Source organism: Theobroma cacao, chromosome 10 (genome assembly GCF_053813885.1).
Source record: "Theobroma cacao isolate CCN51 chromosome 10, ASM5381388v1, whole genome shotgun sequence".
NCBI lineage: Eukaryota > Viridiplantae > Streptophyta > Magnoliopsida > Malvales > Malvaceae > Theobroma > Theobroma cacao.
In genome coordinates, this window is record NC_142648.1 from 24,246,683 (window position 1) to 24,318,589 (window position 71,907).

Sequence of the window (71,907 nt, forward strand, 5' to 3'; positions counted from 1 at the left end):
TATGCTACCCCTCGGTCTATCTAGTTTTGACAATAAAATGAATTCATTTAATGAAGTAAAAACGTCACATACTAATTAATTTCAATCTGCTATCGTGTTTCACACGAAATTCCAATTCAATGATTTTAATAAATAAATAAATAAAAGATTTGAATTCAAAAGTCAATCAACACACTTATGCACATGTATTTTTTTATACTAAACCATTGGACTATTAAAGTTGCCATTCCTACTGCTACATCTATTAGGGATGGAGATATACTATCCTCTTAATAAATATCGAAATTCTAAGTTACAATTAACGAACCCTTTTCATTTGTCACTTAATCTTCTTTCCACATATAAATATATAAATATTCATATATATATTTAAATAAAGAAAATTGACAACTTTGTCCATGTAAGAGGAGCAGAGGAGAGAGTCCTAATCTTAGGGGGTTGAAGGAAAATGTGGGAAAGGACTAGCTAGACGATGGGGACGGGAGGCAAACGAGTAAAAGGTGTGGAAAGTTGTCGGCTGCTTCCTTCAGTCCAATTAAGGAATTAAAAAACGAGCTGCGAAGGATACTTCTTGTATTTTCCATAGTGGGGGGGACCCTCTTCTCAATGCCTCGTGAAAGTGGCGGCAAAGGCAAGGCAACTTCCAATTTTTCATTTCATTACACAATTCATTTATTAGATGTTAAATTAAAAAATGTAACAGAAAAAATATATATTTAACATAATATTATCTTTCAAAAAATAGTAAAAAACTTAGTGCATCTTATTTAAAAGAAAATTTGATAAAAAATAATCTTTTTCATAAGCTCAATTTAAAAATATTTTTATTATAATTTTAATTATTTTTAATCAATTTTTAATATAACTTGACAACAATATTTTTTAAATAAATTCAGATAAATTAAAATAATTTTAAATTTCTCTATCTCGTCATTTAAATAAAAATTTTAAAATTAAATCTTGATTTTTCTCTTTTATCAAATACTGTTTATCTCGTTATTCAACTTTTTCACACTATCCCAAAGAGTAAAGATGACATCAAGATATATGTTTTAGGTTTTTAGATTTATTGATTTATATTTATAGAAACTCTAAGTTGAGGGATAAAAATTGATTAGACGTATCTATAAATTAGAACACTATATGATTATGACAACTTAAACCTAACTGCGAACAAACAAATCAATTAGTTAATAAGTATTACATTACTAATTTTTAAGTATTATGTCACTAGTTTTTAAGTATTACGGGATTGATTTTTAAACATTGCGTGACTTAATCAATGCGTCTCTGATTTTTAGGTATTGCGTGACTGAGTTGTAGGTATTGCGTGACTAATTTTTAAGCGATGCCTAAGTCACACAATGTTTAAAAACTAATTACGCAATGCTTATCAACCAATCACGTAATGTTAAATTAACTAGTTACGCAATACTTAAAAATTAGTCATACAATACTTAAAAATTAATCACGTAATGCTTAAAAATTAGCAACGTAATACTAAAAAATTAGTCACGTAATACTTAAAAATCGATTACGTAATGCGTAAAAACTACAAATTCTATTTAACAAAATCAATAATTTTAAACAATATACTATATTTCATTTAACAACATACTCAACAAATGTGTTTACTTGACAAAAAGTACCCAAAATGCTCAAAAAATTTTCTTTATATATTAAAAATTACTCTAAAATGCTTAAAAAGCTAAAAACGCTTAAAAAAATTTTCTTCGTATGTCAAAAATTACTTTAAAATACTCAAAATACTTAAAAAAAAATTTTTATAAGAAATACTTTAGAAATGAATGATGTAGTAAAAAAAGCTTAAGGAATATGAGTTGACATATGGATCAATTTCATTGAAAGTAATTTTATTCAAAACTAATTTTTTTATAAAAATAATTAAAATTATAAAAAAAATTATTTTCAAAAACATCCAGAGATATTTTTGAAAAAAACTCTATTCATAAAGTAAGTAAATGATTGTAACAAGGGGAAAAAGACAAATTTAGTTCTTGTCGACGAACTCTTTGATCCCTGCGATAAGGCTAGTAGTTTGGGCAGCAGAGTTTGGATCCATGTCCACAGCAATCTTGTTGAGGTAAAAACTGTGACCCATTCCAGGGCTGATCAACAACTCCACTTCTTTCTCAGCCTTTTTCATGGCCTCATAGTATTCCATCTCTGTGTCCTTCATAAACTCCATCTCAGCCACACACAACAAAAACGGTGGCAAATTTAGACTCTCCATTGGTTGGGCTACAGGCCCCATCGGGCAAGTGATCGGATGGTTCTTGCTGCTTCCAAGAGGCAAAGCCATGGCCAAAAACTTGTCCACCATGTCTAAGGTTAAGAAAGGTGATTCGGGTTGCTCCAACTCCGACTTGCTCCGCTCCGCCCTAACAAAACCTGGGTGGATTAGGATCCCGCCCGCTAGCCTTAATGGGCTCAAATCCAAGTTCCCAGCGCGAGCAGCCACTTGATGCACTATGTTCCCTCCCGTGCTATCCCCAATGAGAAAAACGTTGTTGAAATCTGCATGATCATTAAGCCAGGACTCATGCGACTCACTTTTGGCCAACGACCTGAGCCAGAGGAGAGCAGCGTAGCCATCATCACAGGCAGCTGGAAGCCTGTTCTCTGGTGCAAGCCTGAGGTAAACCGACACACAAATGGCCGGAAGAGATCGTGCTAGCCTGGTGTAAATGTGATAGTACGTATACCAATCAGCTTGGCTGATGCAAAAACCGCCCCCATGGAAATGAAGCATGATAGGCAACTTAGTTTTGGCAGTGGGAATTTGCTCCGGCAAATAGATTCGAACTCTAAGACCTGAATTGGAATCAATAGTCACATCACTAGTGGCTACACCTTCAATAAATTCTTCATGGGGTGGCACTGCTTCTGCCATGAACTTCACCTCAGGTGGACCTGTGAACGTCCGGTCAACTGAGCCATCGTCGTAGGCTCTTAGCCAACCCGACACCTCATCAACTAGCTTCTTCTCTTGCACCATAATTCTGCTTTGTCTCAGCTTGGTTGCGTTTTAGGTTGGTCTGCTCCATAATTCTGCTTTATCTTAACTTGGTTGTGTTCTGGGACGCTCTTTTTTTGATTGCCACGTGCAAGTGGTGGAATGGGCAGGGCAGCCCTTTTTCAATTCCTCTCCTTTCATGTCTAGAATCTAGCTCCATGTTATGATATTTTGTTATCCTTTCCATCTTATATAATTATTTTTGTTTGGGTTAAATTTTAATATTTTTTTCATGATGTTTTTTTCATACTATATTTATTTACGATTTTTTTTATATTTGTTTCTAATTTATCTATTTATCGATATGTCATTAGAGTATGTGCAAAATCTGTTACGTATATGTATGCTCACTTAAGCTCAGCGCGACAAATTTCATCCACATATATTTTAGTGACGTGTCAATGGATGAATAAATTTTGAATAACCTCAAAATATTATGGATGAATAATTTTCCTTTTTGTTGATAATTAAGCTTAAATTAAATAATAAGGATTGAGTGAAATTAAGAGGAGATTTTAAATTTGAATTGTGATGTTCTTTTTTGTGTAAAAAAACCCTATTTTAAAGGAACTGATAAAATCTCATTATTATGAAAAGATCATGTATTAGTTTAGTGATGCAACCGTGCAAGGTTTAAAATAAAAATATAAAAATTTAATTAAATATAATAAATAAATAATAATTGATTTGAATTTTTTAAAAAATAATTTAAATTTTTTTAAAAGTATTTATCTTCCATATCCAGCTATTTGTTCAAGTTTTTATTGTGCTAATATTTGGATGCAAGTTCTACCGAGTATTGGTTGTTTGTTATTGATAATCCTTTTTTTTTTAACTAAATAAATAAAATTTCACTTTATATATATCTATAGAAAAAAAATAAAATAAAAGTTCTCCTCTCAGCCTCATGTTCATCAATCAAGAAGTAAATCATTTAGCTTAAAAATCCAGATGAATAATTGCATGTGTGGACCCATTTGGTTCCCCTTTTACATGGCCAAAAAACACATTGAAACACAAGAAAATGATGTAACATAAACTCGAATCTGACCCGTCCAATTGTCACCTCTTGTCCTGTTAATGCATTATATCAGGTCCTACTCTCAAATGAAAATGGAAAATCCAAAGACTAACCAAACCAATACAATACACTAATTCTTAAAGTGAAATTCACCCTTTCAAATGATTGATTAATCCAAATATAATAAACCCAAAAGGAAAGAAAGAACAAAAATAGTAGTAACAAACACCAAAGAAAGAAGCCCACCTCAAAAGAGAGGCTACACACCCCCTCCCACTCACACCAACAACCAAAGAAAAAGGCCATGAAGGTCCAAGCCACCCACTAGCTTAATTCCCCAACTCAAGTTTCATCCCACACTTATTCGAGTTTGCCATGTGTAAAGGGGGTTCTTATGATAGGGAGAGGAAGCGTTGCAAACAAGTAAAATGATGTGTCAGAGGCAGCAGAGAGGAAGATTGAAGCAGCTCCTGACGTACTAAGTGCTGTGGCAGGTGGAAGACAATAAGTAGAGTTTTAAAAAGACTTAGAAAGTACAAGATAATTAGAGAGAGAATTTAGAGAGAGAAGCTCTCAAGTTAAAAATGTGTTAGCTTGGAGGGAGAGAGAAGAGTGCTCCCAAATGAATTGTGAGGCTCTATATATAGTGCTAAAAGTGACGGTTACATAAGAATAGGCTTTAATGCGCCTAATAAATGACATTATTATGAAGAATATGAATGTAAGTAACCGTTACTGTAATTGGATGTAGTAAGACTTGTTCTCAAGTAAAGGTAATAGAGAAGAGGTGTACAAGAATAGGTACAAGAGAATAAGCTGTACGAGAATAAGTATACGAGAACAAGGTAAGAGGGTGAAACACTTGTACTTCAGGAAAGGGTTAAGAAGAATACCTCTTAACTATCTCCATATCTAAGCCACCAAGCCAAACTCTCTAGAACATCCCAAGGTGAAAGTAACCCATGAATCCTGCCACTTATTCCGAGTTGCTTTCACTGTCATCCAAGTGAAATGGTTATTCTATTCGAAGTAGTTGTTCTACTTGCATTAATTGTTCATATGGAGTAGTGTTCTACTTGTTTTACTTATTCTGCGTGAAGTAGCACTTCACTTGTTCTGGTTGTTTTCTATCAACATTATATTGTAACGTAATTCTTTAAAGTACCAGTATTAACCAAAATCTAGTATCTACACCATGCCAAACATTCTTTATATCTTTTCAGGCTTTTAATTAATGGAATCCTACCAACCACACTAATATTGTTGACACTTACACTTGATATTAACTAAACGCACCTATTTTAAGGTTATGACATGCGTTAAATTATCAAAAACATGATGAACTAAAACTTGTCAAGTCGATTATTTTTAGTACTTTATTTTTATCAAAAAATTTTTAAGGGGAAATTAAAACAAAAAGATGGTTAACATGATATTAATCTTTAAATTTCAGAGGAAGCGATGGAGGGAGAAAGGGGTGGTGTAGGAGGAATGGAGGGCTCAAGGAGGAAGGAGAAAAAGAAAGAGGAGACTATGGAGGTGTCCAAGGGTTAGATTTACCTGTCGAGGCTGGCGAGCTCGATTACTTTTAGGCTCGAGCTCAAGTCTAATCGAATTAGATGATTATATTAATCAATAATATATTTTTTATTTAATTTAAATTTTAAAATATATTTAAAATATACAATATTAATATAAAAATATTTTTGTAATTTTAATAATAAAATAATAGATAAATGGGTGGACCGACTCAAGCTCAATAGTCTCGACCCGATCTATGGATACATTTAAGGAGGAGGACCGAGAGAAAGGGCTCAATCTAGTGCTTGAAGGCGTCGGATTGCTTTTATTGATTTACCATTGGTAAAAGGAGGAATGAGGAAAAAAGAAAGAAAAAGGAAAGAAAAGAATGGAAAGAACAAAAAATAGGAAAAAGGAAAAAAAATAAAAATAAATTTGTAAAAAAAAAGGAGAATATAATTATATGATTACTTCAGTATATAAAATAAAATGCGTACAAAAATATATTTTACAACTCATGGTTTGGGTTTTTGATTAAGTAGGCAAATATATATCAATTATGGTATATATAAGTAGGCATATATGAAATAAAAAAATGAATGAAAATAAATTATTTTGATTATTGTTTCTTTCATATAATCAATTTAAATAATATTGGTAAATGAATAAAAAATTGAAAAATAATGGTTGAGGGTTTTTTTAGTAGATTGATTATGTCTAATGTTGTGATAAAAGGAAATTTAAACTCTTTTTTTTTTTGTTTTCATCAATCTTCCATTTTTCTTTCTTTTCTTTTGCCTAAATTCTTAACGAAAAGATTATAATTTAGAATAATGTATGTCATTTTGTGGGAAAAAGATTAAGAGAGAAAGATGATTAAAAAAATTTATCATCTTTCCTCTTCAAATATTTTCTTAAAAAAACTTATATTTTACAAAACGTAAGAAAATTGAAGTGTAAAACTATTTAAATAATCATTAGAATTTATCTCCTAAGAAACAATTTCACATAAAATGGTTTCTAAGGGGATAGCGCAACGATTAGGATTCAATATTCAAATTTAGAGTTAATTTTTTTTTAAAGTGAGATTTATAAAATAAAAAAGAATTTTATTTTTGTGTAATTCATCAAGGCTCAACGGATCTTCATATGCATCAAAATATATTCCTTATAAAATTATTTATCTTTCTTTAACATAAATTTATATTTTTGAGTATATTTTATGATTTAAAAATTATCTCATTTACATTAAACAATAAATTATTGATATTAACAAAAAACATATATATATAAAATAATAATTTTATATATACTGCAATTGTACTTCTTAATCTTAGCAAAAAGATAAGAAATGGTACTTATATATTGAATGTAATTATGGATGTAAATGAGTAGGTTACTTGCTTTTTTTGAGGTACCAATCTCAAATCTGTTTAATTAAAAAATTACTTAAACTTTATGAAAATTTAAATAAAATCGTAAAATATTATCCAAAACTGAACCCTAATAATATAGCATTATTCGCTAATTACCTAAATCCATTAAATACTTGATTAAAATAACTTAAACAACGATTCAATGGTGTGTTAAAGTTAAGAAAGATAAAGGTTTGAATCTCACAAATTACAAAATTTTGAAATATCTATAATATATATAAAAGTAGGATGTTTCAATTTCTTTCAATTTGTTTCGATTGAGTCTTCAATTGAATGTCAAGTGTCATTCAATTAGAACTCCTTTTATTTTTTTAACTTTTCGTTTTTAATTGAATTAATTTTTTTTACACCTTATGTAAAAAATAAGTTGTTTTTAACATTTGAAGGGGTTTTTTTTTACTTTTATTTATTTTAATAAAAAAACTTAAAAACAATAATTTCTAACTTTTAATACTTAGAAGATAGATTCATTTAATATTTATCAGTTACAATTTAATATTATTTTTTATTCTTCATGAACTTGAATCTAGAGTAAATAGATATATCTTTTATACTTAAATGTTTAAATTTCAATATGTCAAGCCCGACCTTATAAAATACTTTCCATGTCATTCATATGATTGACAATATGCTTGCATACTTGGAAAGCCCCGAAAGAAAAATCGTTAAAAGACGACAATGTACCAAATGGTACAATTAAGTTAATTTAAGCCTCGAACTAGATCAAATAGAGAATTTAAAATGAAATTAACAATATTAAAGTCCCAAAATGGTTTAATATGGTGATTTGGAGTTCGAAAATCGATTTGGAGTTCGAAAATAAATTTGGAGTCACACCAAAATTTTCACTATCTAGGGGCAAAATGATCATTTGCCACTTAGGGACACAATGGGAATTTTTAGAAAAAATTTTTTTGGCCCCATTTGACTTATTGGAGTATAATTTGAGGGTTTGGCAGTGAAAAAGTTTAATTTCGGTGATTTCTAGAGTGTAGGGGCAAAATCGTAATTTTACCACATGCAGATAAAATTTGAGATTTTGAGAGAATTTAGATCAAATTTGACAAATTGTAGAATGGTATGAGTATAAGGGATGAAAAATATGTTTATGGGCAATTTTTCAGTTTTTGGGGTAAAAATGTAATTTTTTACTTTTACGGGGGCAAAAGTGTAAATTTCAAAAATTACTCCACCAAGACTTTGGATAAGTCTGAGAATTTTATCTAAGCTATGGATATGTGGGACAAGTGTATGGTAAAAATTTGGAAACAAATGGATGGCTAGAATTTAAGGAATTAATAAAATATTAAAAAAATAAATAAAATAATATTATATTATTTTAGCCTTTAAAAAGGTAAAAATTCCAGAATTCTCATCTTCTTCAGCTGTCCAAACCAGGGGAGAAAAGGGGGAAAAAAACAAATAAGAACCCTACCTGAAAATTTGGGGAAAATCAAGAGAAATCAAGAAATCAAGCATTGAAAAGGTAAATTTCATTGATTTTCCTTGTGATTTTCACTACCCGTGCATTTTTTTCTCATTTTCATGCAAAATTAGAAAGTGGGTATGGACACCCATGCTGTCCAAACCTCCATGGATGAGTTTTGAGCTTGATTTTTGGTTGATTTTAATTGAATTAAGTGATTTTAGTTAAGTTATATTGAAATATAGCAAAAATAAGCTAGAGATATAATTTTCTCCCATTGAAACCCATTATGCCGAATTTTCTAGGGGAATATTGGCTGCTGATCTTGATGTTTATTTGAGGAATTATGATGAATAATGATGAATTATGAGCCTAGAAAAATAATGAGAATTTTCGGAGCAAAAATATAAAATTTTACCCACTAAGGCTATTTTCGTAATTTGCTATCGAGACTGATAATTTGCACCACACTGAGGGACATTAAGTCAATTTGGGTGCAATTGAGGTATAGAAACTGAAAAAAATTAATTTGGAGTTTAAACGGACATGTATATCGATTTATCGCCTAAAAGACCGAAATAGGCTAACACCGCATTTAGGCAAAAATTTAGACCTTTTTGCATTCCATATCAAGCATTAGTAGTCTAAATTAGTTTAATTTCAATTTAGTACCAATGTGGTGAATTTCTCGATTTTGTACTGTGTCAATGTGGTGAGTCTTCCGATAAAGGCAAGGGAATTGTATCTGAGGACCAGTAGTCTGAGTGTTTCGAAAATCCCCACTCTAGACACGGTGAGTAACCTTACCATCACTTTAATTATCTAAAGTATGTTTTTATTCGGTTTTGGTGAATTTTATGAAAATGAGTTTAAATGAAAATATTTTATAAATTGTCTTAAAACGAAATAACGATTTTGAAAATAGAGTAATTGGAGACCACTGATATGTTGTAAATTTAAAATTGAATTAATGGCTTATGTTATTGTATTGGTATGACTGGCTGGGCTGTTTTTTTTATGAATTGTATGAATTGCTTTATTTTACCCTTACAGGCTGGGTAGTAATATATTAGCCCTATCATGTTGTCAAAATTTTATTATATGGTGGGTTTGACCTGCTGTAGTGGGCTGAGTTCTGTGGACTAGCCCTATTAGAGGGGAATGGAATCCTGTTATATTTTTACCTCGGTTGAAGAGACGAGTAGGGTAACTCTCAAGGTATAACTTTAAAGTTCACTTCACGCAAAACCACCACGTGAAGGAGAACTCGACCAACGTCAAGGAACGACTATATTTTTAAAATAAAAACACGACTTTCTAATAGCCTTGGCGGACTCAGTTGGGATAGCCCTCGGCCAAGGTATCCCAGATAACTGAGTATGATAATAATTTTTGGCATGAGCCAAGCTTTTTAAGAAATTCATAAGCCATACTGATTACTTGCTTTAAATAAATTGATTTCATTTGGTTGAAATAAGTTGAAAGATGATAAATTACAGTTTGATGATATGTTTTAATACTCTCCTTTTACTCGATTTTAGATATTTTGAGTAATGTTTGTTTACTCACTGGGATTTTATAATCTCACCACCCTCATTTTCACCCATTTCAGGCTCAGAATATATTGTAGATAACTGATATCGATGAGGATTACAGTTGAACTTGCCACATCCAAAGACTGTAGGTTCATTTCTTTTGATACTTTTAGTTATTCGTGGGCCCACGTGTCACTGTAAATTAAATTCTATACTTTGGTTATCTGTATTACGACATGTAAGAATTTATTTTGCTTTTACGCTATAAAAATTATTTATGCAGTGTTCTTAAAATATCGTTTTATGTGAAAATTGAATATTTTATTTAATATTTTTATTTTATTATAACAATCATAATTCTATTTTAAACGAATGTTTTAGACATCCAAAATTATTTTTGATTATGAAATATGTGTTTTCCACTTACATACTATATTTTTAGATGATTTTGAGATTTTTGGGATAAATGATCAAAATACCCTTGTGAGACGAAAATTATTATTTTATTTGTTTAAGTTGAAAACAGTTTAAAATCTTTTAGAATGTGGTATTTGAAAACAGTTACCCACAGGGGAAATGAGAAGCTGATATTAAAGCCTTGCGGGGTTTCGGTTGACATTCTGGATAATGAATGTCGATCGAGACGTCGCGGCGGTTGTCATGAGCTCGATGGGAGTTTCGGATCGTGACACAATAAATATCCATCCAATTCATTATATAAAAGTAAGATAATTGATTGGGTCAATTGATTGACATTTGTCATTCTTAATTAAATTAATTTTTTTTACACTTTATGTCAAAACTATATTGTTTTTGACATTTGAAGGGTTTTTTTTTTTTTACTTTTAATAATTTCTAACTTTTAATACTTAGAAGATAGATTCATTTAATCTTTATCAGTTACAATTTAATATTATTTTTTATCTATATTTTCTTATTTTACATGAACCTGAATCTATAGTAAATAGATATCTCTTTTATACTTAAACATTTAAATTTCAATAAATATCCATCCAATTCATTATATAAAAGTAAGATAATTGATTGGGTCAATAGATTGACATTTGTCATTCTTAATTAAATTAATTTTTTACACCTTATGTCAAAACTACATTGTTTTTGACATTTAAACGGTTTCTTTTCTTTTTTTCTTTTATTTATTTTAGTAAAAAATATTTGAAAACAATAATTTCTAATTTTTAATACTTATAAGATAGATTTATTTAATATTTATCAATTGAAATTTAATATTATTTTTTGTCTATATTCTCTTATTCTGCATCAACCTGAATCTATAGTATATAGACATCTCTTTTGTACATGAATTTTTAAATTTTAATAAACATCCATCCAATTCATTAAACAAAATAAAAAAATCAAAAAGGCCTACTCATTTCTCAATATACATGGCACATAGTCATCATTGAATAAATAAATCAATTAACTCTTTTTTAGAGGTGGAGGTGGGAGGGCATATAATTAAAGAACAATTAACTCTTTACTCAGCTAATAGTTATAGGTAATTGCAAGAGACAAGTATATAATCTGCAAGGAGATCTAATTATCACATTAAGAACTTTTTATCAACTTGCAAGGAGACAAAGCATTACTAAGCCTAAGATTTTAAGGCCAGCAACAATGGGTTTAGCATGTTGCGGGTGTTCTGAAGTCAAAACATAAATACTAGAAATTACTAACTACTTTATATTGATAGAATCTTTACATTATACTGTTGCCTTATATTCTACAACTGTTTATTTTAATCTGTTAATAGTATAAGTTATATACTTTATCATTTCTTAATAGTTTATTATACATCTAATAATCTTTGATAGGACTATCGTCTTTTTTTGGATAAATTATGTTTTAAATAGGATAACTAATTAGGTCAATTGATTGTCATTCTCAATTGAATTAATTTTTTTATACCTTATGTCAAAGTTACGTTGTTTTTTTACATTTGAAATGTTTTTTTTATTTTTATTTATTTTAGTAAAAAGAACTTGAAAACAATAATTTTTAATTTTTAATGTTTAGAATATAGATTCATTTAATATTTATCAATTGTAATTTAATATTATTTTCTGTTTATGTTCTCTTATTATGCATGAACCTGAATCCATAGTATTTAGATATCTCTTTTATACATAAATGTTTAAATTCTAATAAATATTCATCCAATTCATTGAACAAAATAAAAAAGTCAATAAGGTTTATTCATTTCTTAATATACATAGCACATAGTATCATTGAACAAATAAATCAACTAAATTTGACAACCTTTAGTCATTCATTTTATATATAAAAGATATATTATTAGAAATTAGTAATTATTTTATATTGATAGGATATTTATATTATACAGTTACCTTATATTGTACAACTGTTTATCTTAATCTACCAATAGTACATGTTATATACTCTCTCATTTTTTAATATTTTACTGTTTTATAATCATATATATAGGTGCAAGTTTTCGGTAATCGAAATCAGAGTAAATAATTATTTTAAATTAATACCAATTTATTTTTTCTTCAATTAGTAAAAATCGAACATTCATGCAGTTGACTAATACAATATTACCTTCTCTACAAGCTTTTTTAAAGGTACCAAATAGAAATTCACTCTAACATAATTAATATTTCTTGTGATTTTTTTCGTAACGTAGCTACGGGCACCAACCTAGTTGTATATAATATTAATATATATGTGTATAATTGGATTCGAGTTTAAAGTATCTTAAAAATGATACTCGAAACCTATCCAAACTCGAATCATGTATTAAAATCCTTATCCGAATTCTCTTCATAATTAAAAATAGAGTATTCAAACCCTATTTTATCAAGTTGAGTACCCACATATACTTATATAATAGTCAATCCGTTTATATCCCTAAATGTAACGAAATCACGAGGGGCCACTTGCAATGGGATTTGGGTGCAAAAGAAGTTTAATCATATAATCTAAACCAGCCAACAAAAACAAATTAGTGGCAAACTTCAATGCAATTTAAGACTTTGAGAGCACTTTATCTATTATCAGTGCCCATAATCACCCTTTCTTGGTTCTCACTACCATGGACCACTAATTGTATTAAATACTGTATTTTTTTATTGTTTTCTTGTAAAATTAAATGCACATAAATCAATTTGGACCCCACCATTTTAGAAGTTTAGGAGATTAATAATTAAATAACTCCCAACCTTTTGAATTTTTAGTGCCTTTACCCCAAATTTGGGTACCTACTCCATTCACTTCAACTCATGCTCATTCATTCTTATCTTAATTTAGGAAATAGTACTTTCTTTTAATGGAAATGTCAGTCGTTTAAATGATTTTTAAATCGCATTTGAGTACTAATTCAATGATAAAACGTACGTCACAGTATATTTTTATTCAAAAAATTATATTTGAATGAATTCTTTTTTTCGATAATTGTATTTTATTAAGAAAAAAAATCAAATCTAAGCCATTAATTGAGCAATAGTTTATTCATAATGATAACACATACTAAAATTTTTGAAATAAAAAAAAAGGTATGTATTACTACAAAATCACCTGCCACGGAAGGCGAGAGGCACCAGCTCCGACAAAGGGGTGGCAGAAGGTGTGGGACCTTGAGAAGGAGCTGGGGAATTCCTACACAAAGGACACGTGGCACTCATCCGCAACCATTCATCAATACAATCGACATGGAAACAATGACGGCAATCTGGGATGCACCGTACGGTATCCTTGGGTTGATACTCCGACAAGCAGATGGAGCATGGGCCGTTGTTGGGCCTAGGCAGACGACGGCTTTCGCCGAGAACAATCTTCGGGTAGGACTCGATCATGGGCCCATCGAGGCCCAAAACCACTATAACCGTGTCATTCTCGTCCATAACTGGTCGCTGGGTCATCCCATTGCTATTGTCGTTGGTATTCCTGCTACCATTACTGCTGCCGCTGCTGCCACTGCTAGTACGATTACTGCCACTAGCTTTAACTCTTACGCAAGCGTAGGAAGCGAGCATGATGGTGGAGATGAGTACAAGGATGCTTACTGCAATGGCTATGCCATAACCAAGGCCGACTCCGGTGGTGGAAGCCGGCGGGTCGGCCGTAGACATATATACTTGTAGAGAGAGAGGGAGAGGAAAAAGGGGAAGAGATCTGCTGCAGAAGGGAAACAAGAAGTGTGAACTAAGGCAGCTTGAAGTGTGAGCTAAAATGGTGAGGACAGGCGGGCAGTGGGCTAAGACACGCCGTGGTCCGCGGGAAAATATTAAATACGAGATTTGGACTTGCAGTTAATGTTTCGATGTCATTAAATTACAACAATGCCCATTAAATGATTTGATATTTACCCCTAAGAATATACTAGTTTGAATATTCTTGGATGCCCAAGATGGAAATTAGAATATTGATTTTCAAAATAATAAAATATAGCGAAGACAAATAATGGATTGTGGCAAGATATAATAGGCATAGAGCGAAAGATAAGGATGAAAACGAATAGAGTATTCGATTTTTAAAATACTCTACTTCAAATTTGTGAATTTTATTAAAACTAGAGTAAAGTCATAAAATAATATTTAAAATCAAATTCTAATAATATAACATTATCTATTAATTATTTAAATTTATTAAATACTTGATTAAATAACTCAAACAATCATTTAAATAACTAAAAACTATATAAAAGATTAATGTTTTATTTATTAATTTATAAAAAAAAAGGACGTTAGTTAAAATGACAAAAATTGTATTGAAGGTAAAGAGGATAAAAAGTTTGTATCTTATAAATTATAAATTTTCGAAATATTATATATATTTATAATAAGTTTAAATTTAGGGTATTAAAAATATTGTCCAAATTAGCCCATCCCTTAATCTTGATGGTTAGATGCACTTATCATCCTCCTCGAAATCTTGACTTCGAGGGTTACTAGCAGCATCGATGGCAATTGTTGAAACGTTACCAAAAAATCATTGTCCAAATTCATTGTGTAACCGAATATAAAATACCCAACCTGATAAAGACATGAATACTTATAAATATCTATATAATAATAGTAACCCATTTTCATCCCAACAAGCAACTCATTTACATCCCTAGTATGCATGGATCTTTTATTCGAACATGCATGTAATAGTAATAGGGGCAATATACTTGCAATGACCTAGATTTTGTAAGAGTTGCAGGTGATTGACAAAATTAACTTGAATCTAAAAAAGTTGGAATCCTGACAACATTTAAATTGATTAAAAAAAATTAAAATCTCGAACCTTAAAAAATTCGATTGTATTTAAATTTGTTAGCAAATTAAAAAACTTGAGCTTAAAAAAATTCGATCAAAAGTGATTTATATTTAAAATATTTCAAATGATTATATTTTTACACAAAATTTAAAATAATTTAAAATTATTCTAAATTTAGCACCTGAACGCGGAACGCCCACTCAGTTTGTAGCACAAGTCACTTTTCCAGATAGATTCGCTCACTTCCAGGAGAGAGATGGATTGTTTTTAAATAAATAAATAAATAATTCAATGTAGAAAGGCGCCTCGTACATCGAAAAACAACAGAAATACATCTCCAGAAAATCCAACGGCCTCGATTCGTTTTCCGTCCGGTTCCCTACGGTTCCCCTTAAGATCAGAAAATCACCTTCTTCCCATTCATAGAGAATAATTCTTTTTTTTTTATTATTGGTTCAGGTGAGCATCGATTCGCTGCGTTTATTTATTGTCTTGTTATTCTTAGATTGAATTTATTTATTTATTTGTTTTGGATTAATCCTTTGAATTCTGAGTTGTCAATATGTTTAATTGTTTTATTTTCAAGATTAATGATTCTAATTAATTTAAATATTTTTCAATTGAATAATCATAACATTCTTATAATTCAATCTGTTTTTTCAGATTTTCTCTCAATTTCTCTTTTGCTTGATGGCTATCCATTTTGTGCAAAAGGAAATGATAAAATGAAAAATCATATAAATAATTGTCATTATGCATTTTGTTATACAAGAAAACATTGTATTTTTAATGTGTAATTCATGTTTGCTTTCGTATCTAAATCGTGCTTTCAACTTGCAATTTATTAGCCTTTCTTAGTTTTCAATCATCTTAACTGTGTCCTGCAGTCTGTTAACTACTTGTTTTCTTGGATTGTTTCTCTCTTCTATCTATTATATTCAACAATGATATTGGTTTAGACTATACTTGTTTGGATCATTTTCTTATTAATGGTGAATTTTTTGAATTCCTTGCAATTGTTTGTGAATTTTGGGTCATTTTGAGCTGCTGTTATTGGTTTTTAGACTACCTTCATACTGGTTATAGTCATGCAATACAATTCTTGTTCTTGAATTTGCATTATCATAACATGAATCTGTAATTATATATGTATTGATTTTTTATTTTTTATTTTTTTTACTCTCCAGGCTAGTTATTTCGTCAGTGATAAATTTGATTTCATCAATAAACTTGAGCATAGGTTCTGTGGAGATTTCGTGGGTGTGTTGTTATGGGTGCCTCAACTAATAAAGAGAACAGGTTGCCACGGGAAGTAAAGGATGCTCTACAATTGTTGGCTTCTGATTGGGATGATGTGGTGGACTCAAAAGCTTTGCAGGTGATCCCTCTTAAAGGTGCGATGACCAATCAGGTCTTCCAAATAAAATGGCCAACCAGGACAGATGAAGTGTCACGAAAGGTTTTAGTTAGGATTTATGGTGAGGGTGTGGAGGTGTTTTTTGACCGGGACAATGAGATCCGTACTTTTGAGTTTATGTCGAAACATGGGCAAGGACCTTGTTTGCTTGGATGGTTCCCAAATGGGCGAATTGAAGAGTTCATCCGTGCACGGGTACTTTTGAATTTGCTCCCTCCCATCCCTTCTCTCATATTCTTTATTTTAGATATGAACATGAAGCGATATTTATTCTGTTTAAAATGACTATGCGCATGAAGGGCTTCAAGCTGCTAGTTTAACTATTTTACATTGTAGTATTTGATTTACACAATGGTTCACTACCCGTCCACCTCCGTTATGAGATTGACTTGCAACATATCATCACCATCGTTAAGATAGATGATCTTTTAAATGACTTTTAGTCATCTATATCCACTAAGGACATTACTTGTTCATGTTTGTATGGTGTTTTGCTTATTAAAAACATCAAGATTTAGGATTACAATGCGAATCACTTCTTTGTCTTATGTTTTTTTTTTTCCATTAACAATTGTAATTAATATATACTCTCTCTCTTCTCAACAACCTGGAGGGATCATTTACTCATTTAGTCATCAGAATTGTCAAATGTGTACTGATATTTGCTTTCTTGCATATTGACTTTCAGACACTATCTGCATCTGATTTGCGTGATCCAAATGTATCAGCTCTAATAGCAGCTAAATTGAGGGAGTTCCATGAACTAGACATGCCTGGTCCAAAGAAAGTTTGGCTATGGGATAGATTGCAGTATGTTTAATATTTCTTTGTGAATTTGCTAAATATTATGGAGGCCATATCTATTGCCTAATTTATTAGTTTGTAATTTTTTACCAGTGGATAAATAAATTACTTCTGATTGTTTCAGAAATTGGCTAAATGCGGCCAGGAGAGTCTGCCCTCTGGAAGAAGCTAAAGCCTTTCGCTTGGAAGTTATTGAGGAGGAAATCTCAATGTTAGAAAAGAAACTCTCAGGGTGCCATCAACACATAGGTTTCTGCCACAATGATTTACAATATGGTAACATTATGATCGACGAAGAGACTAAATCAATAACCATTATTGTGAGTTTCTCTCAAACTGGATTGCTTAATATATGATTTTCTTCAAGTAATTTTTGCATAGCTCCTAATTAGTGGGAAAGTTCTAGACAAGGTCGAGTTGTAGGCCAGGTTATGAATTGCATTTTTCAGATGGGAGGACAACAGTTAATCCTTTGACCAAGCTGGGTATTGGGCTCGAAATCAAACAATAGCCAAAGACTAACAGCTGTGCTAGTAGGAATAAAATTGTTAGTTGTTCTTGTGGTTGCATTAGTGATATTCTTAGTTCCTAATTCCTGAACCCTGTCCGTGCCTGTTTGGGAGCAAGTTGGTGCAAGATAGAACAAATTGATGCATTTATTGTAGTCCTTTTTTTTTTTTTTTTTTATCATGTTAGCAATATCACTCTTTATGTATGAATGTGTCTACAGCATCTTTGTTCTCATATTATGCATTTGATAATGTCTGCATGGTGTCCAAGTAGAGTTGTGATTCTGCCTGGTTGAATGACATCTAGGACATTGATGGGTGTCCTGTGATCTCATGGATTTCTCATTGACTGAGGTTTGATGAAGATAATGTATCAGGCATAGCACCAGAGGGAACTTCCATATATCATTTCCTTATTTTTATTCCTTAATATGGAACTAGGTTTATGACTTACCTAAATTGTATTTCTATTAAGACCACAACTTTTAATCCTGTGGGAAGCGCACAAGATTATCTGTCATGGAAGAATATTTGCGTTTGACCATTATATACATGTATTAAGCTATGGTTAATTCATCATATAATTTAAATGCTTTGTTTGCTAAGTTTTGAGCTTTTTAATGTGCTAATTTGAGTTCTCTAAGTCACACCTCAACAAAGTTTCTTTCCATGATTTTGGCTGTGGGCTGTCTTGTACACTTTTACTTTTAAAGATCCTAACTTTCTTCAATATTGAACATTAGAAGAAAAAAAAAAAAGAAATGCAGTCATGTATCTCATAGTGTCCTTTTAAAATTGAATTATATTTAACTTTAGAATTTGTGTTTGCTTTATATATGATCATGAATTATATTAAGCTTGATAATGAATGTTGTTGACTAAGGCCTTATTTATGCATGCAGAGGGTACGTTGTGCTTGCATGTAACTAATCCAGCAGAAAGATGTCTAAGTAATTAGTGATTAATAGAAATTTCTTATGATCTTGAATATGCATTCTTTTCTCTGTAACCATTTTTTTTTTCAAAATGCCAAATATCTAATTTCAGTTCTTTGGAGGCTGATTGGCTGCCTGCTTTTATAGGATTACGAGTATGCAAGTTACAATCCTGTTGCCTATGATATTGCAAACCACTTTTGTGAGATGGCTGCTGACTATCATACAGAAATGCCCCATATTATGGATTATAGTAAATATCCAGGTAAACCTTTTGATATCAATTTTCCTTTGAAAGAAAAATTGCTTTTTATCCCCTGAACGATAAGAATTTCTTGGCATGGCTTGTATAGGTTGGGGAGAGCGCTTAAGATTTCTGCGTATATACCTGCACTCTTCAGGTATTTGTTTATTGCATGTAAGATATTGTGTGAGTTTTCCATTGTTCAAATGGTGGCTAGTTTGAATAGCTCTTTTATAGATATCATATGTAGGCACACACTTGTAAAAGTAAAATCTGAAGAGTAGTACCCCTTGTACATGGAGGACAATCAGCCCAGCATTTTTTAAAATTCCTATCTTAGTCTTCTGCAAGATTGAATAGCCTAGCTGCATTTGTGTGTAGCCATCTATTGTTGTTCAATTCTGCATCTAATTTAGTTTATGTTTTGTAAAGTGGTATAAGGTCTTTGTCCCCTTTCTACACTTGTCAAGGACTAATATAACACATTTTTTTTTAAAAAGTTAGTGCAGTTGTAGAACCGATATACTGTGTTTCTATTTAGGTAATTGAACTTCAACTGACAATATAACTCTGAATTTGTTCTATTGTCAGCATCCCATAATATTATCTGTCTTTTATGGCAGGTAAGGAACCCAGAGACACTGAAGTGGACCAGCTGCTTAAAGATGTCGAGAAGTTTACTCTAGCAAGTCATCTCACTTGGGGCTTATGGGGAATAATATCGGTAATTTCCACCCGCTCATGTTGGCTCCATTATTGTAACATTACCATTTTCAAAATCATTTGATGATGAGATAGAGGGCTGAGCAATTTTGACCTTGTTATGGTCCCTCTCAAAGTAGTATTTGAGTGGCTGCTATCTAGGTTTATACTTTTTTCTAAACTAAATTTTTTTAAATGAAATAATGAAAGTTTTAATAAATTATTATAAGTCTATTAGATCCTTTATTTTTTTGAAGAGGGCATTCAAAATTGGGATATGGGTGGTACAAAATTTTACAATTAACCTTTTTTAAGGTTATTCATTTCTTCACTAGTACAGCCTTTCTCTCTTTGCGTCCAGTCTTACATCTTCCGGTTCTCTCTCTTGTTTTGCGATTATGCTATTATGAATTATGTCAAGCTGAGCACATGGAACCTGCCATAAACAGGCTATACTTGAAGTTGTTAGAGGTTTAAATGTCAAATCTTCCTCCTAGTTTGAAATTTAATAATCTCCTAATCTACCTTCTACCTGCCTAAATCTCTCTCTCTCTCTCTCTCCCTCTTCCTCTTATAAAGAAAAAAAGATCACCATTTTTTCTTGGTAAATGTAGTCATTGACCCAAGAGGGACCAACAATATAGATGTTTCAACTTGTGCTTGATTGTGAAGGAGAGAAGAGATGCCATTAGATAATGGCACTGGCTTGCAATTTCCTTCTTTCTGAGCTTGCTTGTATGATATTGTACCATATATCCTCCTCAGGAACATGTGAATGAAATTGACTTTGACTACAAGGAGTATGCTAAGCAGAGGTTTCAGCAGTATTGGATGCAGAGGCCTGAGCTGTTGGGCTCTTCTTGAGCCCCCACCATAAATGTTGGTAATGGTACATGGTTTGTTATCCTTTCTCCTTAGTACACCGTAGGTATGAACTGTTTGTAGGGGATATTTAGTTAAATAAATCTTGATAGAATTATTTTGGGGCATTTAGCAATTATGATTTATTTCAGAAGCCACATCACATATTTGTTATTCTTTTCACGATATATGTTCTTATCATGAATGCTCATATGTACTGTTTTTCTACTTTGGGGTTTTTATTTTGGGTGATATTTCCAAAAATAATTTGAGGATATTACAATCTCCTATCTGCGTCTGGTTTGTGGCCACAAGTGATTTGTTTATTATGTGTTGTGATTAAAAACAAAAACAGATGATATTGTTTTTTGTTGTATACTTGATCTTTGAAGAGATGTTTGTCTGGGGGATGACATTCTTGAAATTGATTATCTCCCTTTCTCTTGGGTTTGAATGGGGAGACTCTAGCATTAAAGCATTGTGAAGGTGAAGGGACTTTTGTTGTGTGAACTCAACTATTCTTTTATAGACATTTTCAAGGAAAATCTGGAGGGCAATCAATAGATGAAATTTAGATAATAGACGGTAGAAGACTTAGATTTGTTTGATCCTGTTAGAAGCCTTGTATCAGATGTGTAATAGTTTCCATGGATCTGATCTTGGAACTTGGCATTTTGAATGAGCCAATTCTTGATGAAGTGGACTGAATTTTTAACATGTGATTAATAAATGAAAGCTAAAAAGTGAAAGGAATAAAGTGCCGCAACATGTCTCATTCCTTGATTATGTTTCATTTTATGTATGCTGCAGGCTTGTAGGTTCACTATGTATGCTTATTTTAAGCGTAATCCTTTCGTGATTAAGGAGGTGTGTGATTGTGCTAGTCATGCTCCTTTCGTTATCTTGTTGTATGGCATGAAATGACAGGAATATTGTTTTTGTAGGTGAGCATAGAAAAACTGAAAGGACAAAGGAACAAGTTGGTCTGTTCAAGCAAATATTTAGGCTTGGTCAAGGAAGACAGACTAGTTTCCAATATTTCTCGGTTTCATTAGATTGTGGATACTGAATCCCGAAACTAATAATTTGTAATTAGGTGAATCTCAGTGGAGGGATGAAATGATGGCAAATAAAAACAGTGATATAATCCTTGAATCATTCATTTGTTTTGAGCTATGTGTAATAATACTTCCAAAAGATCCTGTCATGGTGCCCATTTTCATTTAGTTGGCGAGGCAGTAGTTGAAGTTTTAGCTACTTAGGGTTTGACATTTGTTATAAATTGAATTCATTCTTTTGTTGTTAACTGAGTTTTTCCTACTTGAAACTTGATCGCCTCGTACGTTTGATCGTCGAAGTGTTTCCTAGATGATGCGTAGTATGCTTAGGCAGTGTTCCTATCACGTATAAGTTGTTTGAGATAAATAATATAGCTGGCTTAAGATGGACCTTGGAAAATTGAAAGAGTCAAGTTTTGGTCCTGGGGACAGTTAAACTGAAATGCCTTCCTCTTTGAAGAAGAAAAAGTGAAAGAAGACAGAACTTAGCAGGAGACTTTCCTTTATCAAAGTCAGAAAACCATCACAGATGGCTAATGCATTAGAAAACAATACCATATACCCTTAGAAATATTGTGGCTATTCCATGTATATCCTCGAAGTTATGCTCAACTGTATTTCAACTATCACAGTAGTAGCATACAGGAGCTGTATATAGACAAATAAATTTTAAAAATTACAAGAAATTTGTCCAAAATTTGCCTATGAATTAGTGCTCGGACTAGAAGATTCTGGTGGAAGTGCGGATTGAACCTCAACCTGTGAAACTTCAGGAGCAGAGCTTTCCGGTAGCACGGATGAGGGAGATTCAGTCAGACTTGGAGCCGCAGCCTGGATAATTTCCGGTGGCTTAAACTTGTTTATGTAGTAACTAAGTGCCGGCCCTGTATATTCAGCCGTCTTAACCTGAGGTGAATTCCTGCCAACTTGGAGGACTACAGCTGAAGCTGCAGCAACAAAGACAAGGGCAATTCCTGCATTGATGGCTAATGTACTCTTGGCTCCATCGGCAGAAGAACCTGCAACTCCTGAGCTTATTGCACTTTCTGCTATATAAACTGCAGGCTGGGTACATTAAAATTCATTTATATTAGCAGTGGTCTAAGAGACACGAAGGTGAGGGAAGAAAAACACAACAGAAGCAGTGTAAGTTTGGTTGAGGGATGAAGGTAAACAGACCAACTTGGGGGAAAAGGAGGGTGGAGCAGCAGAGAGCTGGTTCAGGGTGAACTTTGGGAAGTAAATAGTGGGACAAAGAAAGCTAGAGGATTTAGGACTTGAGGCTTCAAGAAGCAGGGTTACATTCAGAGAAAACAGGTAAAGAAAGACTCAGTGCAGCTGTTAACATGGGATTGGAAAAGATGTGAATGTACTAACCTCAACTGAATAGATATTGGTCTGCCCAGCAGTGTCCTTCTCAACATAGCCAGTCCAACCCCTTCTGCGAGGTGGATATGTCCCAACCACTTTAGTCTTGTCCCCTGCCAACCATTCCACACTCACCTTCCCAACCTGTTTTCAAAAGCTTAGTAGTAAGTACCAATTGTACTATAACTAAGATAAATATATATCAGTTGCTTTGTAAATTGTATCAAAATATACTTGCAAAGTTCACAAGTTTTCAGAGAGTTTGATGTTTCTCAGAAGAACAAATCTTTCACTGTTGAGCAGGGTCGGATCTGGCTTGATACAAGTAGTGTCACTGATATGTCAAATTCCAAAATCCCCTACTAATTATATTGTTTATACTAGAGTTTTATATAATTAATGTCACTAAGGAACTCCCAAATTTTTTTAATTATTATTATTATTTTAGTTATTACAATATTTAGAAAAATTCCTGGATTTGCCCCTGCTGCTGAGACTATATCTTAATGCTTACAACCTATGACAACAACATCAAGCAACACAAATATTCTTATTCCCATCAATCTCAGCTTTGAACACCAACATATTAAGAAAATAGCTTTCCCTTTTCTTTAAACCTATCTCTTACCTTTTGAGACCATAAGCTGTTGACCATTATCATGAGGAAAAGTTCCAGAAGGAAAAGCTACTACCGTACCAAGCCAACCACATATATACTTGCATACATGTATATAAACAGACAGACATATGCATTTGCAATGGCTAAACATAGACAAGACAACTGACAAGCAAGCAAATATGACCTAAAAGGCATGCAAGAAGGAAAAAATTAAAGAAGATTGATAAACAGGGCCAATTTACCTCCTTATCAGGAGCACATTCTTCTTCATTACAGTCATCAGAATCATCAGAGGAAGCTCTAACAGTGAAGAAGCTTGTCTTGTTGTTGAGTTCGTAGCATTTCTTAAACAATTTTGGTGAAGTGAACGCACAACTGTTGGCTGATATCATTGCCTGTGATGCACATGCCATGTTCTGTGTCTTGGGTATTCTTGCTGGAAATGGAGAGAGAGAGAGGTGAGCAAGAGATTGTTTGCTTTAATGGTTTTTTCTGGGTTGTTGTTGCTGTTGCCAAGGTTTTTGTGTGGTGATGATGGGTATTCTGTGGTGGGATTTTAACCATTTTGCCTGTCCATACTGTTGCCTCTGGTTTAGCATGGCTTGCTCCCAATAAATATCTTTCAATACTTATAGTCAGGATTGGGCTCTCCACTCTACAATCATGGGATTGGGCCTAACAAATCCGTAACTTTTTCTTTTTTTGAAAAAAATTAAAATATACTTCAATTTTATTAATATGAGGATTTGGGAATTCAAAAAATTTAAGAAAATTATGTATTAATATAAGAGAAATATTAATGAGTGACAATTTTAGTCATTTTTAAATTCAAAATTACAACACGAGTGAGATTATTTGGTTCTACAAAAAGAAGAAATGATGTACGTAAATTTATCTAAGGATATTTTTTTAATAATAAAATTGATGTGAATTAAAATTAAAATTTAGTTCATATAGAAATAAATTATTTGAAAATTATATTACCATAAAATAAAAAAAATTGTAAGGGCCATAATTTTAATTTCTCTTTAAGATTTAATGGGATGCAAATGGTAAATTGTTTTTTTTGGCTCGAAGTTATTATTTTAATTATTTGATAAATAATGTATTTCTATTTAAACTTAATTTAAAAATATTAAGTTATTTATACAAAATACATCATATTATTTTTATTTTAAAGAATAAAATTATAATCCATGAATGGGCTTGGTCTGGCCCGTATTTTCATGGGCTTAGACCGTGAACAACTATCCAGTCCAATAGGAAAAGGACAAATTATTGACCCGACCCGAACCATGAAAAAGCCCGAAACGTCCCGTTTAGCTTCGCAAGAGGGTTTTAGAGCAAAACCCCTGCAAAGGCGGTTTTCTTGGAGTTGAACAATCCTCTTGTGAAAATCGAACAAATTTCAAGAACCCACAGCATTTTGATCACAAGAAGAAAATGGGTCTCAAGCAAGAAGATTTACTTCTCAATAACAACACCAATAAGTACGTGTCTCTTGCATTTCTTTTACTATTTCATGATGTATAATTTGATTGTCATTTCTATCTTTGATTTTCCTTTTTTTTTGTTTTTTGTGTACAACCCAATAGTTCAAATGTTTCTGAGATGCCCGTTGATAAGCAAAAGCTTGCTGCTCCAATAAAATCAGCTGTTGATAAGTTTCAGCTGCTACCTGAGTTTTTAAAGGTAATTTTGATGGTAGTTTGGTGTTTAGTGTATGTAAAGAAGTTTATATTTTTGAAATAAATTATGGGTTCTTGAGATTTTTTTCTTCTTTTTATAGGTTAGAGGATTAGTGAAGCAACACTTGGATTCATTTAACTATTTTGTTAATACTGGAATAAAGAAGATTGTCCGTGCCAATGACCGGATTGTATCCGGTGTTGACCCCAGTATTTACCTCAGGTTTGAAAACCATTTGGTATTGTTTATTTCTTTTGGTGATAATTGGTACGTTATATGTTTTGCTAACTTGTCATTTTAGGTTCTGTTTGGTTGTTATTTTTATTATTTTTGTGGTTTCAGAACCGGAAAAGCATAAAGCACGTTTAGATTAAAAGTTAATATAATGTTTTTTGAGTAATTAGAAGTAAAAGAATGGATTTTTTGGAATGAGAACATGCAGGATGTTACTTTTTACTTCATTAGTGCCCACTCAATGTTGCAAGGTCATTTTTTGTGCTTCATTTTGAAATTGTTACTAGTCTCATAATATATATTAACTTAATCTACTTTCAATACATATGTATAACGTAACACTTTTTAAATTTTTTCAAATTGATGCAAATTGTCACCTAAATATGCACCAATTTGTAAGCAACTAAATAAACCCACCAGTTCTAATAAAGGCAATTAGTGATGGAATTAGAATGTATGTTCATTTTCAAAAATTTTAATATTATATAATTTTATTTAGTTACTTGAAATTCAACTTATGATAATGGAAACCAAATATAGGTATACCAAAGGGAAATACAAAAAAGTCTCAAATTTCCATGATTCAAATGACAATGATATGGACCTAGAATGATGCGACATGGTCCAAAGATTTATATCAACAATGAAATTTGACATGGTGCCAATAGGTAAACTATCATTGCTCAAACCTAAAGTATCTCATATATAGAATAAGTTAAGAGTTTGTTGGACAATTACCTGAAATGAAACAATGGCATGAATGACCGTGTAAAGGAGATATTATACTAACAAAGTTTTATTAAATTTTTAAGCAAATATCAATATCCAGAAAAATAAATCCCACTTAATCAAGCTCTAATGTTATGATTGAAAAATGATGTCTGTTTAATATGTCAATTTATACAAATATTTCATACAAATAATAATACCTATTGTCTTTGTGCTCCTGAAATCTAAAATTCACTCAGATGTAGGTAATTAGAAATGCAAATGGATATGCAAGATGTTTGCATGAACATCTAGTTTGTTCTTTATTTCTTTATTATTTTATCAGTCTCAACAAATAAAACGAACAAATAAAACAATAGTCCATAGGTTATAATGAGAGAGGAAAAGCTACATAAGGCAGATCAGAATTTTAAACTGATACCAAAAAGTATCATCAAACCACTATTTATCACTTGCAGGAAGACAGGAGAGGGAGAAGGGGGTGGGATTTTGGGAGAGAATTTTTTATGACTTCAAATTTGGATCAATAGCATTGCTCTGAGATAACTTCAATAAAAAACTACAACTCTGTCAAAAAATTATTCTTCTCCTAATAAAGAAGCTTTGTCATGTTACAAACTAACAATCAAGTGTCACCAACTTTCCAAAACCTTCATTGTGGATATTTGATTACACCCATCAAAAGAAGAACCTAACTAGTCAAATTGTTCTAATCTACCAAGTTAACATAGAGTGATTCACATTCCAACATCAGACCATCATAAAAGAATATTTTGTTCAAAGGACTCAAAGGCAACTTAGTAAATCCACATTTCCATATATGTTATATATGATGCAAGAAGATAAAGGCAAACTGAAAAATGGGAAGAGAAAAAATAACTGAAAATTGAAAATTTTTAGGAAGAAGGGAAAGATATGAACCATTAGATGGCAGAACATTGAGAGATTAAAGAAGATATTTATAGTGTATTTTTAACAGGTAATGCTAAATTGACTACACTTGAAAAACATTATCTAATGCCAGTTGATTACAATTGTACTCGGATTATTTCAATAAGTAAAGTTATTAATGTCAGAGAATTAGTAAGTGGTAGTATTTTTTGCCTCACTGTGAGATCTCTCGCAAGAATAGTGGTTACCTTCAAGCTCCAAATCACCACTGCATTGGACACTACTCCAATGGTCCTTAAAACAGCATATCTAGGCTGCCAATAGAACAGATATTGAAGCATCAGTTTCTAAACTCTTGCTGCATTATTTCATCTCATGATAAAATAACATTCAAATCGACTAACCATTTGATGACAACAGAAGTATCAGAGCCCGAGGGATCTTGGCCATTAGCTTCAAGGATTTGTTTCATTTGTGGAACAAATAATTGCTCTTTGTCATATCTTTTGAACAGAACGTATTAAAAACTAAAAAGAAAAAAAATAAGGAACCGAACATTCACCAGAATTCATCAAAGTGAATCTAATCTGTAATCTAAACATATTCTCAGTCTATTTAAACAATAGTGACAATTAAAAAACTTTGAAGGCAATTATTCTTCATTTAGAAAATGAAAGATCCCATCATCATTCTATCAAATCAAGATTACTAAAATCATAATATCCAGATTGTAAAATTTTAAGTTTCTACAATCCCAGGGTTCCAAAACAATCCAAATCAATCCTAAGATCACATTTGGGCAGGATTAAGAGCAAATAAACAATTAAGTTCATTACATTCTTCCTTTCATAGGTCTAAAGAATACCCTTCAATCATTTTTCTTTCAAGTTTATATATTGTTTCTCTTCATATTCTTTCTGGCTTGAACTGCAAAACATGGTGTTAGAATGCATTCAGAATCAACATCAGCTCACATTTGACAACTAAAAGAGCGTACGTATCCCTAAATTTTGTGAAACGACATATGAACCATACTGCTGTCTAGAATGACATTTTGGGAGAGATAGAAACATATAAGCAGAATTACCCAAAGTGTTGCACTGATAACTTTATTCTTTGTAGGAAATTCAGACCTAATGCATTATAAAATTCCATAAAGCAAAACAAAATTTTCCTCTCTCCACTAGAAATTTAAAACAATTGCGCCCCCCCCCCCCCCCCCCCCCCCCAAATTTTTTTCAAGAACAGAATGACTAATGTCATTCAATAAGGCCTCAATTTTGTAATAAAACTAAGTCAGTTTTAATTGTATGTAATAGACGTGGAATGGTTATATCTGAATGCGTGTCATAGTTTATCTAATTGCTCATTTGTAATCAATATATGAGGATTTTGTTTTTTAGTAACTTTTGAAGAAGCGAAGAGCAGTTAGTAAAAATAACAACCAAATTGAGCCTTGATTCTTTTACTGTCTTGAATTAGTGTGGTTGCCTTGTATTTTGTTCCTTGACTTCTGGTTATGACTTATCTGTTCAGGAGGAAATTAAGTATTCTATGGTATGATTTGGATTTGCACTTTTTTTCGGCTCCAGTTGAATCTTAACATGTGTTGCGGTGTAGGTTTAAAGATGTTAGAATTGGTGAGCCCTCCATGACGATCAATGCAGTCAGTGAAAAAATAAATCCCCATACATGCCGGTTGTCAGACATGACGTATGTACAAATTGTTGTTTCTAAATGCATTGCTAATTCCAAGGTGGAACTATTTCATATAGGCATGATTGTTATTGTTATATTGTCTGCTGTGATAACAACTAATAGAATAATGAGGATTAGTGCATGTTGGTCTGTTTTATATTATTAATATGCTGTTAATTATCAGGTATGCTGCACCGATATTTGTCAATATAGAGTACATTCAAGGGAGTCATGGGCAGAAAACTAGACTGGAAAAGGTACATCAGATGCTACTATGATGTGTGTATAATGTGTATTGATAGGTGCTTTGGATGTAATACGAAATCTGTTCCTGCAGAATGATCTTGTTATTGGAAGAATGCCTATCATGTTAAGGAGTTGTTGCTGTGTGTTATATGGAAAAGACGAAGCTGAACTTGCGAGGCTTGGTTTGTACTCATTGAACTCAGAATAATGGCAGTTGCTTTTCTCACTCCCTTCCCCTCTTTATATTTATTGTTTTTCATTGTCTGACATTAGGTGAGTGCCCCCTTGATCCTGGAGGATACTTTGTCATTAAAGGAGCAGAGAAGGTAATTCAAACTATCTTGATTGTTTGCTTTCTTTTTACTTGCCTCACATGTGCACCAATAGCACTGTCACTAATATGCTCACTCATTCACTATTACATGCTTTTACCTTGTCAGCTGTTGCCATACATAATATTCAATTAATATTCATGTGGCCCAGAAATCTGTAGTGAAGTAGGCTGTGAATTGTACAATGAATGGTTAAATATAAAAGAAATTAGCAGGGTTGTTTAATTAAATTATTCTAGTTCTACCTCTTCTGTTGTAGTACTTTGGATGGGACCCATTAGAAAAGGATCCTGATCTTTTTGGTTTTTAGAGTTACAATTGATTGTATTTTTCTGGACATTGTTAGATAGGAGGATCAAGTGATCATTTAAATGTTGTTATACTAATATAAATTGTACAACTGAAAAAATCTAAAAAGAATAATGCATTTAAAGTGTGGATTTTTATAATTTGTTTACTTTCAGTACTTGTTTTGCACACTAGCACATTTTTTATGTGCTTGTTACTTCATTTGTTGTGCTTCATGAGTTTGATTGGTCTGGAATAGGCTTATTGACAGTTGTCTATGTTTTATCCCTTTCCTTTTCAAATTCTTTTTTCATTGGTACTGAATTTGTATTTCCCTTTTCATGATAGTTTCTCATTATTGTAATTTTCTTGTTCTCTTTCTTGATAGTTTCTTTTAATTATAGTATTATGATTCTGCCAATGTCTTTAGGTGATTTTAATACAGGAACAGCTTTCCAAGAATAGAATAATCATTGATGCAGACAAGAAGGGAAAGTGAGTTGTTCTTCCCTTTTTTACACCTTTCTAATGTTTGATTCTTCCTTGATCCTTCTTCATTTGATTGATGATTGACTCTTCCACTCCCTTAGCTCTTTTATTATATAGAATACTAGTGGTTTCTTGGTTCTGCATACGAGTGTGCTAGTAAGGATTTACTGTAAGTGAGGCGTAGAAGAACATAGAACAGAGGCTAGAGTTTGTCGTTTGCCTAGTTGTTGTTAAAGTCATTATCTAATTCATCATATGTTGCATTGCTTTCTAACCATCAGAGAGTTTGTTAGCTAATAATGAATTAACATTGGTCTAGCTTATAGCCAGTTAGCATTGCTGCTTGTTGGAAAATATGTTTTGAAGCTCATGATCTGATTGAGAAGAAAATGGTGACTATAATTGCTGCAATGAAATTTTAGAATGTAATGCTTTTATGTAATAAATAGAGTATTTATGCATTCATTTTGACATTTGGGATGAGCAAATATGGGCTTCTGGTTTCAAATTGACTGTAATTATTTTGTTGGCATTTTTACTTGGTCAATATGTCTTTCTTCTGGCATATTATTTTAGCTGTCACTATGTTATATTCTTGTCGATTTCCTAAACCTACCGCATTTGTTCTAATTTCTGTTGGTACTACTTGAATCTTTGATTTGTTTACATGGAATATCTTGTTTGTTTCCTGTTCTCTGCCTCCAGTATAAATGCATCTGTGACAAGCAGTTCAGAGGCAACAAAAAGCAAAACAGTTATTCAGATGGAGAAAGAAAAGATATATTTACTTCTCAATCAATTTGTGAAAAAGGTCTTGTTGCATCTTACTTTTTCTCCATCTTTAGTTTCCTTTATTTTCTCTTTCCTTTTTTTCCGAAAGTGTTAGTTAGTGTTACATTATTAGACTTCAGTTTTTGCTGAGTGTTATTTTTCTATAGATCCCTATTATGGTGGTCATGAAGGCAATGGGGATGGAGAGTGATCAAGAGGTTGTGCAGATGGTTGGTAGAGATCCTCATTATAATGCCGTTCTTTTGCCTTCTATAGAGGTAAGCTATTTGGTTAATTGATTGTAATTTGTATTATTTAGAAGATTGGTAAATAGCTTCTTGAAATATCAATTGCAAATTGCTTGAATGCTTATTAAAAGAACGTTTAAAGATGTATATTTTCTTACTAAGGGGATAGTGATAGAGTATATTTTCTTATCCAGACAATATCTATATATTGGTTAATAACAGTTGTATGGGATATAGGTGCAGTACAAATGCAATGTCAAAATTAGAAATGATTTGATTGATAAAGAAGTGGAAGTTGAGGGAAGGGTGCCTTGAATGGTTTATTTCATTTGCAATGTAGATCTATGAAATGCATCAATGCAAAAGAGTAAATATGAGTGTGATAGAAATGAGGTAGAAGGGGACAGAAAAGGACTTTGGTAAAAGTCTTGAAAGAGGGATTTAGTTCTAACAGTCTTGAAAGAGGGATTTAATTCTAAACTCCTATGGAGAACCTTATGCAGATCTCCTGGTGGGATTCTTGAGCTGTCAAGATTTCTTAAGAAAATTGAAAAGCATCTCATCTCCACCCTTTATTATAAAAGCCCACCTTAATTTGTATTGAGCAGCATTTAGATTTCAGAAATAAAATTATGATTTCTAACATATATCCTATGCATTCGATAACATTTTCTCAGTAATTTTTAATTTATGTTCTATACTCTTCCACAAGCACGTCCATTCTAAATCCTGCATTCTGTCCGTGTATCCCTTCCTACACAATGTCATTGAATGTCTGATCCTACACGGATTGTGATTTTGGTATCAGTTGGCCTCAATTAGTTTTGACATTTCATAAAATCTTGTTCCCTCCTTTCTAGATCAGATTGTTACCTAACTTGGTAGTCTCTTCTACTTCTATGGACACTGATTATTGTATACAAAATCCTCATTGAACTAATTTCATGATGTATGTGTTTCATTTTCGTGATACATTTCATGATTTATTTGTTAAGCATTGGCATCACGAAAATCATCTCCATTTGTTATTTTAATTTTGTATTGAGAAGTTTTTACTCTGTATTCTCAATTTTTCTAGAGTCATTATTGTCTTCACAAAATGGTCTTCTTTTTATTTTTATTTTTTAATTTTTTTCTTTCCAGGAATGTGCAGGAGTTGGCATTTATACTCAGGAACAAGCACTGGAGTACCTAGAGACGAAGGTTCACTACTCTTGCTTACTTTTGAGATAAAACTTATGAATTTGGCTTTTTATGTCTAGATTTCAATGCACTAAATGGAACCTCAAGGTTATTGTCGATGTTTATGTGTTTATTTCACTTTGATTGTAATCTGCAGATATTTGTTACTTTAATGCAACGTTTTCAAAATGAAAATTCTTTGATGTGCCTTATTTTATAAATGAATGTATGAGTCTTACTTTAATGAATAAAATCCATAAGTATTATGAAGGACACTTTAGGAATATGATTAATGTTGATGTCCTTTTGTTTGTAATTTTACCAACTTTTGTGCCATTATGTGTATTAGAGGTTATTTCCAGAATGTTATTGCTATTTTTCTAAGTCATGTGTCTTGCATGTGATTCTATTTAATATTTCCCAAAAGGACTCCACGTTATTGTTTTCTGGTAATCTCTTGTGTTGATTTTAAGATTCAACTTAATCAATGTAAAAAATGGTGTTTAAACTAACATGGGAGGAAATATAGATTGCCGAAAGTAGAATTAATTATTGGAGTTATAGTACTATCACAACATTAATTCTAGATTGCCCTGATGTTTTAAGATTGTGAAGGGTGGTTAGGAATGGGGGATTTATGGAACAATGGTAAAAATTAATCCTAGACCACTGAGATGTTTAGGATTAGGACTGGTGTATGCTAAGGAAGCTTAAGTTTCAACATGGCTTGTACGTTGAATATTTAATTTACATTAAGGATTGGCAATTTGGTCTTTTCTTTGGTTGAGTTTGCTATCCTGCTCACTTTTTAAGCTAGCCTTGAGCTCCACTACCCTTATAAAATTTCAGCTCTGCTATCCTGCTCACTTTGTAAGCTAACCTTGAGCTCCACTAACCTTGTAAAAATTCAGCTTTTTCTGTGCGTATGAGCTCTATTCAGTGTTTTTATGATTCTAACTTTCATGATTTTAGTCTGCCTCAAGCCAGAGGAAAAATATTTCCTAGTGCTCCTTTAAAGTTGCTTTGCTGGGCTAATTCTCTGACAATTGAAACCCTGTTTCTATGAAGTCAACTCAGGGACGAGAGATCAGCTTATATTGAACTGTTTGGAGGCACATGCATCAGATGATGCTGACTTGTCAGAAATTTCAAATGCATTGCTGTTGCCAATGAGTCCCTATAGGATAGTATGTGCTAATAAAAATGAGCTGCCGTATACACTAAATGCTGCTAACTCTGACTAGCCTTATTAGGCAAGTTAACTGAACCAAAACCAAGCTTGGGCTGATCATTCTGGTTGATCCATTTGCAGTCCCTATACAAGGAGTTTCTTAACTCCATGAAGGTCGCTGTAGTTGTAAGACAAGCGCTTTTTTTTTTCCCTGTTTGTGTTAATTTTTTACTCTACTTTCTCTTTGTTTGGGAATCAACTAGTTCATGAGTCACAATTAACTCAAGTGTTCGTACTTCCTCCAATCAGTTCAATCCCCTGCTTTGTGCATGCCTGTTCACCAGTAGAATTTGGCTGAATATCCTGATTTTTAATGTTTTTTTCTCGTTATTGTAAGCATTACCTTATTTTGTTTGGTATCCTATGAAAGCTTTCTCAATAAATTGGAGTCTATTTGAAGTGTTGATGCACCATTTAGTTTGTGTTTTCCCTTTTGCCATGTATTAACTGTTGTTCAGATACTTCTGGTTGGTTCAAATTTTCATGCTGGTTGCTTCCTTTTGCAGGTGAAAAGAGTTATGTACACTGGTCCTGCATCTGAGAAGGTTTTTCTTCCTCCTTAGTCTTTCTCTGCATAAATATCCATGTGTATTTATTTTTTTTCACATGATTGAGAGCGTTTGATCAATTGAAAATGAAAAAAAGTTCTATGCTGTAGGCATTTTTTTGCTTAAATTAAGTTAACAAGTTAATTATTCTTTAATATTATATATATATATATATATATATATATTTTTTTTTTTTCTCTTGTAGGAAGGAAGAGCTCTGTCTATCCTTCGAGATGTATTTCTTGCCAACGTTCCAGTAGGTTTTGTTTCAGAATTTGAGTTCAATCGCAGTATTTGACATCAACAATTATTTACATATAATTTTCTCCTTTGTCTAGGTGCGTTCTAATAATTTTCGTCCAAAATGTTTGTATGTTGCGGTAATGCTGAGAAGGATGGTGGAGGCAATTTTAAATAAGGATGCGATGGATGACAAGGTAGCTGGTTCAACTCAATGTGAATGGATATTTGTTTTTCAGTTATTGGACAGTGTGGAGGCACTACAAGTTTGGTCAGAGAGTCAACCTTATTGTGTTACTGTATAACTAGGAAAGTACTCTGCAAATAGCAAGAACTTCAACTCAAAAATATTACTAGAAGGATTTGATTGATCAAATCTAAAGGTTGACTATATGTATACAAGTATTAAGTGTGTATCTATCATAAGATGCTTAATATTAAGCACTAGAATTCTATCTTATTAAACCTGTGCCTACTCACTCTTTCAGAAGATTACATCTTTAAGTTTACTGGAGCAACTTTTCAAAGTTGCAGCCACAGAATCTTTAATCCCCTAGTCAAAGTACTGTATAACCTTTATCTGTTGTGACCCAGGCTACCCATGAACAAAAGGAAAGCCACATACCCTTAAGTTAAAGCATTTTGCATCAGGGCATTGCATATTTACTTATGGATTTCTATGCCAGGAAACCGGACCATCCTTCATACTAATTCACTGGTATTTGTTATATTCCTTTTCCATGTTTGTGAAGCAAAGCAGGTGTCATGGTGTGTCATAGATCCTATCTATTCATGAATTCAAGGAGCTTCTGGAAACATTGAAATTGATGAATATGTTAGTCAGTAATGCATGTAAGCTTACTTGTGCTTTGGTATATAATGGTTTTCCCTTTTTTATAGGATTATGTGGGGAACAAGCGTCTAGAGCTATCAGGACAATTAATCTCTCTGCTTTTTGAGGTATTGTTCAGGATTGTGCTTTGTTCCTGAAAACCTTATGTAAGTGTGCTGTGTGGTTCTCAATGTTTCTCTCCTGTCCTTGATGACTTCTTAATATAATAGGATTTGTTCAAGACAACGATTAGCGAAGTGCAGAAGATGATTGATCTCGTGTTATCAAAGCCCAGCAGATCTAGTGCTTTGGACCCTTCTCAGGTAAGTGGCGGAATCAGTATATTCAAAACAAGTGCTCTTTCATATGCCAATGCAATTTTGGATGCTTTAGGAATTACTCATGCTTTAAGTCTTGTCTTTCACCATGTGGGATTTAGCAAAATCAATCTATTTTGAAGTGGTGGTAGGTGGAATTAAGGATGTGGGGAGGGCATGGACAAGGAGAGTTATGGATCATGAAGGAAGATTTTTTATGGCAGAAAATGATGACTATCTCTGTTGAGTCAAATATTTTAGTGTCCAGTTAGGCTTTCTGCAGATTCTTTCAAAACTTGAGCATTCTTCAACATATAACAATTGCTGAGTCATGGTCAGACCAGAGTCAAGACTCAAGACTGGTTGAAAGTCCAGCTTGTCTGACTGTGTATTCAGTCAAGTTTTTTTTTTTTTGCTTTTCTTTTTCTGGTTTCTGAAGTTGTCTGTTTAAAGACAAAAAACAGAGCATAGTCAGTCTGAAGTTTTAATTGGTGTTTCACACTAACAGCATAATGAACTGGAATCAACATTAGGACTCATTCAATGTAAATAGCCCCTCTCATTTATAGTTTCTATTATGAAGATAAACTTGCAGACTTGTTGCTCTACCAAGAATTTTATATTCAAGAATAGCCTAGGTTTAGGAAAACAACATTGCTTATTTGACCAAAAATGTAAAAGCTAGTTCTACGTATTAATATATGTATTTTATCTCCATATGCATTTTATATTGTATTGATCTTTTCATTTTTGGTTGAATCTGTTTTACCAGATTTGCATTTCATAGAAAAATTCTGAATCCATTGTAAGCAAGAATTTTTTTTATTTGTAGTTTTTACGTAGTAGAGAGACCATTACGTTTGGGCTAGAAAGGACCCTTTCTACTGGTAACTTCGATATAAAGCGTTTCAAAATGCACAGAAAAGGCATGACACAGGTATTTTGCATTCCCTCAATTGGTGTTAATCTATTCATTTTTTCCTTGTATTTTCTTGGTAAGGAATCAACTGATGGAAAATCTTGTACTGATAGGTGCTAGCAAGGTTATCCTTTATTGGGACTTTGGGCTATATGACAAAAGTCTCACCACAGTTTGAGAAGTCTCGGAAAGTAAGTGGACCGAGGGCCTTGCAACCTAGCCAGGTGAGGGTTATGTCTCTGCACTGCATGCAAAATACATTGTTATATGCATTATTGTTTGGATCTTGCATATTCAGTTTCTGTTGTTTCTGCCTGTTTATTTATTTCTAGTTCTTTTTTCTATTCATTTAAATTTCTATAGTGGGGAATGCTTTGCCCTTGTGATACTCCTGAAGGTGAAGCTTGTGGACTGGTTAAAAACTTAGCACTAATGACTCATGTTACAACTGATGAGGATGAGGGTCCTTTGATTTCTCTGGTATGTACTTTTTCATTTGAAATTTCTGTCTGTGAAGTTGTTGTCATAGTAATAACATCATGTTAAAAGTAAATATTGAAGAGATATTTCACTGATGATAGCAGTCTTTGGTGCTAAAATATTTTGATTTGCTGCATTTTTTTTAGTAAAATGCAAATCTAATGGGTGATATAAAACAAATATATCAAATAATAGGAATGTTTTTGGTTTGATTTGGATTTTTTGGTATCTCCTCAATTCTAACCTTACTGAGCTTCTATGTTTCTTCAAATATGAACTGGGCTACTTCCAGAACCAAATTACTCCCTGCCTCTCTTTCTTTCCAGGTTGGTTACTTGGTTTGTAGTTTCATCACATTAAGTAATCTCAAAATTTGGAAAAATAGAAAATCTCTGCAAGGGATGCAAGGAATTTGAACGTGAAAGAAGTAAAGAAACCTTTTTAAATTGAATCAATAAACTGATAACTGATAACTGATAACTGATTCTTTCCAAGAATGAGTTGAAAAGTGAAAGAAAAAAAAAAAAACAGAGAAATAAGAGAAAGTTGTTGCCAAATTCGGCTGGAATCTGTGTAAATTTTTTCTTATTTGCAGCTTAAAAAAAGGTTGGGAGGGAAAGGGTTAAAAAAAAAAAAGACTAGAATTGTTCAAAAAGAAAGCAAAAATAGGAAAGAACTTAGAGAGGAAGACCTGCAATGTTACAAGGAAAAGAAAAACCTAAATGTGGAGCTGATTGTTGATGGTGGCAAGAGGCAGTGACGGGTGCTGGGGAAGGCCAAATGAGATAGAGACAAGAAAAGACATAATTGAGCTTGGAGAGGATGAAATGTGAGGTCCAGAGCAGTACAAAGAATAAAGAAAAGAGATTTATATCAAGAGAAACAAATACATATAAAGAAGAGAAGTTAACTTCAAGTATGAAGTAGTATGAATCTAAATGTGATGCGATATTAGTTAGTAACAAATATATTTCATACATTCTTTAATTATTTTAATATTCAGTCAGTATGCATCTATAGAAACTAAATATCAGAAATACCGTTCATACCATGTTAATACATGGCTATCATATTGCTATTACATCTGTCATCTTATTTTCTGCATTTTTTTTTAATTTTTAATTTTTTTTTATAGTGTATCAGTGATCACAAAATATTGATGGGTATTCTAGTTAACATTTTATTTTATGGTCATCAGTTAGTTATAATCTAAAAAAAATTTGTTATCTCATTTTATTATTATAGTTATAATTTATAAGCGTAGCGAAAAGAAATAAATTATTTCAATAATGTAGAGCATTATATGGAAGACATCTCAGCCAACATTGCATCTTGCTTGTGACTAAATTTAGATCCAAAATTTGAAGAAGATTATTGTTTTGCATCTCAAACTGAATTCTTTGATGTGTCATTGACCTAAGTCATACCTATACGTGTATGTTTACATTTTAAATTCATTGAGTATATTTTTGCTGTAATAGTGCTATTGCTTGGGCGTTGAAGACTTGGAGCTACTATCTGGGGAAGAGCTTCATACACCAAATTCTTTCCTAGTTATATTAAATGGGCTCATTCTTGGCAAACATAGACGGCCACAGGTGCTCCAATGTTCCTTAAAGGCAGCTACTATTTATATATATATGTGAACGTCAACTCATTGAACGATAATGTTAAAACTCGTTTTAGCTTGTTAGACAAATGTTTGTTCTCTTTGGTGCTTACTGTAAAGATATACTCACTGAAAAAAGATTGAGATACGAAGTCTTGGTCAGTAGAAATTTATATATTAGTACGCAAAAGTCAGCCCAAGTCAACTAAACTTTAATATCAATCTAGTTGCAGACTTTTACATAATGTAATTTTACTCTTTGGTGCTTGATTTAAAGTGTCGAGTTAACGAGTATTTTCTTGCTACTTTGTATTGTCAGCCTTTACTTGCATTAAATCACTCTCGTGCACCAGTGCATACCTGTGACTATATGTATGTGTTCTGTCTTATGTTCATTTGTTTAGTACCTGTTTGGTTCTACTTCTGGATTCCTCTGCTCTAGAGATCTGCCTATTAGCCTTTAGCTTCCGTAAAAGCTGTAATAAGCTTTGAGATCCCAAGCTTAAGCTTCTAAAAAGATCTAAGTGAAAAGCTGATAAAAATATATAATTAATTTTTTTTTTAGGAAAAGAAAGAAATCTTGGTAATTTTAATTACTCTGATAGTACTTGTCCAAAAGCTTTACTTCAAAAGCACTTTCTATTGCAGCTGCAGCTTGGCCAAATTAGATCTTATTCCGTCCTTTTTTCTTTATTATAACATATCCATCACAATGAACTTATTTTGGCTATGCTGAACTTATAAGCATGTAGCTTCTAACTGCCCTCTCTCATTAAGGCAAAATACTTTGTCTCATTATGTAGCCTCTCTTTTTTAGCTTGGTAGGTATACTTTGATTATGTAGCATTTTAAAACTTTCCTCTATTTCGTTTAACCCGCTCCATGATATAAATTAATTTTTCTTTAAATCTTTGAACAATTGATTTTATATTCAGAACATAAGACTGTTAGGAACTTCTTGATGATTTTTCAATTCCTACACGTGTACTTGTGTAGTAAAATTTATTATATATATAATATAATATAATATAATATAATATAATAACTTTGTTCCACTAGTTCAATAATATTCTCTTTCCTTTATGTAGCATTTTGCTGTGGCTATGAGAAAGCTGCGGAGAGCTGGCAAAGTTGGTGAGTTTGTGAGTGTCTTCGTAAATGAGAAGCAGGTAATGTTCTTTCACTTTAAAGCTACTCAATTGTCTTGAGTTTGATATTTGTTCTTCAAATTATATCATTTTCATTCAGTTTCTATAATTATGCTGTCTGCATTTATAAACACTTTATACAGATGCCAAGAATAAGGTCAACTTGCAAATGTATCTCAGCTTTTCCTTTTAAATGGCTAGATTTTACCAGAATTTATATAGTCAAGTTAATCTTTGGAGTAAATACTTTTCTGTTTGCTAGTTGGTAAGGATAGGTTGTTTGAGTTAGATACTCTCTATTACTTTTTCATGTAACAATAATCAATGCATCCATCCATAGCTGCATGCTGTACTCATATATTGTGCATTTTACACACATTAATGGTGATGATAAGTGTAATTGATTGTTTTTGGTCCAAAAGGTAATGGAGAGAAGTCATATCCTATGTGGACATATGGTTTTGGGTTATCTTTATTTTATACTTTTTCTTTTGGGGATGATCTTGCATGAGTGAACTATGCCTTTTTGTTTGTGGGATATAGTTTCCCATCTATAGCTCCCTTATCCTTGCAAAATCTGATGAAAGTAAGGGTCAAGAAAGTCCTTTGAGCAGCAGGAACTATTGTAAATATTCACTTAAAAAAGTCTGGTCGATCCCCTTTGTGCTTTTCTATTAACCCTGATACAAGCCTGTGTTTATTTCTGATTGCCTTATCATTGTGTTACAGGAGTTCTATGTTTCTTTGTTGTTGTGTATGTTTGTGTGTATTCTGTAATTTTTGAAACATGTGTATCTAAGAGGGGTTGGGAATTTGAAATAAATGGTACAAAGTAGACAAAGAATCCATTACATGAATAAATATTCAGATTCCCAACTATCACGAGAATATCAAAAAGCAAAAAACCTACAGAGCAAAGCAGAAAAGATGAAAGATTTTATTTCAATAATTATGTGATGAGATGGTATTCAGAGAAGCTGCGGGTGCTTGAGGTTCCAAAGACTTATATCTTTGATCCTCTGGAAATTAACATGTCTTTTTAGGGGTATAGTTCATAATGAATGATGGCAGATTGCTCAAAATTGTGTCACTTAAGGGGAAGATGCAATCAGGGAACAAGAGATGGGTAGATATTTTTGGGAAAGATGGGAATCAACTTGGGGCTTGAGAGATGAAAATACTGAAAAGAGTTCAGACATACTGATCTAGGAGGGATAAATATGTCAGATGCGTCCTTGAGTAACATGTCTTGATTTAATTAATAAATAAAATAATCCCCACCCCCCTCCCCCTTTTAAAAGGCTGGCTTCACTATGTCATCATTTGATGGATATATTTTGTAATTCTGAGTCCCACTGTGTCCATGTTCTAATCTGATCCTTTTGAGAACTGTCTTGTTGTTGTCTCCATATTAAATTGTATTCATGTGCTGTGATTACATTGACATTAGAGAGTAGGCATCCACTAGTGCTTTTCTGTGTTCTGTGTGAATTGGGTTTTTTCTTTTTGTCTACAGGCTAATGGTGATTTTAAATATTTTACTGATCATGATTAATAAATGTTGATCAGCGTTGTGTTTACATTGCTTCTGATGGAGGTCGAGTGTGTCGACCGTTGGTAATAGCTGACAAGGGAGTATCAAGGATCAAAGAACACCATATGAAGGAGTTATTGGTATGAGTTATGTTTCCTATATTATCCAAGGAGAATAATGTTGTTCCAAAACTAATTCAACTTTTTTGCTCGTTAAGGATGGAGTCCGCACTTTTGATGACTTTTTACGTGATGGATTGATTGAATATCTTGATGTCAATGAGGAGAACAATGCTCTGGTTTGTTTCCAAAATGTTTTAAAAGTTTGACATTCTGATGTTACAGTTTATAGATAATGACTTTTGAAAGCATGATTATCTGTTTATAGATTGCTTTATATGAAGGAGAGGCTACACCTGAAACAACCCATATCGAGATAGAGCCTTTCACGATCTTAGGTGTTTGTGCTGGGCTTATTCCATATCCTCATCATAATCAGTCACCAAGAAATACCTATCAGGTTTTTGACGTTACTTTCTGCTATATTGAACGATGCATATCTGTGAACTGTAACTTTTGCTCTCATCTTCTCTAAATGTTTGTGTATGTGTAGTGTGCAATGGGGAAGCAAGCAATGGGAAATATTGCATATAACCAGGCAAGTCATATTATTTAGTATTCTATTAATCTTTATTTGTACCTTAGAGCAAAGAGTCCTTGTATTTCATTAAACAATACAGTTTCCTTGAATGCATGAAGAAATTTATGGAGGTTTTATTAGTCTACAACAAGCATCCACTATTTTCCATAAGTTCTGCTTAACTTAAATGTTAATAATCTGATCTCATACTGTGCAAGTTATAGGTTCGCATACACATATAAATACAAAGATGACTTTGTTTTTGAGAAATTTCTCTGCTAAACTTGAGATAAGCTTTTGCCTTATCCGTTTAAGGTGTTGAGTTGTTAAAAGTAACGATTACTTGCCAAATGCTGCAGTTAGTGCAAAGTCTTCTTGCTTGTTTGCTTTTTGTTTGTTGATTTGTTACTTTTAAAACTTGATTAGGAATGTTATGCTGAGATATGTCTCCTTGCTAGATTTTATTAGTTTTTAGTTTCATTTCATATGTTTGAGTTTAGCTTAAAACCTTTTGTTCATATATTTCTTTCAATTTTTTTTCTTCGCTGAGGTGGTCTCTTTATGCTGTAGTTGTGCCGGATGGACACATTACTATATCTATTGGTGTATCCTCAGCGGCCTTTACTGACAACGAGGACAATTGAACTGGTCAGTGGTCTGTATGTTGTTGATTATAGCACACCTTTTTGTCCTGTAAATTGACTGCTTTGCTTTCAGGTTGGATATGATAAGCTTGGAGCTGGTCAGAATGCGACTGTTGCTGTGATGAGTTATAGTGGGTATGACATAGAGGACGCAATTGTCATGAACAAGTCTTCTCTAGACCGTGGTTTTGGTCGTTGTATTGTGATGAAAAGGTATGCAACTTTTTCACCCTGATGATGACATTTTCTTTATTCTTCTGATTGCACCTTCTATCCCTGGATGGCTTGGCAATTAGCAAATCACATATTTGTTATCCTTGTTATTCTCTATTGAATAGGTATTCTGCCGTTAATCAAAAATATGAAACTGGTGCATCTGATAGAATACTTAGGCCACAGAGAACAGGACCTGGTTCAGAAAGGATGCAGGTAATAAATGTTGATACGTTTATTTAACTTTCCCCATTGCATGATGAATTGTATTTCTTACATCTCCACTGCTTAAAAGCATTTTTGGTCTGTTCACACAATTGTTTTGTTTGATGACATCATATCTTTATTAAATTATTCTTCATTGTTATTATATTAGTATATTTTTTGTAACTTATGTCCTCTTCCTACATCAAGCTGTAGTAGTCTAGGATTCTGTTGGTTGTGATGTGTTATGTTATACTTCCTCCTAGGTGAGAGCATTGGGTAGGCTATAACTGACTAACTAACCGGAGCTGACTACGCTTGGCTTCAACAGGTTGGTTGATCAGTTTCGGGTCCCTCCTCACATAATGGATGGCAATTTTAATTATTTCACTTTCTAAATTTACCCTTCAGGAGATGGCATTTAAATTTATATACACTTCCAATCTGTTCAGTAGACAGGATAGCTTTGGAAAATAAACCCTCTTTAAGATTTCTATTTTCTTACTTGTTTATTAATCAGTGACAGATAAAGTAAAAATCTGCTAAAGTGTATAAAACACAACGTGGACGATATCCCATCTCCACTCATAAAGCAATGAGAACTGTGAATGATCTGGGTCCATTAACATACTTTATAGAGTTATAGGATGGACCTATGTTGCTCGGACTCAGGTAGCTGTCAATTACTGGTATGTATCTAGATGCCTGACTTGTCAATTGCCTTTGAACTTAAGACACTGAACATAAATGGTCCGAGAGAAGGATTTTGTTGCGGAGGCTTGTTTTACATGTACTTAAGTATAATATATACATAAACATACAGATTTAGTTACATGAATTATTTGTTTGATTATGAGAGTTAATTTCAATTTAGGTGATTGTAAGGGATGGTGGATATATGGATTTGTTTCCATGCATATGGTTAATGTGAGTCAGCTTATTTTGAAGGGGAAGTATGAAATTTCATGGTTGCACATTTGAGGACAAATTGGAAAGACAAGCCTTGTTATGCAGAATATGACCATGTTTAATTTTATCAGCAATAAAATGCAAAATCCTGCAGTTAACTCTCTTTTCCTTGTACAAGTGAAGAAAGTTGTTACCTCTGCTCTGTTCAAATCTACTCTCCCTCTCACACCTTTACTCTCTTCCCCTTTCATGTTTTTTCTTTTTTTGATAAGTATGCTTCTCCTTTCACCTTCCACACATTCTATTATAGTTTGCTTGATTGGTACCCAAAAGGGATCAAACCTTAACTCCCTGAACATCATATGCTTCAATGGTGAATCAAAAAGTAAATTGTCTCTTTTATGTCCAACTTTAACTGGTTTTAAGTTAGAAGGTAGTCATTGCCTCACGTCATTATAAGCTGTGCAGGTTGGGAGTAACTAGATGATGCAATTAAAAGGAATATGTCAGCTGCTTGATTCTTTGAAGATATGTATAGAGACTTCAAACTAGAATAATGAACCTTTAGAAGGAAGAAGCTGTTGAAGTTTATCAAATTTATTTTAAGGCATTGAACACAAAACCAATTAGTAATAGGTGAAGAAACCTCTCTTATGTTTATTTAAAGAATCTGGATTTCCCAAACTTAGTCAATGTGAGGTTTATTTTTATCACCACTGCGCTTAGCACTCATCCTCATGTGTAGGGATATAGGAACTATCATGTGGCATATACTTCATGTGTAGGATAATGAGCCTATTTTATGGCATGTACTTCACACGTAAGCATAGCAAGGCTATCCAGGAGGGGCCAACAGGTAGAGCTTGCTCTCATACCTTGCTGAGTCTCCAGTTTGAAACCACTTGACTGTGAATTGACAGTATCTCTCTTCTATTTAAGGATCCAGGATACCACTCATTCAATCAATTTCGTATTTGTTTTAATCACCACTTAACACTCTCCCTCATGTGTAGGAAAATAGACCTATCCCCTGGCATCTACACTGTAGAGATAATGGTTTTATCATGGCATGGATTTAACACGTTGGCATAACATGCCTATTTATGGAGGCACCAACAAATGGGGGCTAAACTTGTGAAATTATGTCAAATATCATTATGAAGCATTCGAATTGAAAACAATTGGCAATAGGTGAAGAGATCTCTCTTTTCCTTATGGACCCAAGTTACCTTAAATTTATTTAATGTGGGATTATTTTCATCATCACTTAACAAAGGTGAATTGTTCAGAGAAGACAGTACAATTTTTGAATTCTTTGCTAGGTCATAAAATCTAATGAGGATGCAATTGGTAGTAGTGAAGAAACAGACACTTGTCTTGTGTTTGATGTTTGAAGTGCCTCTTTAGACTTAAGTTGTCAGAAAACACTTTTTGTGTTGGAAGCCAGCATTGTTTGATGCAAATCCAAAGAAAGCTGAAGCAATATTAATGGCTAATTGGTTTTAGTTTTCTTACAGTGAAAATTAACTAACAACCTCCTAATATTTTCCTAAAATCCCTTCTTTCTGCACCTTATTGGATCCCTACATATGGAGGAGCACATTAAACTTTGTTGTTTTACGCTACTCAGACTCTCAAGAGTAATGGATAATTTTGAAATATAGCTCATTATTGTAATTTTTGAAAAGTTTAACCATGGTACCTTTCTGCACACAAGCACTGTTTCTGGTTAAATTGGATTATTTCATAATTTCCATCAAGTTTCAATTGTGAAGTTCTTTATGTAGATATTAGATGATGATGGAATTGCTACTCCTGGGGAGATTATTAGACCAAATGATATCTACATTAATAAGGAGTCCTCTATTCATACAAGAGGATCTCGTGTATCTTCAGAATCTCTACCTGATAGGTAAGTTAATTGTTTTACTTTCCGGTAGATCTTTTGTTGCTCTTTTTTTTTCTTTGTATGTTTCTTACCAATTTTTGATATGCAGCGCATATAGACCTGCTAGGCAAACATACAAAGGTCCTGAAGGAGAGTCTTGTGTGGTGGATAGAGTTGCTCTTTGCACTGATAGGAACAGCAATCTATCTATTAAATTTTTAATACGCCATACACGTCGACCTGAGGTAGGCAATATTAATTTTCCTTCATCACAAATTCATATCTTTCCTGAGAAAACTGAATGTTGACCTTCTTGTTTTCTTTTCATTGCTCTTTTAATACTTATTCACTTAGGTTGGTGACAAATTTAGTAGCAGACATGGCCAGAAAGGTGTTTGTGGCACTATCATTCAGCAGGAAGATTTCCCATTTTCTGAGCGTGGCATTTGTCCTGATTTAATTATGAATCCTCATGGTTTTCCAAGGTAATATTTTTTTCTTAGTTGTGTAATTTTTTGATTGCAATAATTAGAATCTAAGGTATTCACCCCTACAGCCTTTTTCCAACTCCTGCTGTCTGTCAAAGATGCATTTTAGAATTTGAAAAACACCTGAGAAAGTGTTCTCTTTTTAATACCTCTTTGTATGGGGCTGATTGGAATGCATTAACAACTAAATTACATCGTGGATAGACTTAAGCATGAACCCTCCCCCCACCCTTCTGAAAGAAAAATAAAAAGAGCTAGTTATTCACTTCCTGAATTCATGTGCTACTTTGTGAGCTATATCTTGCTCATGGTTGTGTATATAACATTTACCGTCGGTGCATCTAGTAGAGAACTACAAGTCCCATTAAGCTGCATGTACAGCCAAAACACAGGAATGCCTTTTGCTTCTCCGAGGGTTACTTTGCATGCATAAGAAGAATGATGGTCCTGCTATAATCAAAGAAATATTTATGTAGGTTATTAACTGTAATGTCAGTTAAAAAATCAAGATAAAATGCATAAGAATTCTGCATAAGCGGTCCTTCAACCTGGGTGCAGGTGTAAAGGGGGTTGAATGGGTGAGCTATTAGCACAGTTCTCGTGTTGCACTCTCTTCTTGCATTTTTTATTTTTACCTAGGATTTCAGTTGCTACTGTTTCGATATGAAGGCAAAACAGGTTGGTGTACCTTTCTCTCTTTTTTCTCCCTTAATATTTTAATTGTGGGTAAAGAAGTATGTATGGCTAAAATATGAAAGAGTTACATGGAACATAATGCAAAGCCTACTGAGTTTTATTCTCATTGAAGCTAGTTAAAGACATTTCATCATTTTTTTTTTTGTTTTTTGTTTCGTTCCCCTCCTCCCTTCTTCAACTATTTTCGTAGACCTCTTAAAAAAAAAGCCTATTTTCCTAGACCTCTGTGACATATTTATGCATGACTACAGTGAAAGAGCATGTATGTTTAAACAGTACAAAATTTTGTGCCTTTTGTACGAGCATGTGTTACTTTATGCCTGTCTCTGTGTTTTTCCATCAGAAAGGCAAATGCTGGTCACAAATCATAAAGTTCTTGTTCAAAATGTTATGGTATTGATTTTTGTTCACAATATTCAGTTAGCATTTCAAGCTTTTAACTTGTTGATTGATGCATATTGATAATTTTTTGTTATTGTTAGTCGAATGACTGTAGGTAAGATGATAGAGCTTCTTGGAGGCAAAGCTGGAGTATCATGTGGTAGGTTCCATTATGGTAGTGCCTTTGGGGAGCCTAGTGGTCATGCGGATAGGGTTGAAGCTATAAGGTTACTTACCTACCCTCCTTCCCCACCCCTACCCCCTCCTCAATGACAGTTCATTCCAAGCATAGCAAATTCATTTTCTTTTTACTTCCCATCCTTGTAACAGTGAAACCCTCATCAAGCATGGTTTTAGCTACAATGGCAAGGACTTCATTTATTCAGGTTTTGCTGCTTATGCTTTATCCTTCTTCCTCTCCCCCTTTCTTGAAAGTTGAAACCTCCTGGAGGTGGCAAGATTAATAGAGTTACGTCTCCTATTTTAATAATGTAATCTATATTAATAATGCATCTTAAATATGTTAACAGTTGGAAATAAAAATAACTAGAGTTTCTAACTTATTTTTTCAGAGGTCACAAATGTATTGAATGCTTTGCAAGAGAATAGATATTAAGAAGCTATCCCTATTGACACCCATCTTTAGTGATGTGGATTCATCTGTTTTGGCATTCATTGACAAACCAACTGACAATAAGTTATAGTTTGATAGAAAAATATCAATATGATAGTGAATTTATAAGTGCATATGGATGTCGATGCATGTATGATTATAAATGATATACAAAGAAGATAAAAACAGAAAATAGAGAATTGAAGTAATTAAAGATTAGAGAGGGAGGCCTCTAATTGCTTTTTTTATATTTTCAGATGTTTCAGGAAGGTACTTTTCAGTCAATATCACTGTATAGAAGTGCATTTTAGGTTCTTGATTTGACCTTTTAGCCACTGAAATGTACTTTCAAACTCTAGTATGACACATGACCAATTCCTGAAGATTTTGTCACTGCAATTAAAAGAATGGAGTAAATCAGATTGAATGTCATAATCAGTTGGAAGGCAGAATTATGTGTTACCTTTACCATAGTTATTCAGGGGCCTTTTTTAATGCACCTTTCTGGATTAATCAGTGACCTTGGATAATTCTTTGAGATCCTGCAAACTTATTATTTCTCTGTTCTAGATATTCTATATACTGATATCAGTTTTTGAAATGATAGAATACCGACATCTCTAAGTTTTCTTCAGGTATTACAGGTTGTCCACTGCAAGCATATATTTTTATGGGACCAATTTACTACCAGAAGTTGAAGCATATGGTTAGAGTTCAATTCTTTATGCTGTTGTACATCTTTGTTGATCCTGTAACGTGATTTGGAACCAGAATTTGTTTCAGCTATTTTGTTTTGGACTTTCTTTGTGTATAACACTGAATGTTGAATTATGGGTTACTTATGGCTCTGGGCATGACAAACTGCCTTACTTCTTGTGCTGTCCTGCTCCTAAACATGATAATGCGTAGTGTAAAGAACTTGGTTATCACTTGAACTTAAAGCATATAGCTTTGTGTGTCACACCATGTACTCAGTCTATGGCCAGACTGTATCCATGGAACAACTGACGTTCCTTCCCTGTTTCTATTCTTTTATTCTCTGATGCTCATTGTTTTTCTTGAACAAAGAAGTAAAGCCAAATATGAAGTCTTACATGCCTAATGTTCAGAATTTCTAATCATGAAGAAGACAAAAATGTTCAATTTTTCGTAAATGAAAATTTTGAACCTTTTTCATTCCTTACTTATATTTAAACCCTATACTAAGCACGTGAGATGCCTTTATCTTAATAGGGCCTCAAGCTGAAGATATTTTGATTTTAGTATATTACTTTGATGTGTTGATGTTGCATGCCACACAGCATTTTATGTTTGTTTAGCTTACCTCATTCTGTCTAATACTTTGTTTCCTTTCTAATTATTTATGACCGTTAGGTCCTTGACAAAATGCATGCCAGAGGTAATGGGCCTCGAGTTATGCTAACTAGACAGCCTACAGAAGGGAGAGCTCGAAATGGAGGTTGTTCATTTTTTCAGTTTGATAAATTTCTCTGTTTTTGATTTTACCTTGAGAAGTATTATGTTCTAATAAGAGTGTGTGTTTTTTCCCAGGGTTACGAGTAGGAGAAATGGAACGTGATTGTCTAATTGCTTATGGTGCTAGCATGTTGATTTTCGAGCGCCTGATGATTTCCAGTGATCCTTTTGAAGTTCAGGTATTTGATCATGCTTTTGGTGGTTGCAAATTAACGTATCAAATTCTACATGCATGTGCCGTTTCTGATTTGTTTAGAATTTTCAAACATTGGAATATACAACAATGTTTTTTTGTATTGCTCCAGAAATAGCAGCAAAATTAACAATGCTCTGGTGCTTGTGTATATCATAATTTTTTCCACATGTTACTCCATGTTCTGTTTGAAAAATTCACTCAAGCATTTATATACTTCATCATGCTTCCATTGCTTACATCCAGTCGATAAAGCGTATTTGCACAACTGCACTATCATCATATCCAATCCCAGCTATAACAAGTGAAAATTTGGCCTTCTTGCTTTCTTGAATTACATTTGGTCTGTTACAGCCACAGGTTGCAAAAGTTGCTTGCTTTTGCAGTTGGGAAAACCTGTAGCAGAATTCCTATTGAAGTTGCTCTTATCAAAACGTTTTAGTTCAGTTTAAAAATAGTTGTTATTTTCTTGTTTCATAACATTAAATCATTCAGTACTTGTGAATGCCATTTATCTGTCATTTTCTGGTAAATGGACAAGTGCGATGCCTTTCTGACGTTTTGTACTGCTGAGATTGTTGATTTTAATGAGCTTAAATCTTATAATAACCATCTTTGGAACAGGTTTGCAGAAAATGTGGTTTGTTAGGATACTACAGCCATAAGCTGAAAACTGGGATTTGTTCTTCATGTAAAAATGGCGATAATGTTTCTACTATGAAGCTACCATACGCATGCAAGCTTTTGATCCAGGTAAACTTCGAAAACATTGTTGTACCAGTGAGGTGTTTGAAATTATTATGTGACTAATAGATATACTACGTTGTACAAGGACCTGTTTAACTCAAACATCCAATCTACATTAATAGGCTTCAAGGGCATTTGTTTATTGAGCTTCATTGTTCCTATACCACTTGTTGATGCCTTAAGGGTTTAACATGAGACTTGTTAGTCCCACTCCTAGTCAGCACCATGTAGTCAAAGGCATGCATTTCACTACTTCTGCCTCAGTTGAAGGGGCAGACAGCTCATTAATTTGGCCAATTATTCCCGTTTCCTTCTTCAAAGTAGAAGTAACATGGCATCCAACCTAAGTTGTTGCCTACATAATTTTATCTTCTAGAACCATCTAATACAACAGGCATTGGAGTCGAGTCCTTAGCCAAAGAGTGGTTGGAACAAGAAATTGTAAATCACTTATGTTCTTAAGCTTTCTGCTCTAAATATATAAGAAATGGACTTAACTGTAAAAGCAATTTGCTTATTTGTTTTTATTGCATAGAGCTGAAATATTCATATGATGCTCTTTTCCTGCTGTTGCTTGGTCAATGAGTTACAGCTGAAAATGGTACAAATGCAAACCTGTGGTGTCATAGGAGGTCAATCAGTAGGTTTCCAGTTTCATGTAACATTTAATAAGAAAACATTATCTATTTGTTCCAAACTTTCAGTAATGTTCCATAAATTGTCAGAATTTTGGATAATGAATTAGTGTTTTTTAGTCTAGTGTTTGCTACAGTTAGTCAAGGTATTTTAACATATTCATTTACTGGTCTCATTTCCACCTTTTACTAGCATGCATTAATGACTGCAGTCAGTATTGAGTTTCTTTGTTCAGCGCTTTGTATGCTGGCTAATAAACCTTATGCTTTTAGATTTTAAACTTTTTAGTTTACTTTTCTCATGTGTGAGTTTATCCCAGTTTTCCTATGAATTCAGCCCAATGATCATTGAATGCCTTTTCTTTTCTTGTATTCGTGGTTTCTTATGTATTGATCTCAATGATTTCAGTTCCTTGTTTTCCTCATGCTCTCCTAGTAACATTCCTACCATTTCATGGCATGCTTTCAGGAACTCCAGTCAATGAACATTGTGCCACGTTTGAAACTATCAGAGGCTTGATCTGATGGAAATTTTGCTAATATCTTGATTTATGAACCGGAGATAATGGACCCAGCTGGTATGTTACATTGAATTTTTGGGATCATATCCAGCTATCATTGCAAATGTGTTATGAAATGTAGCTACACAGTGATTCAAAAACAGATGGTTGGAATGTTCCAGCCGGCTGGCTGTTGTTTTGGAGGAAGATTGCAGCTGCCCGTTTTTATGCGCGGAATAATTCTTAATTTTGTAGAACTGGCGTGTCATCCAAAAGATATGTTTCAAGAGTATTGGCGAGTTCAGGCTGATTAGTTGATGTCCATGTATTACCTGCAGCTGAAGTAGAAGGGGGTTATTGTGGATGGTCCGGCTAGCCTACCTGTACCACCTCTTATAATAAAAAAGTAAGGAGTTTTCTCAAAGATGAGCTGTTCAAGCCCTGGCAGCCGTTGGGTAGTGTATAAGGGGCATGATTTGCATGTATTGATTATGATACAAGTCTTGGTTGTACTCAAAATGTAAAAACGAAGAATAAGTTACTAATAAAGGCTTTCAATTTGTGCCTCTCTTTGCCAATCTGTAAAACCATTTTATATGTAATGCTAAGCTTAAAGTTGCCATCTTTTCACTTTGTAAACATCCTTAGTGATAGTAGTGCTTTTGTGTGATCATCATCCGTATACAATCAACTCTAGCTTTAAGGGCATTTGATACCCTGCAAGTAGGGAACTTTCCTTGTAATTTAATTGGATATAATGTGTTTACAGCATTTGGTTTGTCAAAAAGATATGAGAAAGTATTCTCATTGTAAGGTGATTACAAAGAGTAAAAGGAATATCAAACCTTTTTCTTATGGATGCAAAGTCACTTTCCCTCTGGAAAGGGAAAGTTACAACTTTTATTTTTCCCAAATTATCCTATCCATAACAACCTTTTCTTCTATTTTCTTCTTCTTTCTTTTTCTCTTTCTTTCTTTGGCTGTTTGTAGGAACCTTAGCTGTTTACCTACACATTTTGGCCAAAGGTAGAGATCTAAATCTGATTTGTTGGGTACATTTGAGGGGTCTATCTATGTTTGCCTTGCTTGGTTGCTTGGGTTTTAGGAGTCTTGGAGTGAAAAGAGGGAGAGGAAGCCTTCACTCTTCACTTCAGTCTCGTGGCGAGTGAAGGATTAAAGAGAATGGAAATCCTCTACCCTTTATTTGTTCCTCCATTGATGACTCCTTTCTATTTTCTTGCCACCTGTCTTATAATTTATTAACATTTCTAATGGTGTTACCTTCAACAGCATTAATTAAGTTTTTAGCTTTTTTAATTTTTCAGGTTTTTTAATTTTTTAGGTTATCTTTGACAAATATAAGGTAAAGCTATAGCTTATAAGCTATTTAATAATAAAAAAAACTACTGCTTGTATCAAACGTTTTTATATAAACCCAATCGCACCATTAGTAGCAATTTTTGCATCTAGTACTTAGCTATAAACCCAGGAAAAGAAGCCATTTTTGGTGAGGTGTACAAACTTAAGCCATCTCTTAGACAAAATTGTTGTTTTCGAGAGAAATGATGAGACTTTTGAGAGAAAAGTGGAGATGGGTATGTTGGTCCCATTCGAGTGTTAGCAAGGAGGTCAATAGTACTAAAAAATTTTAAGTTTAGCCTTATTGAGTTGTTGAACTTGTAACCAATTAAAGAAAGAATGATGTAAAGCTTATAATAGCTAAAAGGCACCAAGTAAGGAATGGTAGAGAGAAGTGGACAATGCAATAGTATTTACAGTGGTTCGATCACCTTGACCTAAATCCATTCCCTTGATCTGCCAATCATGGATTTTCAACCCAACTTTACTATACTAGTGAAATTTACAGCTTCCACCAAGTTTTTACAAGGTGAGCTTCTAACATAAACTCTAATCCTTTATAACAAGTTTTAGAGTGCTTCCTACACTCTAATTTCCCAAAAAAGAGAAGAAAAGAAGTGCAACTATGACACTTTATAAATCTGGACATATTACTATCAAGCACAAACACTTTTTCTAGATTTAAAATGAAGGACAAGTGTTTTTTGTGAAGGATATTGTAGACACCTCTAAAATAAAAAATGATAATAAAATATAAAATATAAAATATAAAATAAAATAAAATATATAAAAAAAAGAGAGAGGAATGGCTGGGCGTATGCCCAACCATCCCTTCCTCCATCCACCATGAGTGATGGGGGGCTCTGGCTACCAACTCCTTGGTGCTAGAACCCTATTGCTAGGTTGTCTAACCCAGCTTTTAAAGATTTACCTACAAAAAAAGAGATCCGGGGGCAACCTACAAAATCAAAAAATCCCTTGGTGGTATAAAACCCAAAAAAACTGGCAACATTAGAAAAAAGGGAACAAAAAAAAAAAAAACCAATCGAAAAATAAAGAAAAACCAAGTTCAAACAACCAAAAAAATCACAAATCAGCCATCAAAAATCCTAAACTACCAGTAGACTACCTTAGCCACAAGAACAAAAGATCAAAAATCAAAACAAACACAAGACAAAAACACAAAAAGAAAAAATTAGTCAGATTTGGTGAAAGGGGGATTTGGGTGTGAAGGACATAGTTGATTTTGGAAAGAGAGAAAGAGTTGCAGATCTGGGTTCATCGATCTTTGACGGTGAGGAAGATAGTGGAAGTGACAGCGCCGGTAGAGAGGGGAGGAACACCTAGGCCGCCGGTTAAAGGCAAGCCGCCAGCGTAAGGGAGAGGAGAAGGAGAAAGAGAGGGAAGGTTTTAGAGAGAAGTTAGAGAGGGTGCGCCTAGAAAGAGAAAAAGAAGGCAGAAAATGAGAAGAGAATGGAAAATGAAGGTTTAAATACTTAGGCTTAGGACCAAAACGACGTCGTTTTGGTGGATTAAAAGTTGCCAAGCAAAGACCCAAAATAGTGCGTTTTGGGCTCAGTCTTGTGGACCTCAGGGAGCAGATCGAGTGTAGCAGATTTGGGTTTCTGCGGGCCATTAAACTGGGCTAATCTGAGCCAAGAAAGGTATAACCCTTCTTTTTGGATTGGGCTTATTTCGATTGATTTTGGGTTGGCCCATTTTGTTAAATAAATTGCATTTTTTTGTTGTTATGATTTAAACCATATTAGGAAAAGTTATTTATATATACGTATATATATTATGAATGCTTCTTTTAATGCTAGAAAAATAAAAAAAATAATGATAATAGTAATAAAAAATAATAGTAAAGATGTATAGTTTAGAAGAATATATATATATATATATATATATATATATATATGTAATAAGTAAATAAATAGCAAGAAAATTCATAATAGATTTAGTTTTTTTTTTAAAATATAGTAATAATAATAAGTAAATGAGAAGAATAAAAAAGAAAAATGAAATGATTATTTGAGAAACTCCACCTAAGAAAGGTAAAGAGTTGTCTCTTTTAAGTGGGATCTTTTAGTGCGAAGTCCAAGACGGATTTTTATCGAAGCGTCGGAATAAATCTGGACTCTAAACTCCAATACCCATTAAGTCAAATAGTCGTTGTTTAAAAAAAAATTTATATAATGTTGCATCCAAACTTAAATTAGTTAATTAGCTTAAAGAAATATTACTAAATAAAACTAATTTAATCGTAAAAAAAATTATTAATTAATTATTTATTTGATAAGTTATATAATCAAGTAAAATATTAATCAACAACATTAATTAAAGGATATGGATTTAAATAAAAAACTGAAAAATATAAAAAAAATAATGATAATAATAGTAAAAATAAATAAATAATCCAAAAAAATGATGACAAAATAAATATGCAAATAAGGTGATAAAACACATAATTGGATGAATCATGAACCATCTAAGTCAATAAACGTCTACATGTAGACATCATTATTTTATCATGTCATAGCATGCCACATTTATCTTACAAATGGTGCGGGAGTTCCGATGATGGGATTTCCTAGAAGAGCTTGTAGAGACAAGTTCTTCTAGGAATATCTCTAGGTGAGGAAAATTTCGAGACTTCACCAAAGCGTTGGGATGGTTTTCGAATAATTTTCCAATAAAAGATTACTGACCCCATTATTTAAAATAAACAAGTCATGACATCATTTTACGTTTGCATCATGCGCATACGTAAAACCAAATAAAAGACTCAGGCAGTCAGTTTAATAGAAAATTAGTTAATAAGCGGGGACTAAATCAAAAGTAGGCTACAATAAGATAACTTAAGATTAAATGGTACCGTTCGCAGAACGGGCGTCACGGAGGTGCTAACCCTTCTCCGTGCGTAACCGCACTCCCGAACCTATCTCTGAAAAACGTGGATCAGTTCTCGTTTTGTCGACAAACCTAAAATTAATTTAGAACTTCGTCGATTAGAATCGGATTAATAGGTGACCAATCACACCTAGATAAAGAAAGATTGGTGGCGACTCCTAAACAATTTAATTTTCACCTGCGTCTAGCGGTCGGGTTCTCGGACCCACACGTTACGACAGATGGCGACTCCACTGAGGACATCGAGAGTCAAGTCATTAATTAATCATAAGTTATCTTAAGCCTTAAACAATTTGTTGTTTTCCCTAGAATCAATTTTGCATATTTTTGTTTAATGCATTCATTTATTTTGCTATCATGCATAAGCTTTACGAGAAATTTAGGATAAGGGGAATGTGAAATTATTGGTCCAAGGTCAGTATATTCCTTCTCACACACCACACATCTTGCATTCATGCATAAGCCTTCCACCCGGGCTTTATCCTTAATTAAGAGGGTGTTAAGTAGCTACGCTTTCATGAGGTGATAACCTTTGCATGGGCTAGTGAAGACTCCCACTCAGATCGAACCTAGTCCATTTGAAGCCTGTAATGGATGAGGACTAGGGTGCCTTACTAGTCCGTGTGGACGACAGTGAGGAGTGATTTGGGAACCTTTAGCTTCATTTTCAACCCAAACTCAGCATGTAAAATACCGAGAGTCGCCTTTGCTTAGGTAGAGCTTCACCCGTGAGAATATACCTTTTGACTAAGTACACATGAAGGAGTTTTCATAAACCTCTTGTTCTAAATTCTTCTCCGCGAAGTAATAAAGGTATCATGTTATTAATTATTCATCTTTTGGAATTCTTGTTTACGGTACTGACTTAAGCTTTTTGTCATATGCATATTTGCATCATAATTTTGCATATAGGAATAGTATTTGTCACCTGACAATCGTTGACAGAGTAGATCCAATTGCATACATGGAGTCATCATGGCCATCCTCAAGTTACAATGGAATATACGAAATGACTCAGCACATGACGAGTGCCCAACAAAGTGAGGGAGATTGCTTGTCAAAAGATCACTTATCATCACTACTTGATAGGGTCCACATTGATTTTAAACAGAATGACTTCACCGATTTGCTTGACATATGGGATAGATGGAGGGCCACCACTCGAGCAAGTTTCGATAAGAAATATGGCCACATAGCCCGGCTTCTTAAGGTCCAAATTGATGAACAGTTGTTGAAGGCCATTGTGCAATTTTGGGATCCGTCGTACAGGTGTTTCGTGTTTAATAAAGTGGATATGGTCCCCACAATCGAAGAGTACTCAGCTCTCCTATAAATCGATCTTGATAATTTGAACAAGATATATTGGAGAGGACAAAAGACCGGATACAGGCGAAAGTTAGCCAAGATGATGGGTATTACCTCGACAGAAGTCGACCAATACCTAAGGAAAAAAAGGGACAATGAATGTATCCCATGGAGTTTTCTACGTAGTTATATCATGAAGCATCGGGACACCGAGCAAGGACAGCTTATGATGGCCTTGGGAATTTATGGGCTAGTGATCTTTCCCAAAGTCTTGGGACATATAGAGGTCGAAATTATAGATTTCTTCGAGCAAGTCATCAACAAGGCCAACCCTTCACTCTCTATTCTAGCAGAAACTCTCAGATCACTGAATTATTGTCGAAGAAATGGGAAGGACGATTTATGGGATGTGCACAGCTTCTTTCCATCTGGATAGTAAGTCACTTTGAATGTAAGGTCGATAAGTTCAGAAAGCCATTTCATCCGTAAACCGCCCCTATCAGAGAATTTTGTGAGAGTGAATGGCTAGAAAATAGGACTAAGGAGCAATGGATCTCTATATTTCGGAAACTCATGAGTGTGGAGGTAACGTGGAGAGCTCTGTGGATGCCGCATCACCCGATCTTATACAAATGCGGAAATGAACCTTGGGTGTCGTTAATGGGGCCATGGGGAGCAATCAGCTACGCCTCAATCATGGTGAGAAGACAATTTGGGTCAGAGCAGTTTGTGCCGATGACACACCGACTTAATACTTTGGAGTTTGCTTATGGAGAGTTGGGTTTTTTGAAAAGGATTGAAGAGATTGCGCAAGCTTGGAAGAAAACCAGCTGAGTTGACCAAGGGAGGTACATCGATGAAGTAACTACCGGATATCAGATATGGCATGACCAACGAGTTAAAGATGTGGTATATTCGAAGGAAGATGCACTGCGTGGCCCAGTTGATCTGGAACCACGAGATGCTTTGCTTGAAAGTGAGTTGGCTTGAAAGAAGTCTGAAGCTGAAAATGCCAATTGAAAGCAACGGTATGAAGTCCTCCAAAAAAAGTGTGAGAAGATGAAGAAAGAAGTAGTTGAAGAAAGAAAGAAAGTCTGAAAAATAGATAGTAATTGGGAAGGGAAGTATGAGAGCCTGAATAATAAGTTTTCTGCCACAACCAGTGAACTTCAAAGGGAAATACGAGTGAGAGAAAATCGAGGCAATGAACTTCGAGCGTACAATGATGGACTAAGAAATCAAGTGCGATTCCAACAAGAGTCCATCCAATTACTAAGACAAAAGTATGAAGAGCTCGAAGGGGTCATGACGACTTATCAACAGGAATATGAACACCTCAAGCAACAGAGCACCAGAATTCAAGAGTGAGGTGAATCCTACAGACAAGCTTACATAGAGAAACACGACCAGATGGATTACTTAGTTTGGAAAATGAGGGATGTGGCTTACGAGGTGAGAAGCATGGCTTGGAAGACGGACATATTAAGGAGCCAAGTCTTTCCAGTTGGAAAACAAGAGCAACAGTTTATTAAGTATTTAGATGAGGTGTATAGCCATTATAATAAAATTGGTGAATATTTCTAGATGACTCTTGAGTTGTAATCAAAGACAATATCTTATGCAATGGATGACTTTGTTGTTGGGTGTCATGTGACGAATACTTTTAGTACATAATCATTCATACATGCATAAATCATCATTTCATGATAATAAGTATTTTCACCTAAAAATAAAGATAATGGGTTCAGTTCTTCATTTCATTCATGCATCAAATATGCATCTAATTCATGTTTATGATTACAATAAGGTTCTAAAAATAGCTCAAACACCTAAGCCAAGTGACCAACGTGTCCATAATACGCGTCGGCGAGCAAGGATCATGGAAGAAGAACAAAGAGAGCGAATGGATAGAATGGAAAGAGCTTAAGAAGAAATGAGAGAACAGTTAGCAAAGATGATGGAATTGATGACAAGCTTAAGTAAAGGAAAAAGAGTTGCGGAAGAGTCAGTTCCGTCAGAAAACCCACCAGCTCAAGACATTGGAAACCAAAGGGATGATCCACCTTATCCCCTAGGGTTCACTCCACCACATGCCCAAACCTCTCAAAGGGTCCACCCTCAAGCAATGCCATCCGTTTATTACAATGCACCACCCCCGATGGGCCATCAACCGACTCATGGGCAATTTAGGCCATATTCTGGGATAAATCCTGCTGAGCCAATACACGTCCCAGATTTAGACGATCCAAAAGAGTAAGAAAAACTAAGAAATGAGTCATCACAAACAGGAGAAAATGAAAAAGATCAGAAAAAATACTATTTGTTGGAAAAACGTCTTTGTGCTATCGAAGGAGTTGATAGGTTCGGTACCATGGATGCAACCGAACTATGCTTAATGCTTGATGTACTGATCCCGGCCAAGTTCAAAGTTTCAGAATTTGAAAAATATGACGAAACAAAGTGTCCCATGGCACATATTACTATGTATTATCGAAAGATGGCTGCACAATCTCATGATGACAAGCTACTAATCCATTTTTTTCAAGACAACTTGACTGGGTCAGCTGCTCGGTGGTACGTACAGCTAGATCAAAATCGTATTAAGACTTGAAAAGATCTAGCAAGAGCCTTCATAGCCTAATACAAGCATGTGGCTGAATTAGCCCCTGATCGGTTGTCATTGCAGACTATGGAAAAGAAGCAAAGTGAGAGCTTCAAGGAATATGCCCAAAGGTGGAGGGATACAGCAGCACAAATTCAGCCACCTCTCACTGATAAGGAAATGACTGTGTTATTCATAAACACACTCCGAGCTCCATTTTACAAATGCTTGATCGGTAACGCCACGAAAAACTTTACGAATTTGGTCTTATATGGAGAAATAATAGAAAGAGCAATCAAAAGTGGAAAAATTGAAAGGCAAGAGGTTAATAGCTCAAAGAAAGAGAGTATGCCCAAGAGAAAAGAAGGAGATATACAAGTAGTGGCCCATGATAGACAACAGACCCACAACTTTAACCCATATTACCCGTACCCCCCATACCAACCCTTCTATCCGAACATAGGCAACATCGCACAAAACCCATATGTATACCAACCTACCCCACAACCAACGTTTCAGACCAATGTTCTCTCACAAGCTCCACCACCAAGACAGGTAGCTTCAACCAATAATTCTGGCAATGTTCAAAGAGGATCTAAAACTTCCCTAGAAAAACCAAAGTTTGATCATATTCCAGTCCCTTACACTACATTGTTGCCACAACTCATAGAAAATCGACTCCTTGCTCGAACCCCTTTAGAACCACTCCGACCACCTTTCCGAAAATGGTATGACTCGAATGCGTATTGTGATTACCATTTTGGAATTTAAGGGCACTACACCGAGAATTGTACTACTTTAAAACATAAATTTCAAGTGCTCATTAAGGCAGGACTTTTAAATTTTGCCAAAAAGGACAGTTCAAGTGTTGATGGGAATCCTTTACCTAACCATGGAAGACCGACAGTGAACGTCATACATGAAGAAATGATTCGAAGGGTGAAAAAGAGTATTGATGAGATTCAAACGCCAATAGATAAAGTGTTTGAGGCGTTGTTCGAAATAAATGCCGTAACTCCAGAACCCATAGACACAAAAGAATTGGGGTATGATCTCACTCATTCTTACAAATTTCATATGAGGGCAGTTGGGCATTCCATTCAAAATTGTGATGGCTTTCTTTGTAAGTTGCAAAAATTGATGGATTTGTCGATAATTGAGTTTTATGAAGAAGCCCAAGAGAATTTGGTTGGAACCATAAATGAAGACACCCCAGCTGAAGTGGCATCAAGTTCATTTGGGGCGAACAAACCTAACCTCTCACCATCTTCTATGAAGAAAACAAGAGCCCAATGAATGATACATCCCCTACTATGATCAGAAGTGGTATCACCATCGAAGTCCCCAACTCGTTCCCTTACAAGAGCGATAAGGCTATCCCGTGGAATTATAAGTGTAGTATTTTTGGCATAACTTCATCCGTCCCCCAAGCGTCTTCTGAAGATCTAACTGGTTGCTTCGAATAATGAGGTCAAAAGACCTGTTATCGAGAAAGAAGCAGGTGAATTTCTCAAATTTATCAAACACAGTGAGTACAGTGTGGTAGAACAATTAACCAGAATGCTTGCTCGCATCTCACTTTTGTCCTTGCTTTTGAATTCGGAAGCACACAAGAATGCGTTACTTAAAGTCTTGAACCAAGCTTATGTGGCACAAGATATATCAGTGGAAAAGTTGGACCACATCGTGGGGAACATTACAATGGGGAACTTCATTGCCTTTAATGATGAAGAAATTCCATCGAGTGGTCGAAGAAGTAACAAAGCTCTGCACATTACCATCAAATGCAAGGACCATGTTGTACCTAGGGTCTTGGTCGACAATGGTTCAGCTTTAAATGTCATGCCTCGCTCTACCTTAACCAAATTGCCAGTAGATGTATCATATATGAGAACCAGCCACATGGTTGTAAGGGCCTTCGACGGGACTGCAAGGGAGGTCGTAGGGGACATTGAACTATCGATAAAAATTGGCCCTTGCATTTTTGAGGTCCAATTTCAAGCCATGGACATTGCCCCATCTTACAATTACTTATTAAGACGTCCATGGATTCATATGGCAGGAGCCATACCATCTTCCCTTCATCAAAAAGTTAAATTCATAGCTGAAGGCCAACTGATAAGTGTATCTGCGAAGGAAGACATATTGACTATTCAACCATCATCCGCTCCCTATGTAGAGGCGGCAGAAGAAGTCCCAGAATGCTCTTTCAAATCTTTTGAATTTGTTAATGCTACTTATGTGGGGGGAAAAGAAGTGATATCGACTCCTCGTTTGTTAGTAGCAACTAAAATGGGGGTTAAGCAGACAGTGGGTAAAGGATGCCGTGTCGGTTTGGGGTTAGAAAAGAATTTACAAGGAATTAACCGTCCTCTAACTCCAATAAAGAATGAAGAAAGGTTTGGTTTAGGGTACAAGCCTACCAAAGAAGAGAGAAGGAAATTGACAGCTCGAAAGAAGATTAAAAGGATGGCTCAGCTTGAGGGAAAGGAAGAAGAATTTGGGAAACGGACAATTTCGCACTTATATGAGACTTTTCGCTCTGCAGGTTTCATTCATCCCGAAGCACCAACAAAGGTCAATCAGGTTCTACGGATGTTTGATGAGCTATCAATCCATATGATCAAAGATGAAAAACCTAACGAAAAGATCCCTGTGGTGTATCCAATACTATTAGGAGAGGAGCTAAGCAATTGGACAGCCACAGAATTGCCCATCATCTTTAAGTTTTTGGAAATGTAATGAACAATTTCATCTAAATGCCTATGCCCAAGGGTGTTAAGAGTAATTTCTTGTTTAAGTAGGGCTTTCTGTTACCTACATCATTTAAATAAATGATAACGCATAATGTGTTTCATAATTCATCAACCTTTTTGCATATTTCCTTTCATCTATTCTTTTAGCCAATAAATACTTGCCCATACACGTGTCCAATTTTACCTGTTTACAGGTCTTTAAATGATGAACATGAAGACAATCTAGACAACAATTCGAATATCAATTTTGAGATGATTCCGAACGTTGATGAATTGAAAAATGAAGAGGAGGTGGATGACTATGGCTTACCCCCTGATTTGTTGAGAATGTTGGAATAGGAGGAAAGGAAGATTTTACCTCATCAGGAACTCATAGAAATGATTAATCTCGAAAATGGGGAAAAAAGAAAGAGGTAAAGATTGGCACATTGCTGTCATCTAATGAACGGCAGAAGCTAGAAAAACTGCTCTGCGAATATGTGGATGTGTTTGCTTGGTCATATCAGGACATGCCAAGTCTTAATACTGACATTGTCGTCCACAAGTTGCCTTTGAGATCAGACTGCAAGCCTATTAAAAAGAAATTGAGAAGAATGAAGCCAGAAATGTTGCTGAAGATTAAATAAGAAGTAAAGAAGCAATTCGACGCTTGTTTCTTGGAGATGGCCAAGTATCCTGAATGGGTAGTTAATATAGTCCCGGTTCTTAAGAAGGATGAAAAAGTTTGAATGTGCGTCGATTACAAGGATTTAAACAGAGCGAGTCCAAAGGATAGCTTCCCTTTGCCACATATTGATACTCATGTGGATAACACAGCAAAGCATGCTTTATTCTCATTTATGGATGATTTTTTCGGTTACAATCAGATCAAGATGGCACCCGAAGATATGGAAAAAACGAGGTTCGTAACCATGTGGGGAATGTTTTGTTACAAAGTAATGCCATTTGGATTGAAGAATGCTGATGCCACCTACCAAAGGGCAATGGTAGCTTTGTTTCACGATATGATGCATAAAGAGATAGAGGTATATGTGGATGACATGATTGCAAAATCTCATACAGAAAGGGATCATACTATCAATCTCAAGAAGCTGTTTGAGAGATTGCGAAAGTTTCAGCTCAAGTTGAATCCTGCAAAATGCACTTTTGGTGTAACTTCTGGAAAATTATTGGGGTTCATAGTAGGTGAAAAAGGAATCGAAGTGGACCCGGATAAGATACGAGTTATTCAAGAGCTGCCACCTCCCAAAACGCAAAAAGAAGTGAGAGGATTTTTAGGGAGGTTGAATTACATTACTCGATTTATATCCCAGCTCACTTGTAAATGTGATCCAATCTTAAAGCTGCTTCAAAAACGAGACCCAAGAGAGTGGAATGAAGAATGTCAAATAGCCTTTGATAAAATCAAAGAATATCTCACAAATCCACCAGTGTTAGTGCCATCGACGGCTAAAAAACCTCTTATTTTGTATTTGATTGTGAACAAGAATTCTATGAGATGTGTACTGGGAGAACATGATAGAATTGGGAAAAAAGAACAGGCCATATATTACTTAAGCAAGAAATTCACGGAGTATGAGTTCAAATACTCTACGCTTGAAAAGATGTGTTGTGCATTAACATGGACCGCCCAGAGGCTCTGACAATATATGTTGTATCACACAACATGGTTGGTGGCGAAATTAGATCTCATCAAGTATATTTTTGAAAAACCCTTCCTGTCTGGAAGAATAGCTCGATGGCAAGTGCTATTGTCTGAGTATGATATTGTGTATGTATCTCAAAAATCAATTAAAGGGAGCGCCATCGCTGATTTCCTCGCAGATCAAGCTAATGAGGATTATGAATCTGTAAGTTTCGATTTTCCATATGAAGATTTGATGGTCGTCTTGCACATAGAAAAAGACGGTCCCAACGAACTTAATCCATGGAAGATGTATTTTGATGGAGCAGCCAATGCTCTAGGGCACGAAATTGGGGTAGTGTTGATTTCTCCAAATGGAAAGTACTATCCAGCCACAACGAGATTGAATTTCAATTGTACTAATAATATAGCGGAGTATGAGGCATTGGTAATGGGATTACAAGCAGCAATCGAGATGAGGGTCGGCGCGATAGAGGTTTACAGAGATTCAGCTTTGGTGATATGTCAAATGAGAGGGGAATGGGAAACTAGAGATTCTAAACTAGTTCCATATAAAAAGTTGATTATAGAATTAAGCAAACAGTTCAAGGAAATCAGCTTTAACCATTTGCCTCGAGAAGAAAATCAGATTGCTGATGCTTTGGCCACTCTCGCAGCAATGTTCAAAATAAAAGAAGCGGCTGATGTACGCCTTTTTGATTTAGAAGTCCGTGAAATCTCCGCACACTGCTTGAATGTCGAGGAAGAGGTTGATGGTAAGCCGTGGTATCATGATATCATGCAATACATCAAGCACCAGGCATATCTTGAGAATGCCACGGACAATGACAAGCGAACTCTTAAAAGACTAACAATGGGTTTCTTCCTTAGCGGAGAAGTGCTATACAAAAGAAGTCGGGATCAAGTACTTTTGAGATGTGTGGATGCTACTGAGGCCTACAAAATAATGGAAGAAGTTCACGAAGGAACTTGTGGAGCTCACGCTAATGGACATATGTTGGCCAGAAAAATTATGAGAGCTGGATATTATTGGTTGACATTGGAATCAGATTGCATAAACTTCGTTCGAAGGTGCCACAAGTGTTAGATTTATGCAGATAGGATCCATGCTCCATCAGCCCCATTACACATTTTCACGGTGCCTTGGCCATTTTCAATGTGGGGAATCGGTGTGATTGGGCTTATTACACCAAAAGCCTCAAATGGATATCGATTCATATTGGTGGCCATTGATTATTTCATGAAATGGGTAGAAGCAGCTTCTTATGCCAATGTGACACAAAAAGTGGTGTGTAGGTTCATCCAAAGAGAGATCATATGTCGGTATGGGCTGCCGAAAAGGATCATTAATGATAATGCAAGCAATTTGAATGGTGCGATGGTGAATGAGGTTTACGCTAAATTCAAGATCAAGCATCATAACTCGACAACTTACCGTTCGAAGATGAACGGAGCGATAGAGGCAGCCAACAAAAATATCAAAAAAATTATCAAAAAGTTGACTGAAGTTTATAAAGACTGGCATGAGAAACTTCCTTTTGCCTTGCATGCCTATTAAACTTCTGTGCGTACCTCCACGGAGGCAACTCCGTACTCATTAGTATATGGTACAGAAGCAGTTCTACCTGTTGAAGTAGAAATCCCATCATTGAGGGTGTTGATGGAAATAGAATTGGAAGATGCTGAGTGGGTCCGCTTCCGCTACGAGCAATTAAATTTAATTGAGGAGAAAAGGCTTGCGGCTCTTTGTCATGGCCAAATGTACCAACGAAGGATGATGTGAGCATACGAGAAAAAAGTTCATCCCAGCAGTTCTGAGAATGAGAGTTGGTTCTCAAGAAAATCCTCCCTAATCAGATCGATTTTCGGGAAAAATGGATGCCAAATTGGGAAGAGCCATATGTGGTAAAAAAGGCTTTTTCAAGAGGAGCTTTGATTTTGGCTGACATGGATGGGGAGGATTTGCCTAATCCGATAAATGCGGATGCGGTGAAGAAGTACTATGCTTAAAAAAAACGGAAGGGGTTCGTGCTGAAAACTTGAAAAGGGCAACTCGTACCTAAAGGAGGAGGCTCATGCTGAAAACCCGAAAAGGGCGACTTGAGGCCGAAAAGCAGGAAGTTAGAATGAAATTTAAAGATGTCAGCCTAAATGGAACATAAGATTGAGGTAGAAATACAGTATGAATGGAGCTCCACAATTTCGTAAAACAGGGGAAGTTAGGGAGTCTACAATCTACAGATTTGCTCAAAGCATCAATCAAGGACAATTCTTGAAATCAAATATCATATTGTTTTCTCTGAATGGTCTGAGTGTTCATCACTTAAAGATCTAATGTTTGCTCTGTAAATTCTTTTTGCCTTGAATTATTTGATTTCTCATATATGAAATTCTCCTTCGCCTCTTTATTTTAACCCTTTCGTTATTTACCATCCCATGATTCACATAGTGATTGTCATAGAAATGAATGATGACTGGTAAAAGAAATAAACTAATTAAGCAAGAAATTACACTCATTGTTCAACAAAAGACTTAATGATGAGGAAAAGGAATGGCAGAGCCTTGAACCTAAGGCAAAGTCAAATGTCAAAAGAGAGGGTGTTTAGCGAAAATTCGGAGTTACCTAAAGCCTCCAAAAGGAAAGTAAACAGGCAAAGAAGATCGAAAGTTATAGTGAAAAATTGGATGAAGCAAGAGAAGGGTCTTGGAACCTTAATGAATCATAAACATGAAAACATTTCATCATTTCAATCACGCATACATGCCTAGCCATACACGGTCATTTTCAAAACAAGAATCCAAATTAATTTATGTCTCAAGCTTCGAAAGTAGGAATCCACCTGGCCTAAAATGTTGAGGTTGTAGAACTTTGATAAAAAGATTTGAGTTTTTCATTGTGAAGTTAATCCAATTAAGTTGGCATTTATGAATTAAATCGAACCTGTTTTGAGATAGGTCGAGCCTAGATTAAGTTTGGAAATTTTAATTTTGAAATCGAACCTGTTTGTGAGATAGGTCGTGCCTAAATTAAGTTTAGGGATTTCAATTTTATTTAAATCGAACCTGTTATGAGATAGGTCGAGCCTAGATTAAGCCTAGGAACTTCAATTTTTAAATCGAACCTGTTGTGAGATAGGTCGAGCCTAGATTAAGTCTAGGAATTTCAATTTTAAATTGAACCTGTTGTGAGATAAGTCGAGCCTAGATCAAGTCTAGGAATTTTAATTTTTTAAATCGAACCTGTTTGTGAGATGGGTCGAGCTTAAGTCAAGTCTAGGAATTTTAATTTTTAAATCGAACCTGTTGTGAGATAGGTTGAGCCTAGATTAAGTCTAGGAATTTTAATTTTTAAATTGAACTTGTTGTGAGATAGGTCAAGCCTAAATTAAGTTTAGGAATTTTAATTTTGTTTAAATCAAACCTGTTATGAGATAGGTCGAGCCTAGATGAAGTCTAGGAATTTTAATCGAATTTGTTCTAATATGGGTCAAGCCTAGATCAAGTTTAGCAATTTCAATTTTGCTTAAATCGAACTTATTTTGAGATAATTTGAGCTTAGATCAAATTGATTAAACCAACTGGCTTCGAGATAAGTCAAATGTGGTGTCTACGTCTTTGCACTATTTTTGATTCTCAAGAATGCACAAAGAGGGGCAACTGTAGACACCTCTAAAATAAAAAATGATAATAAAATATAAAATATAAAATAAAATAAAATATATAAAAAAAAGAGGAATGGCCCCAACCACCATGAGTGATGGGGGGGCTCTGGCTACCAACTCCTTGGTGCTAGAACCCCATTGCCGGGTTGTCCAAATTTTTGGACAACCCAGCTTTTAAAGATTTGCCTGCAAAAAAAGAGATTCGGGGGCAACCTACAAAATCAAAAAATCCCTTGGTGGTATAAAAACCAAAAAAACTAGCAACATCAGAAAAGAGGGAACAAAAAAAAAAACCAATCGGAAAACAAAGAAACACCAAGTTCAAACAACCAAAAAAATCACAAATCAGCCATCAAAAATCCTAAACTACCAGCAGACTACCCTAGCCATAAGAACAAAAGATCAAAAATCAAAACAAACACAAGACAAAAACAAAAAAAAAGAGAAAACTAGTCAGATTTGGTGAAGGGGGGATTTGGGTGTGAAGGACAGAGTTGATTTTGGAAAGAGATGGAGAGTTGCAGATCTGGGTTCGTCGATCTTCGACGGTGAAGAAGACGGTGGAAGTGACAGAGCCGGTAGAGAGGGGAGGAACACTTGGGTCACCGGTTAAAGGCAAGCCACCGATTAAAGGCAAGCCGCCGGCGTAAGGGAGAGGAGAAGGAGAAAGAGAGGGAAGGTTTTAGAGAGAAGTTAGAGAGGGTGCGCCTCGAGAGAGAAAAAGAAGGCAGAAAATGAGAAGAGAAGGGAAAATGAAGGTTTAAATATTTAGGTTTAGGACCAAAACGACGTCGTTTTGGTGGATTAAAAGCTGCCAAGCAAAGACCCAAAACAGTGCGTTTTAAGCTCAGTCTTGTGGACCTCAGGGAGCAGATCGGGTGTAGCAGATTTAGGCTTCTGCGGGCCATTAAATTGGGCTAATCTGAGCCCAAAAAGGTATAACTCTTCTTTTTGGATTGGGCTTATTTCAATTGATTTTGGGTTAGCCCATTTTGTTAAATAAATTACATTTTTTTGTTGTTATGATTTAAACCATATTAGGAAAAGTTATTTATATATACGTATATATATATTATGAATGCTTCTTTTAATGCTAGAAAAATAAAAAAAAATAATGATAGTAGTAATAAAAAATAATAGTAAAGATGTATAGTTTAGAAGAATATATATATATATATATATATATATAATAAGTAAATAAATAGCAAGAAAATTCATAATAGATTTAGTTTTTTTTTTTTAAATATAGTAATAATAATAAGTAAATGAGAAGAATAAAAAAGAAAAATGAAATAATTATTTGAGAAACTCCACCTAAGAAAGGTAAAAGTTGCCTCTTTTAAGTGGGATCTTTTAGTGCGAAGTCCGAAACGGATTTTCACCGAAGTGTCGGGATAAATCCGGACTCTAAACTCCAATACCCATTAAGTCAAATAGTCGTTGTTTAAAAAAAAATTTATATAATGTTGCATCCAAACTTAAATTAGTTAATTAGGTTAAAGAAATATTACTAAATAAAACTAATTTAATCGTAAAAAAAAATTATTAATTAATTGTTTATTTGATAAGTTATATAATCAAGTAAAATATTAATCAACAACATTAATTAAAGGATATGGATTTAAATAAAAAACAAAAAAAATAAAAAAATAATGATAATAATAGTAAAAATAAATAAATAATCCAAAAAAATGATGACAAAATAAATATGCAAATAAGGTGATAAAACACATAATTGGATGAATCATGAACTATCTAAGTCAATAAACGTCTGCATGTAGACATCATTATTTTATCCTGTCATAGCATGCCACATTTATCTTGCAAATGGTGCGGGAGTTCCGATGATGGGATTTCCCAGAAGAGCTTGTAGAGACAAGTTCTTCCGGGGATATCTCTAGGTGAGGAAAATTTCGAGACTTCACCAAAGCGTTGGGATGGTCTTCGAATAATTTTCCAATAAAAGATTACTGACCCCATTATTTAAAATAAACAAGTCATGATATCATTTTACGCTTGCATCATGCGCATACGTAAAACCAAATAAAAGACTCAGGCAGTCAGTTTAATAGAAAATTAATTAATAAGCGGGGACTAAATCAAAAGTAGGCTACAATAAGATAACTTAAGATTAAATGGTACCGTTCGCAGAACGGGCGTCACAGAGGTGCTAACCCTTCTCCGTACGTAATCGCACTCCCGAACCTATCTTTGAAAAATGTGGATCAATTCTCGTTCTATCGACGAACTTAAAATTAATTTAGAACTTTGTCGATTAGAATCAGGTTAATAGGTGACCAATCACACCTAGATAAAAAAAATATTGGTGGCGATTCCTAAACAATATAATTTTCGCCCGCATCTAACGGTCGGGTTCTCGAACCCGCACGTTACGACAGATATTCGATTTTTTGCTCAAAATAGCTCTTTTCTCTTCCAAATCTACTTTCTTTGATTATTGGAGCTTTTTTTTATACTTGGAGAGTTAGATTTTTCTGTTGGGAGCAGTTTCTAGTCTTTGGAGACAACTCTGATGCCATTCTAGCCATTATTTTATCTTTTAGCGCTTAAATTCAAATCGACTGACAAAGTTCGGCTAACTGATTACAGGGAACTCTAACCGATTACAACTTATCTGCCTTGCACTGTTTTATGTTGTGTTTTCTACTCTAACCTATTACAAGAGATTATAATCAATTAAGAAATCTCTGTCTTCAAACCTCTCTACTTCAACAGACTTCCTCTAACTAGTTAACTCTCCCCTTAACAGATTGAAGCTTCACACCCTTTAGCATTAATCGATTACCACAAGCTCTAATTAGTTAAAAACTCTTTAAATTTGCACTTCTTCATTTTGGCTCTATTTAACGGTCAATTATCTTTTTAAACTTGATTTTGGTGCTTGAGAGTATTGGGCCCTTATGCTCTAACCTATTAACCAAACTTCTTAACCGATTAGCATGACTTTGTTATCAACTTCCAGCACTTCCTTAATCAGTTAAGCCTGGTGCTAAGTGATTAAGGCTCCTCTGTCTCGCTTTAAGTCAGTGCCTAGTTATACCTTAACTGATTAAGCCTCTTTGTTAATCGGGTACTAAAGTTCTATCTTTATTAGTTACTTTGCTCTTTCTTTCTTTAACTAATTAACTCTTCTTTAAATTTAGAAAGCTTATTGACTTGCCTTTAATTACTAATTTTGTTAGGAGAATTAAACTAAATCATAAACACTTAAATAACAAGGTTAAACATTAATGAATGAGGAATGTTTTGTTTTCATAAAAAACATATGGACTTAACATTCTCCCTTTCGATAATGACGAAACACTTCTAGATTAAGAATGCAATGTTTCTGTATAAAAAGAACTTATGTGCAGATTGGGGCTTTTTCCCCTAAATATGTACTCCCTCTAAATGTGCACCTTAATACAATTATTCAACATACAGGTATGGAAAATAAAATCATAACAGCATTCAACCATGAAAACATAAACCATATAAGCATAAACACAATTCCATCATAAAAAAACACATTCAACCATTGTTTACTCGCACAGTATAAAACATAGTTTTCATAAAGCACATCAAAATAAAGACAATTAAAGATTAAGTTTTTCTTTCTTACCAGTTTATAACTTACTTCCTACTCTTATTTTCCTACCTTCTTACTTTTCTCCCCATTTTTGTCATCATACAAAAAAGGGTCTTAATTTGAGTCCGAAAAAGGTGAGGATTCATTAGTGCCAAAATGCACTTTGAGAGGTTTAGGAGAAGATTTGGATGAAGAGTCAGATGATGAGGATGAAAAGGAAGAGGTTTATGAGATAGTTTAGGAAGTTGCAGGCTTAAAAGGGTGTTGAGTGGAGGTCAAAGCCAGCTTGGTTGATTTTCTTCTTCTGAAGGTTGTGGTCTAGTAGCTATAGTTTTCTTGCCTCTTACCAATAGGTTTTTGGGAGGTTTGTTTAGCAGTTATTGTCTTCCCCTTATCTTGGACTAGTTGATTGACAATTTCTTCAGTTTTTTTTTGAACCAACTGAGTCTCTGCCTTTA

At 34.1% G+C, this 71,907-nt stretch overlaps 5 protein-coding genes across 8 annotated transcripts; 2 read left to right on the forward strand and 3 right to left on the reverse strand.

Annotated features, from left to right (window-relative positions):
* Positions 1-1,539: 1,539 nt before the first annotated feature.
* On the reverse strand, positions 1,540-3,229 carry LOC148760467 (strigolactones hydrolase CXE15-like). The gene has a single exon (XM_088810562.1). It carries the CDS (start codon positions 3,017-3,019, stop codon positions 2,012-2,014), a length of 1,008 nt encoding a protein of 335 aa, XP_088666688.1. The 5' UTR covers positions 3,020-3,229; the 3' UTR covers positions 1,540-2,011.
* A 10,214-nt stretch (positions 3,230-13,443) lies between these two features.
* Positions 13,444-14,227, reverse strand: LOC108663824 (RING/U-box superfamily protein). The gene has a single exon (XM_018129635.2). The coding sequence runs from the start codon at positions 14,086-14,088 to the stop codon at positions 13,531-13,533; it is 558 nt and encodes a 185-aa protein (XP_017985124.2). The 5' UTR covers positions 14,089-14,227; the 3' UTR covers positions 13,444-13,530.
* Positions 14,228-15,408: 1,181 nt separating this feature from the next.
* LOC18587073 (putative choline kinase 2) lies at positions 15,409-21,998 on the forward strand. Of its 4 annotated transcripts, none has more exons than XR_001929910.2 (9): positions 15,409-15,679; positions 16,408-16,832; positions 17,326-17,447; positions 17,566-17,761; positions 19,033-19,150; positions 19,239-19,286; positions 19,753-19,853; positions 20,597-20,759; positions 21,637-21,998. XR_001929910.2 is itself a non-coding variant. In XM_018129432.2 (9 exons), exons 2-8 carry the CDS (start codon positions 16,491-16,493, stop codon positions 20,693-20,695), a joined length of 1,026 nt encoding a protein of 341 aa, XP_017984921.2. In that variant the 5' UTR covers positions 15,409-15,679; positions 16,408-16,490; the 3' UTR covers positions 20,696-20,727; positions 21,637-21,998. The 4 variants fall into 4 exon arrangements, 3 of the variants coding, with proteins under 3 accessions (XP_017984921.2, XP_007010794.3, XP_007010793.3); XM_018129432.2 differs by having other exon boundaries at positions 20,597-20,727; XM_007010732.3 differs by having other exon boundaries at positions 20,597-20,714.
* A 264-nt stretch (positions 21,999-22,262) lies between these two features.
* LOC18587074 (proline-rich family protein) lies at positions 22,263-24,332 on the reverse strand. Its single transcript, XM_007010736.3, has 3 exons — positions 23,980-24,332; positions 23,128-23,262; positions 22,263-22,815 (listed from the first exon to the last, which is right to left on the reverse strand). Exons 1-3 carry the CDS (start codon positions 24,148-24,150, stop codon positions 22,453-22,455), a joined length of 669 nt encoding a protein of 222 aa, XP_007010798.2. The 5' UTR covers positions 24,151-24,332; the 3' UTR covers positions 22,263-22,452.
* A 770-nt stretch (positions 24,333-25,102) lies between these two features.
* On the forward strand, positions 25,103-52,240 carry NRPC2 (nuclear RNA polymerase C2). Its single transcript, XM_018129546.2, has 38 exons — positions 25,103-25,227; positions 25,333-25,429; positions 25,527-25,648; positions 28,901-28,993; positions 29,163-29,235; positions 29,316-29,406; positions 29,498-29,550; positions 30,275-30,339; positions 31,039-31,144; positions 31,272-31,382; positions 32,496-32,555; positions 34,272-34,310; positions 34,519-34,569; positions 34,652-34,750; positions 35,454-35,513; positions 35,616-35,708; positions 36,535-36,639; positions 36,735-36,845; positions 36,985-37,101; positions 38,583-38,699; positions 39,799-39,879; positions 41,428-41,532; positions 41,610-41,690; positions 41,780-41,911; positions 42,005-42,049; positions 42,602-42,679; positions 42,749-42,888; positions 43,014-43,104; positions 45,789-45,913; positions 45,999-46,134; positions 46,244-46,374; positions 47,556-47,681; positions 47,785-47,840; positions 48,703-48,773; positions 49,442-49,526; positions 49,619-49,722; positions 50,361-50,489; positions 51,588-52,240. The coding sequence occupies exons 1-38, from the start codon at positions 25,181-25,183 to the stop codon at positions 51,636-51,638; spliced, it is 3,477 nt and encodes a 1,158-aa protein (XP_017985035.2). The 5' UTR covers positions 25,103-25,180; the 3' UTR covers positions 51,639-52,240.
* Positions 52,241-71,907: the final 19,667 nt, after the last annotated feature.

Excerpts from the sequence above, each read along its gene's own strand:
- LOC148760467 (XM_088810562.1), bottom strand. The coding sequence starts at position 3,019 with ATGGTGCAAGAGAAGAAGCTAGTTGATGAGGTGTCGGGTTGGCTAAGA.
- LOC108663824 (XM_018129635.2), bottom strand. The coding sequence starts at position 14,088 with ATGTCTACGGCCGACCCGCCGGCTTCCACCACCGGAGTCGGCCTTGGT.
- LOC18587073 (XM_018129432.2), top strand. The coding sequence starts at position 16,491 with ATGGGTGCCTCAACTAATAAAGAGAACAGGTTGCCACGGGAAGTAAAG. Across the intron at positions 16,833-17,325 it reads AAGAGTTCATCCGTGCACGG|ACACTATCTGCATCTGATTT; the intron begins GTACTTTTGAAT and ends ATTGACTTTCAG. Across the intron at positions 19,287-19,752 it reads TATATACCTGCACTCTTCAG|GTAAGGAACCCAGAGACACT; the intron begins GTATTTGTTTAT and ends CTTTTATGGCAG.
- LOC18587074 (XM_007010736.3), bottom strand. The coding sequence starts at position 24,150 with ATGGCATGTGCATCACAGGCAATGATATCAGCCAACAGTTGTGCGTTC. Across the intron at positions 23,263-23,979 it reads AATGTGCTCCTGATAAGGAG|GTTGGGAAGGTGAGTGTGGA; the intron begins GTAAATTGGCCC and ends TTTTGAAAACAG. Across the intron at positions 22,816-23,127 it reads CCAATATCTATTCAGTTGAG|CCTGCAGTTTATATAGCAGA; the intron begins GTTAGTACATTC and ends TAATGTACCCAG.
- NRPC2 (XM_018129546.2), top strand. The coding sequence starts at position 25,181 with ATGGGTCTCAAGCAAGAAGATTTACTTCTCAATAACAACACCAATAA. Across the intron at positions 28,994-29,162 it reads TGCCGGTTGTCAGACATGAC|GTATGCTGCACCGATATTTG; the intron begins GTATGTACAAAT and ends GTTAATTATCAG. Across the intron at positions 50,490-51,587 it reads CATGCAAGCTTTTGATCCAG|GAACTCCAGTCAATGAACAT; the intron begins GTAAACTTCGAA and ends GCATGCTTTCAG.